Genomic DNA, 72,089 nt, shown 5'->3' on the forward strand with positions numbered 1-72,089 from the left:
CTAATAACATGTAGAGTATGGTGCATAATCTAATACTTCGTAAAACACATGGTTGCATGATGTAAAAATGTTAGTTAGACAAATAGATTATCTAATCTGAAGATAAAAGAATAGAATAATGAGTGTCCGTTATATATGTCGTTACTAATTTACTATACTCTTTAAATGATGCTGACTATTTGTTGTGGTTGGGGGTACCCTGTTGTTGTGCTGCAGATCTCTTTCTTGGTTTTGTGATGGCTTGTTCGTGCTGGCTTGACCGTATAGTGAGCTAGGTTACTAGGTAGCCTTAGACTTTTGTTTTTTTGTTGTTTTGGCTTGCAACTTGTTGCTTGGCCTAGGTAGTTTGTGGTGGTGTTTGCACAAACTTTGCTTCGCTTTTGGTTAATATAATTGCTTACGCCCTGTTTAGTTCACCTTATTTCCCCTGATCTGATCTAATCTGATATGGTCTTGTCTGATCTGATCTGAACTTATTTTTTCTGATCTGATCTCATATGAACTTTTTTTTTCTGATCTGGGATCTGGTCTGATCTGACCTGATATGATATGATTCTTCAAAATTAAGTTTAAACAAAAATCTACATTTATTAATATTAAACGACTTACGTTTAAAATAAATGTTACACAAATTTATAATATTGTTATTATTTATTTGACTTTGCTCAAGATTTAACTATTCCTTTTATTAGATAGACCTGTAAATGATCTAGATATATCGGTTATGATCTAGACATTTAAGTTCTGATCTGTATATGATCTCTACAGATCGGTCTTGATCTGGACAGGATTTGTATAGATCAGTTCTGCTCTGGACATGATTTTTACAGACTAGTATTGATCTGGAAATGATCTGTATAGTCCAGTTGTGGTTTGGACATGATCTGTACAATGATATAAACATATACCAATAATAATAATAATAATAATAATAATAATAATAATAATAATAATAATAATAATAAAATAATAATAATCTAATCTGATTTGATCTGTATAGTCGAGTAGAAATGCAATATTTTTAACTTTTGACGCCTGAAGTTCCATTTTAGTGAAAGGTTTTGGATCATGAAATATTTTAGCCAGATGTTAGGCTTATTGGAAAAAAAATTAGCTAGGTGTTGCCAGTTAACTATATCGATCTTAATGGTCACAAGAATTTTGAGCTAGCTGTTAGGTTATGATACATATGACAAAACATAAATCATGCGGAAAAACCATAAAGCCAGGAAACATATTATTTACACATAATCATATAGCATAATTTAGGTGCATACACTTTGTAGCGTGCCCTCCCTAGCTGCGCCTGAACCGAACAAGAACAAGTCTTTAGGACTCCAAGTGTCGTCCCTCCGTAGATAGTCTACAACACGTCCGGATCCGCCTTAAGATTGACCAACTAGAATCGCCCTTAAGGTGCTACAATTTTCGGCAATTATGGGCAAGAATGTGACTGAATTTTTGCTCTCAAAAATCAGTTTGAATACTTCAAAACTCGTTGTAAATTGTGAACCCAAGCCACATATTTATTGGGGTATGGAAAGAGAATTGGAATCCTACTAGGATACGAATTAATTAAATTAGAATCCTAGTAGAACTCTTATTTAATTAATTTATCCTTTTAGGTTTAGGAATTTAATCATATATCGAATCCTGATAGCTTTAGGATTCGTATCGCACGTACACGAGCATCGCACGAGCACCGCACACTCGCGCGGGCCTTGCGGCCCACGCTGAGCGCACAACGCTCGGCCCATGCTGCTGCCTGTGTCCGCGCGCGCGCCCAAGGCCTTGGCTGGGCCTGGCCTTGCGCTGGGCCTGGTGGAGGCTTGGCGTGTGTTGGTGATGCGTGTGTCTTGCTGGGCGATGTCCTGGCTTCGTGCTGGGCCTTCGTCTAGCGAGCCTCGTCCGATGCTAATTCGTACGATATGCTTCCGATTAAATTTCCGATTTCGGAAATAATTTCCGATACGAACAATATTTAATATTTCCGATTCCGGAATTAATTTCCGTTTCGAACAAATATTTAATATTTCCGTTTCCGGAATTATTTTCCGATTCCGATAATATTTCCGTTTCCGGAAATATTTCCATTTCCATTAATATTTTCCGATACGTACCATGTTTCCGTTTCTGGCAACATTTACGACTTGGATAATATTTATATTTCCGATACGATCCATATTTCCGTTTCCGGTAATATCATCGTTTCCGGAGTATTCATTTCTTGCTTGTGACGATCTCAGCTCCCACTGAAACCAAGATCCGTCGATTCCGAATATCCGTAGATGGAGTATTTAATGCCATTAAATACTTGATCCGTTTACGTACTATTTGTGTGACCCTACGGGTTCAGTCAAGAGTAAGCTGTGGATTAATATCATTAATTCCACTTGAACTGAAGCGGCCTCTAGCTAGGCATTCAGCTCACTTGATCTCACTGAATTATTAACTTGTTAATTAATACTGAACCGCATTTATTAGACTTAATATTATATTCATACTTGGACCAAGGGCATTATTTCCTTCAGTCTCCCACTTGTCCTTAGGGACAAGTGTGCATTACCTAATTCCTTTGTCGCTCGATGCTTGCTCTTGAACATAAGGTAAGAGTTTTCATCTTTATTATGTCCAGGGGTGTTTCCCGGTTTCAGAGTTCAACTAATCAAATAAACAGATAATCATAGCCTATGATTCATCCGAGCACGACCATGCATTTTACAGTTTCCAGCTCTCCGAGTGGCCTTGTACAACTTTTAAGCATCTCATCCCGATTTATGGGAGGACAATCCAAATCTTGTGATCTTGAGATTAGACTTCGTTTGATAGGTGATTACCTAAGCGTTGCCTTTATAGCCTCCTTTTACGGTGCGACGGTTGGTCAACGTCAAAGCAACCAGTTATCAAACAAGTAATCTCAAATCACTCAGGTATTGAGGATTTAGTGTCTAATAATTTTAATGAAATTTACTTATGACAGATTTTCATCTCTTACAGTAAAGTTTCATAGGTCTGTCCGATACTAGTCTTCCCAAAGTAAGTATCTATTCACATGATTACGACATTGCCATGTCCACATAGTTCAAGAAACAGAACTACTAGTCATCTTGCATTCTAGTCGTCTTACATTTTCTATGCGTCCAATTTTATAGAAAACTCCGACCAGGGACCATTTTCAACTTTTGACATTCAAGTTCACTTGATAGACATTTCTTAGTCACAGGACTGGTCCTGACAGTCTATCTTGAATATATCGTCAAATTGAAGGGACTCATCATTTAATAAACCACTAATTAAATGGAAAAATGAATTCTATTCATTTATTGTGAATGATTAACCAATAATGTTTTACAAAGAATTAAACTCTAAAACTTTAAAACATTAAATAAGGACATCAAAACCATTCTCCAATATGCTTGATTCGCATAGCTGCAGTGTGCGAGTTGTGCTTCGCCTGTGGCAGAGGTTGATATGCTTGATATGTTGTCATCAGTTCCAATCTTGATTATCTTGACTTCTTTTCTTTCAACGAACTCTCGTAGAAGGTGAAATCTACGAAGTACATGTTTGACTCTTTGGTGGTGTCTAGGCTCTTTTGCCTGTGCAATAGCTCCGTTATCATCATAATACAGGGCTATTGGTCCTTTAATGGAGGGGACTACACCTAGTTCACCTATGAACTTCCTTAGCCATATAGCTTCCTTTGCTGCTTCATGTGCAGCAATGTACTCCGCTTCAGTTGTAGAATCCGCAATGGTGCTTTGCTTAGCACTTTTCCAGCTTACTGCACCTCCGTTGAGGCAGAAGACAAACCCAGACTGTGATCTGAAATCATCTTTGTCGGTTTGGAAACTTGCGTCCGTATAGCCTTTAACAATTAATTCATCATCTCCACCATAGACCAGGAAGTCATCTTTGTGCCTTTTCAGGTACTTCAGAATATTCTTGGCAGCAGTCCAATGTGCCTCTCCTGGGTCTGACTGGTATCTGCTCGTAGCACTGAGTGCGTACGCAACATCCGGGCGTGTACATATCATAGATACATTATTGAACCAATCAATGATGCATACGGAATCCCATTCATTCGTCTACGCTCATCAAGTATTTTTGGGCACTGAGTCTTGCTTAGAGTTATTCCATGAGACATGGATAGGTAGCCTCGCTTGGAGTCTTCCATCTTGAACCTATCAAGCACGATATAAGTGCTTTGACTAAGTCCAATCATTGTTTTAGATCTATCTCTGTAAATCTTGATGCCCAATATGTACTGTGCTTCTCCTAGATCCTTCATCGAAAAACATTTCCCAAGCCAAATCTTGACAGAGTTTAACATAGGAATGTCATTAAGTAATATGTCGTCGACATATAATACTAGGAAAGAAATTTTGCTCCCACTGACCTTCTTGTATACACAAGATTCGTCTGCGTTCTTGATGAAACCAAAGTCACTGACTGCTTCATCAAAACGTATATTCCAGCTCCTGGATGCCTGCTTCAACCCGTAGATTGATTTCTTTAGCTTGCATACCTTTTTAGCATTCTTTGGATCCTCAAAACCTTCAGGCTGTGTCATAAACACAGTTTCTGTTAAAACGCCGTTTAAGAAAGCGGTTTTGACATCCATCTGCCATATTTCGTAATCGTAATATGCAGCGATTGCTAACAATATCCGAATAGACTTTAGCATTACAACTGGTGAAAAGGTTTGATCATAATCCACACCGTGGACTTGCCTGTAACCTTTTGCAACCAATCTAGCTTTGAAAACTTCAAGTTTCCCATCCTTGTCCTTTTTCAGTTTGAAAACCCATTTGCTTCCAATGGCTTGGTAGCCATCTGGCAAATCGACCAAATCCCATACTTGGTTTTCAGACATTGAGTCTAATTCAGATTGCATGGCTTCATGCCATTGTTTGGAGCTAGGGCTCGTCATAGCTTGTTTGTAAGTCGCAGGTTCATCACTTTCAAGTAATAGAACATCATAGCTCTCGTTCGTCAAAATACCTAAGTACCTTTCCGGTTGAGATCTATATCTCTGCGATCTACATCTCTAGATTGACCATGATTCTCACCAGATACTTCTAAAGATCTCTGAGTTTCATCTTGAATGTCATCTTGAGCATTCTCTAGAGTTTGTTGTTCGACTCGAATTTCTTCGAGGTCTACTTTTCTCCCACTTGTCATTTTGGAAATGTGATCCTTTTCCAAAAAGATACCATCTCGAGTAACAAACAACTTGTTCTCAGATGTATTGTAGAAGTAATACCCCTTTGTTTCCTTTGGATAGCCCACAAGGATACATTTATCAGATTTTGGATGAAGTTTGTCTGAAATTAATCGTTTGACGTATACTTCACATCCCCAAATCTTAAGAAAAGACACTTTTGGAGGCTTTCCAAACCATAACTCATATGGAGTCTTTTCAACAGATTTAGATGGAGCTCTATTTATAGTGAGTGCAGCTGTATTTAGTGCATGTCCCCAAAATTCTATTGGAAGTTCGGCCTGACCCATCATTGACCTAACCATGTCTAGCAAGGTTCTGTTCCTCCGTTCCGACACACTGTTCCATTGTGGTGTTCCGGGAGGAGTCAATTCTGATAGAATTCCACATTCTTTCAGATGGTCATCAAATTCATAGCTTAGATATTCACCGCCTCTATCAGACCGCAGTGCCTTAATCTTCTTGCCTAATTGATTCTCTACTTCACTCTGAAATTCCTTGAATTTGTCAAATTATTCAGACTTATGCTTCATTAGGTAGACATAACCATATCTACTGAAGTCATCAGTGAAAGTGATAAAGTAGCTGAAACCACCTCTAGCATTTGTACTCATTGGTCCACATACATCTGTATGGATTAACCCAATAGTTCAGTTGCTCTTTCTCCAACTTTAGAGAAAGGTTGCTTTGTCATTTTGCCAAGTAAACATGATTCGCACTTACCATAATCCTCTAAGTCAAATGGTTCTAGAATTCCTTCCTTTTGAAGTCTTTCCATGCGTTTCAAGTTAATATGGCCTAATCGACAATGCCACAGATAGGTGAGTCCTTTTGGTATTTATGTTATAAACTTGTTTGTCGTGATCTAATAAATAAAGTCCATTGACTAATCTAGTAGATCCATAAAACATCGCTTTAAAATAAAACGAACAACTATTGTCTTTTATTAAAAAGGAAAATCCCTTAGCATCTAAGCAAGAAACAGAAATGATGTTTTTAGTAAGACTTGGAACATGGAAACACTCTTCCAGTTCCAAAACTAGCCCAGAGGGCAACGACAAATAATAAGTTCCTACAGCTAATGCAGCAATCCGTGCTCAATTTCCCACTCGTAGGTCGACTTCACCCTTGCTTAACTTTTCTACTTCTTCTTAGTCCCTGTGAATTGGAACATAAGTGTGAGCCACAACCTGTATCTAATACCCAAGAAGTTGAATTAACAAGTGTACAGTCTATAACGAAAATACCTGAAGATGGAACGACTGTTCCGTTCTTCTGATCTTCCTTTAGCTTTGGACACTCTCTTTTGTAATGGCCTATTCCATCACAATAAAAACTGCTTGATGTGGACTTGTCCTGCTTTGATTTAGCATTGCCCTTGGACTTTCCACTTTTCTTGAAAGGTCTCCCTTAAGCCTTGAGTAAATCTTTGGCTTCACAGTCCAGTATTATCTCAGCCTTTCTGACAAGGTGAACAAATTCTGCAACTGTTTCTTCTCTTGGTTCACTTAGGTATAGTTGCTTGAAGCGACCAAACCCACTGTGCAGTGAATTGAGCAAGATAGAGACTGCCATCCTTTCGCTTATTGGTATTCCTAGAAGACTTAGGCGATTGAAATATGAAAGCATAAGATCCACATGGAACCTTAGTGGGACGCCTACCCTTTGTTTAGTGCGAAGGAGCTGAACATGTGTTTCTTGGACCTCCATCCTATAACACCTGTTGGGATAACTAACCTTTAGATCAGACATTGATTCAATCAACTCATGGACGTTCAGGTCCCTGTCCTCCGTGCTTCCATGACAGATATCCCTCGGATTCTTGATGAGCGTAAAAGGTTCATAAGCTACAAACCTTCTAGCCCATTCATCAGGGATATTGTTCAGCATGAGACTCATAACCTTTTTGAGATCCGCATCCCAGGCGGAATATCTTTCAGGGGTCATGTCTCTGGCATAGTAGATTGGCATGGGATGTAACAGTACATACTCAAGTCCATTGAGTCTGGGTATTTCAACTAGCTTAGCTTCCCATTCAAGAAAATTTTTTAGGTTCAGCTTGACCATAAGCTCAGAACCCATGATGATGTTTTGATTGTTGTTTGCCATAGTTAAAACTATAATTGAAAAGAATAAAAAAATAAATACCCATTCACAGTTTCTCTTAATAAACTTAAATTCTAGCATACATGCATAATTCAATGTTCATTAAGCATTTTATTCAAGTTATGTGTTCCGGCAGGTGTGATAAAATGATTCCAAGATCCTAAAAACCATTGAAGAATTAATCACATTATGTATTTAGACTTAATTCTAAAATCTTTTAGGTATGCAAAAGCCTTTTGCTACTAGTCTAGAAACTACTCTTGGTTGATAGGTACGTCTAAGAACTTATTAGGTAAACCTATCGATTTTTCCACGACATAAAAGGACTCCTTACTTATATCGTTGAGTTTCACCAAAACTAACATGTACTCACAATTATTTGTGTACCTTACCCCTTTAGTATCGATAAGTAACACCTCGCTATGGCGGAAAACTATTACTAAGATCGATGAAAAAAAGGATATCCAAGTAAGTGTTATTTTGGCATGGCACCTTTTAACTCAATTTTTAAGTTTGGAACTTAAGGCTCTTACTATGTTGGTTAGATTTTAAGTGAACTAAAATCCTTAATCATGCAACATAATCAAGCTTTGATCTCATGCATATTTAAGACATATTTAAAAGCAATAAATAACTTAAAACATGCATAAGATAAATGTGATCTAGTATGGCCCGACTTCATCTTGAAGCTTCAACTTCAAAGTCCGTCTTGAAAATCTCCATGGGAGGCGCCATTTTCTTCAAATAGTATAAGCTATAATTAAACTAATTACAACTATTTGATGGTACGCAGACCATATTTGAATTGAAAAACAATTTTGGTACTTTAGACCAATTACATTCAAATTAATGGTACGCAGACCATATTTTCTATCCTATTTGGGCCATACTAGTCACTTCATAACCTGCAGAACAGTACATATACAATATATACCATTCACCCATTCATTATCATGAATGGCCCACATAGCTGGTTAGTAAAACACGTTATGCATCACATAAATATTTGCAGCAATTAATTAAGGGCACCAATAATCTACCAATTATTCATTCCTTATTAATTATAATCAAGTTGTTTAACCTTAAAGGATTTGTAGACCTAATCAAGAGTTTTTGACTAAAAATGCTCCCACTTAAACCAATAAATTCATATGCTTTACTAATTTTAAACATAAAAATGTATTTCTAGTCTAACCGGAAACATACAAATTTAATTAAAATTTAAAGCTCATATAAGTTTTTAATTGAATCCACTTATTTAATTTATTTTCAGTCGAACTTAAATTAATTCAAGGTTTTTAATTTTAGTAAAATAATTAGAATAAATTAAAATTTATAATAATTATAATATTCAAAATTAAGATCCAAGAAAACAATTTAAATTATTAATTTTAAAATTAATTAAAATTATATGAACAGAAAATCTCGAATTAAAATTTAAAACTCGACAATCGTAACATGACGAGCACTTGGGCTTGCGCCCAAGCCCTGTCGTGTGCACGACCTATCGCTGGCCCATGGCTCATCGCAGCAGCAGCCACGCGCAAACGCAGCAAGCCAAGCCACGCTTGAGCGTAGCCTGCTTGCCCGCATGCATCGCAGCAGCTACGATGGGAGCGCTCGCTTGCTTGCGCGCAAGCAAGCCCTCGAGGCCACGCGTGTTGGTGCGCGGAGCAGCGATCGCTGGGCGACCAGCTCTAGCCCTCGCGCGCGCGCCTCTCCTCGTGCCACGCCTTCGCCCTTCGCCCATCGCCACAACACACAGCACACACGCACAGGCTCCCTTGCCTTGTGCGCGCGCCATGTGCTAGGTTGCTCGCTGCATTCGTACCGCACGGGCGATGAGCTCTCTTGCTCGTCGTCGCGTGCCCGCACTATACAACACCCCTTAAGGGTAACACGTAGCTTCCATTGCTTTGTGCGTGCAACATTAATGAGAGTTTTCATAAAAATTTAAAATTTTTAATTCAAAATTAATGACAAATTAATAAAACTTATCAATTTCATAATTTTAGGGCAAAAAATCGAAAATTTATTAATCAATTAATTTCCGATTAACATGGATTCAAATCTAGGGCATAAAAATTAAAATTTTAACATAAATTAACAATTTTTATGGTGGATTTTAATCATGGATACCTAATTAAATTATTAATCATGAAAATCAAATCAATTCTAAGTCTAGGCATTCATAATTGTTAAACATATACAGTAGGTCAATAAAAAACTCAAGATTTATCAACAAGAATCGCAAATACTTAATTTAACATCTTAAATTTACAAACTTTTGCGTTCGAAAAACTATAACCTCCGAAAAGTCATAGTTAGGCTTCGAATTTGGGAATGCCCTTGGTCCAAGTATGCATTCAATTCTAAGTCTAATAAATGCGGTTCAATATTAATTAAACAAGTTAATAAATTCAGTGAGATCAAGTGAGTTGAATGCCTAGCTAGAGGCCGCTTCAGTTCAAGTGAAATTAATAATATTAATCCACAACTTACTCTTGACTGAACACGTAGGGTCACACAAATAGTACGTGAAAGGATCAAGTATTTAAGTGAATATATTATTCATTAAGTACTCCATATTTATGAACATTCGAAAACGACGGATCCCGGATCCAGTGGGAGCTGAAATCGTCAAAAGGCAAAATAAAGAATACTCCAGAAATGATGATATTGCCGGAAACGGAAATATGGATCATGACGGAAATATAAATATTATTCAAGTCGTAGATGTTGCCGGAAACGGAAACATGGCTCGTATCGGAAAATATTATCGGAAATAGAAATATTGCAGGAATCAGAAATATTGCCGGAAACGGAAATATTATTGGAATCGAAAACATTGTCGGAAAAGAAATTATTTCGGGAATCGGAAATATTAACGGAAACGTAAATATTTGTTCGAATCGGAAATAAATTCCGGAATCGGAAAACGAATCGGAAGCGCGACGTGCGAATGCTCGACGAACGAGCTTGCGAGATGCAAGGCCCAGCGCAAGCGCCAGGCCCAGCGCCAAGCATGCCCGCGCGGAGCAAGCACGCTTGGGCCGAGCAAGTCAGCAACGCCCAATGCATGGGCCGCGTGCTGTTGCTGGACGGCAAGCACGCTTGGGCCGAGCAAGTCAGCAACGCCTAGCTCATGGGCCCCGTGCTGTTGCTGTACGCCAAGCACAGCGCAACAACATGGGCTTAGGCCACACGCTGCAAGGCCTTGGCCGGCCGGTTGCTTGCAAGCGAAGCAATCTTGTGTGCCAAGCTACTTGCGTGGTAAGTAATTTGGGCCACAAGTTATAGTTTTCCTAAATCTACTAAAATTAGATATTAAGGGTAAATCTGAAATACTTAGTGTTTGATTGTCCCTAGAGTTCTAATATTATTAATTAACTAGAGTCCTAATGGATTTAGTTAATCGATTCCTAGTAGGATTACAACTCCTTATTTCCACCCTATAAATATGTGATTCATGATCACAATTTATTAACCTATTCCGACACATTAAATTCAAGGGAGAATTTAATACTTGCCTATCACCATTATATTGTGAGTTTCCCGAGTGCATATAAAACCTTAGAGAATATTCTAGTTGGTTGAATCTAAGGCGGATCCGAACGTGCTGTGGACTATCAACAGAGGGGCGACATTTGGAGTCCTGTACTTGTTCTTGTTTGGTTCAGGAGAAGCTAGGGAAGGCACGCATCACATAGTATGTATATTAAATTATGCTAATTGACTATGTGGCAATTAATTTGGATTCATGGCTTTATGGTTTTTCCGCATGAATTATATTGTTTATATTATTCATAACCTAACAGTGGTATCACGAACCTCTAATTAATTCCATAATCAATTATAGTTAACATGAATGAAATTTTATAAATTTGCAATGAATGAAAGGGGTGATTAATTTCGTGATTGTAATTAATTGCAAATTCGTGCGATTATTTGATTATATGTTCACAGGATTTTTCGGCAGTTTTGTCAATAATGGTAGGAATCTTATTTGTTTTATAGTGAATTTCGCATGTAAACTACGTTTTAAAATTTTGACAAAAATCAAAGATTTGACGATGAACCCAGATTTCCCAAATTCGAAGTCTAACTATGACTTTTCGGAGGTTTTACTTTTTCGAATGCAAAATTTGTAATTTTTATGATGTTAAATTAAATATTTGCGAATCTTGTATGTAAATGTTGAATCTATGATTGACCTATTGTATATGTTAACAATTTTAAGGCATAATCTTGTTAATTATATAACCTAATTTGTAATTATAATTAATTCGTTGAATTTCAAATAATTTAGAATTTGTTTTGCATTTCATAATTAATTGATAATTTAATTACGATCCTATGATTAAAAACCACCATAAAATGTGTTAAAATTGAAAAGTTTAAAATTTTATGACCTACATTTTAATCCCTAAAAAATACATGTAATCGGAAATTAATTTGAATAATAAATTTTCGATTTTTTCGCCTAAATTAAGTGAAATTAATATGATTATTAATTTGTCGTTAAATTTAAATATAAAAGTTATTAATTTTTATAAAACGAGCACAAATCTTGCACGCACGAAGCAATGGAAGCTAAGTGTTACCCTTAAGGGGTGTTGCATAGTGCGGGCATGCGACGACGAGCAAGGGAGCTCGTCGCCCATGCAGTACGAAACAATGAGCAAGCATGTGCATGTGCGGCGGGTACTGGCCTGTGCGGTGTGTGCTGTGCCGGAGATCGAGGAAGGCGACGATGCATCGTAGCGCAAGGCACGAGGCAAGGCAGAAGCACAACGAGCAAGGGAGCTCGTGTGCCGCTGCGCAAGCCCTTGCCCAGCGCGCAGCAGCAAGCACAACAAAGGGCAGGTGCGTTGCTGTGGTGCGTCACTCGGCCAGCAACAAAGCAGGCAGCGCCCACGCGGCCTATGGGCGTTGCGGCGTGGCTGCTTGGGCGAGGCGTGGGCTTCGCCTACGGCCTTGCCTTGGAACTTTGGCCGTTTTGTTTATATTTCGGTTGAAAACGATTTTAACTAAATTTCATTTCGTAATTTAATTTTATTTCGGAATTTAATTTTGATTAATTTAATTATTATAAATTATTTTAATAAAATAAAAAACCTTACTAAACTTTAATTAATTAATTTTAAGCAACAGAAAATAAAATATTATTTTATACGAGCTTTAAATTTTAATTAAATTTGTAAGTTTCCGGTTGGACTAGGAAATACAATTTTATGTTTAAAATTTGTAAAGCATGTAAATTCTTGGTTTTAGTGGGTGCTTTTAGTCATTAAACTCTTGACTAGGTCTACATTCCTTTAAGGTTAAAACAACTCGATTAGAACTAATAAGGTTGAATAATTTGTAGATTGTTGGAACCTTTGATTAGTTGCTGCAAATGTTTATGTGATGCATGATTTTTCTACTAACTTGCTATATGGGCCATTCATTGATAAATGAATTGGTGAATAGTATATTGTAAATGTACTGTTTTCCAGGTTATGGAAAGTGACTAGTATGGCCCAAATAGGATAGAAAATATGGTCTGCGTACCATTAATTTGAATGTAAAATTGGTCTAATGCACCAAAGTTTTTATTTTAAATATGGTCTGTGTACCATCAAATAGTTGTAATTAGTTTTAATTATAGCATATCCTATTTGAAGAAAATGGCGCCTCCCATGATGAAATTCAAGACGGAGTTTCCAATCCGTTTTCAAGACGGAGTTTGAAGTTGAAGCTTCAAGATGAAGTCAGGCCATTCTAGATCACATTTAAATCTTATGCATGCTTTAAGTTATTTATTGCTTTAAATATGTCTTAATTATGCATGAGATTATGGCTTGATTATGTTGCATGATTAAGGATTTTAGTTCACTTAAAATCTAACCAACATAGTAAGAGCCTTGAGTTCCAAACTTTAAAAATTGAGTTAAAAGGTGCCATGCCAAAATAACACTTACTTGGATAACCTTTACATCAATCTAAGTAATAGTTTTCCCCCATAGCGAGGTGTTACTTGTTGATTCTAAAGGGGTAAGGTACACAAATAATTGTGAGTACATGTTAGTTTTGGTGAAACTCAACGATATAAGTAAAGAGTCCTTTTATGTCGTGGCAAATGAGATAGGTTTACTTAATAAGTTCTTAGAAGTGCCTATCAACCAAGAGAAGTTTCTAGAATATTAGTAAAGGATTTGCTTACCTAAAATATTTTAGAATTGAGTCTAAATACATAATGTGCTTAATTCTTCAATGATTTAAGGATATTGGATTCATTTTATTCACACCTGTCGGAACACAAAAATCGAATAAAATGCTTAATAAATATTGAATTATGCATGAATGCTAGAATTTTAGTTTATTAAGAGAAACTATGAATGGTTATTTATTTGTTTATTCTTTTCAATTGTAGTTTTAACTATGGCAAACAACAATTCATTCAACATCCAATCAATTATCGAAAAGGAGAAGTTGAGCGGGAAAAACTTCCTTGACTAGCAAAGGAACTTGCAAATAGTTCTTATGCAAGAAGAAAAGGAGTATGTCATGGAAGAGGCGATGCCCGAAGCCGCGGGCGAAGGGGTCACTCAGGCAGCCCTCAATCTTTGGATTGATGCCAACAAGGATGTGAAATGTTTAATGCTTACAACCATGTGTGCAGATCTACAGAAAACGTTCATCAACTCAGATGCTTTCACGATCGTCAGTGAGTTAAAGAACATGTTCCAAGATCTGGCTCGAGTCAAAAGATTTGAGACTCATAGGCAAATTCTTGACACCAAGCTCAAGAAGGGCAAGCCCGTAAGTCCACATGTTCTCAAGATGATTGGATTAATTGAGAATATGAGTCGGCTGGATCAGCAGTTCTCTCGAGAAATGACTGTAGACACCATCCTCCATTCTCTTCATAGCGGGTATGATCAGTTCAAGCTGAACTACAACATAAATAGTCTGGCAAAACGCTCACTGAGATTCACGGTATGCTGAAGACCGCTGAAAAGACGCTCAAAAGTGATAAGCAGGATGTGCTTATGGTGCGTGGGGGCAAGTTCAAGAAATCTGGCAAGAAGAGGAATGCTAAGGAAGGTGGCAAGAAAACCAGCCCAACTAAGCAAACTAGCGGCACCAAGTCTGAAAAGAAGAAGGTGAGCCAACTCACTTCTGAATCTGAATGCTTCTACTGTAAGAAGAAGGGGCATTGGAAGAGAGATTGCTTGAAGCTTAAGGAAGATCAGAAGAACGGAATTGTCGTTCCATCTTCAGGTATTTTCGTTATAGACTGTATACTTGCAAATTCAACTTCTTGGGTATTAGATACAGGTTGTGGCTCACACTTATGTTCCAATTCACATGGACTAAGAAGATGTAGAAGGTTAAGCAAGGGTGAAGTCGACCTACGAGTGGGAAATGGAGCAAGGATTGTTGCATTAGCTGTAGGAACTTATTATTTGTCGTTGCCCTCTGGGCTAGTTTTGGAACTGGAAGAGTGTTTCCATGTTCCAAGTCTTACTAAAAACATCATTTCTGTTTCTTGCTTAGATGTTAAGGGATTTAGCTTTTTAATAAAAGACAATAGTTGCTCGTTTTATTTTAAAGAGATGTTTTATGGATCTGCTAGATTAGTCAATGGACTTTATTTGCTAGATCACGACAAACAAGTTTATAACATAAATACCAAAAAGGACAAAAAAATTGATTCAGATCTTACCTATCCGTGGCATTGTCGATTTGGCCATATTAACATGAAGCGCATAGAAAAACTTCAAAAGGAAGGAATTCTAGAACCATTTGACTTAGAGGATTATGGTAAATGCGAATCATGCTTACTTGTCAAAATGACAAAGCAAACTTTCTCTAAAGTAGGAGAAAGAGAAATTGATCTATTGGGTTTAATCCATACAAATGTATGTGGACCAATGAGTTCGAATGCTAGAGATGGTTTCAGCTACTTTATCACTTTCACTGATGACTTCAGTAGATATGGTTATGTCTACCTAATGAAGCATAAGTCCGAGTCCTTTAACAAATTCAAGGAATTTCAGAGTGAAGTAGAGAACCAATTAGGCAAGAAGATTAAAGCACTACGGTCTGATAGAGGCGGTGAATATCTGAGATATGAATTTGATGACCATCTAAAAGAATGTGGAATCTTGTCAGAATTGACTCCTCTTGGAACACCCCAATGGAACAGTGTGTTAGAACGGAGGAACAGGACCTTGCTAAAAATGGTTCGAATAATGATGGGTTAGGCCGAACTTCCCATAGAATTTTGGGGACATGCACTGAACACATCTGCACTCACACTAAATAGAGCTCCGTCTAAAGCTATCGAAAAGACTCCATATGAGTTATGGTTTGGAAAGCCTCCAAATGTCTTTTTTCTTAAGATTTGGGGTTGTGAAGTATACGTCAAACGATTAATTTCAGACAAACTTCAACCGAAATCTGACAAATGTATCCTTGTGGGCTACCCAAAGGAAACAAAGGGGTATTACTTCTACAATACATCTGAGAACAAGGTGTTTGTTGCTCGAGATGGTATCTTTTTGGAAAGAGATCACATTTCCAAAATGACAAGTAGGAGAAAAGTAGACCTCGAAGAAATTCGAGTTGAACAACAAATTCTAGAGAATGATCAAGATGATCAAGATGACAAATTCTAGAGAATGATCTTTAGAACTATCTGGTGAGAATCAAGAACAACCTAGAGATGTAACCCCGAGTAGATCGCAGAGATATAGGTCTCAACCGGAAAGATACATAGGTATTTTGACGAACGAGAGCCAAGAAATTCTATTGCTGGAAAGCGATGAACCTGCGACTTACAAATAAGATATGACAAGCCCTAGCTCCAAGCAGTGGCAAGAAGCCATGCAATATGAATTAGACTCCATGTCTGAAAAACCAAGTTTGGGATTTGGTCGATTTGCCAGATGGCTACCAAGCCATAGGAAGCAAATGGGTATTCAAACTGAAAAAGGACAAGAATGGGAAACTAGAAGTTTTCAAAGCTAGATTGGTTGCAAAAGGATACAGGCAAGTCCACGGTGTGGATTATGATGAAACCTTTTCACCAGTTGCAATGCTAAAGTCTATTCGGATAATGTTAACAATCGCTGCATATTACGATTACGAAATATGGCAGATGAAGGTCAAAACCGCTTTCTTAGACGACGTTTTAATCGAAACTGTGTTTATGACACAACCTGAGGGTTTTGAGTATCCAAAGAATGCTAAAAAGGTATGCAAGCTTAAGAAATCCATTTATGGATTAAAGAAAGCATCAAGGAACTGGAATATATGTTTTGATGAAGCAGTCAGTGACTTTGGCTTCATCAAGAACGCAGACAAATATTGTGTATACAAGAACGTCAGTGGGAGCAAAATTGCTTTTCTAGTGTTATATGTCGACAACATATTACTTATCGGAAATGACATTCCTACGTTGAACTCTATCAAGATTTGGCTTGGGAAATTTTTTCAATGAAGGATCTAGGAGAAGCACAGTACATACTGGGCATCAAGATCTACAGAGATAGATCTAAAAGGATGATTGGACTTAGTCAAAGCACTTATATCAATAAGGTACTTGAAAGGTTCAAGATATTAGACTCCAAGCGAGGCTACCTACCCATGTTTCATGGAATGACTCTAAGCCAGACTTAGTGCCCAGAAACACTAGATGAGCGTAGACGAATGAGTGGAATTCCATATGCATCATTGATTGGTTCAATAATGTATGCTATGATATGTACACGCCCGGATGTTGCGTACGCACTCAGTGCTACGAGAAGATACCAGTCAGACCCAAGAGAGGCACATTGGACTGCTGCCAAGAATATTCAGAAGTACCTGAAAAGGCACAAAGATGATTTCCTGGTCTATGGTTGAGATGATGAATTAATTGTTAAAGGCTATACGGACGCAAGTTTCCAAACCGACAAAGATGATTTCAGATCACACTCTGGGTTTGTCTTCTGCCTCAACGGAGGTGCAGTAAGCTGGAAAAGTGCTAAATAGAGCACCATTCCGGATTCTACAACTGAAGCGGAGTACATTTCTACACAGGGAGCAGCAAAGGAAGCTATTTGGCTAAGGAAGTTCACATGTGAACTTGGTGTAGTCCCCTCCATTAAAGGACCAATAGCTCTATATTGTGACAATAACGAAGCTATTGCACAGACAAAGAAGCCTAGACACCACCAGAGAGTCAAGCATGTACTTCGTAGATTTCACCTTTAACGAGAGTTCGTTGAAAGAAAATAAGTGGAGATAAGCAAGATTGGAACTGATGACAACATCTCAGATCCATTAACTAAACCTCTGCCGCAGGCGAAGCACAACTCGCACACCGAAGCTATGGGAATCAAGCATGTTGGAGAATGGCTTTGATGTCCCTTTTTAATGTTTTAAAGATTTAGAGTTTAATTCTTTGTAAAACATTATTGGTTAATCATTCGCAATAAATGAATAGAATTCATTTTTCCATTTAATTTGTGGTTTATTAAATGATGAGTCCCTTCAATTTGACGATATATTCAAGATAGACTGTCAGGACCAGTCCTGTGACTAAGAAATGTCTATCAAGTGAACTTGAATGTCAAAAGTTGAAAATGGTCCCTGGTCGGAGTTTTCAATAAAGATGGACGCATAGAAAACGTCAGACGACTAGAATACAAGATGACTAGTAGTTCTGTTTCTTGAACTATGTGGACATGGCAATGTCATAATCATTTGCATAGATACTTACTTTGGGAAGACTAGTATTGGACAGACCTATGAAACTTTACTGTAAGAGATGAAAATCTGTCATAAGTAAATTTCATTGAAATTATTAGACACTAAATCCTCAATACCTGAGTGATTTGAGATTACTTGTTTGAGAACTGCTTACTTTGACGTTGACCAACCGTCGCACCGTAAAAGGAGGTTATAAAGGCAACGTTCAGGTAATTACCTATCAAATGAAGTCTAATCTCAAGATCGCAAGATTGGGATTGTCCTCCCATAAATCGGGATGAGATGCTTAAAAGTTGATAAAGGCCACTCGGAGAGCTAGAAACTGTAAAATGCATGGCCGTGCTCAGATGAATCATAGGCTATGATTATCTGTTTATTTGATCAGTTGAACTCTGAAACCGAGAAACACCTCTAGACATAATAAGGATGACAACTCTTACCTTATGTTCAAGAGAAAACATCGAGCGACAAAGGAATTAGGAAATGCACACTTGTCCCTAAGGACAAGTGGGAGACTGAAGGAAATAATGCCCTTGGTACAAGTATGCATTTAATGTTAACTCTAATAAATGCGGTTCAGTATTAATTAACAAGTTAATAATTCAGTGAGATCAAGTGAGCTGAATGCCTAGCTAGAGGCCGCTTCAGTTCAAGTGGAATTAATGATATTAATCCACAGCTTACTCTTGACTGAACCCGTAGGGTCACACAAATAGTACGTAAACAGATCAAGTATTTAATGGCATTAAATACTCCATCTATGGATATTCGGAATCGACGGATCTTGGTTTCAGTGGGAGCTGAGATCGTCAAAAGCAAGAAATGAATACTCCGGAAACGATGATATTGCCGGAAACGGAAATATGGATCGTATCAGAAATATAAATATTATCCAAGTCGTAGATGTTGCCGGAAACGGAAACATGGTACGTATCGGAAAATATTATCGGAAATGGAAATATTGCCGGAATCGGAAATATTCCCGGAAACGGAAATATTGTCAGAATCGGAAATATTATCGAAATCGGAAAATAATTCCGGAAACGGAAATATTAAATATTTGTTCGAAAGGGAAATTAATTCCGGAATAGGAAATATTAAATATTGTTCGTATCAGAAATGAATTCCGGAATCGGGAATTTAATCAGAAGCGTATCGTACGAATTAGCATCGGACGAGGCTTGCTAGACGAAGGCCCAGCACGAAGCCAGGCCGTCGCCCAGCAAGCCAAGCGCAACAAACCACACGCCAAGCCTCGACCAGGCCCAGCGCAAGGCCAGGCCCAGCTAAGGCTTGGGCGCGCGCACGGATCAGGCAGGCCGCGAGTAGTGGGCCTCAGCGCTGTGCGCTCGGCGTGGGCCGCAAGGCTTGCGCGCGGGCGTGCGGTGCTTGTGCGCTGCTCGTGTGCGTGTTACACGAATCCTAAAGCTATCGGGATTCGTCATATGATTAAATCCTAATCCTAATAGATAAAGTTTATTTAATAGAGTCCTAACAGGATTCTAATTAAACTAAATTAGTATTCTAATAGGATTATAAGTCTTTTTCCATAACTCTATAAATAGGTGCCTAGGGTCACAAATTTATACACAACATTGAAATATTCAAAGGTAAGAAGTTGGAAAAGCATCAAGAAGTAACTGTACAGAGATCTTGTCAGCTTTTGCAAACAATAATAAGTCATCTGCAAACATCAGATGAGTAATATTGAGCTTCTCACATCTAGGGTGGAAGTTAAATTCAGGATTTAGCTTCAGCTGGTTCATACATCTTGTCAAGTATTCCATTCCAATAGCAAACAGGAAAGGGGATAGGGGATCCCCCTGTTTCAGCCCTTTTTTTTGCTTGAAATGGTTTTCTAGGAAAGCCATTGATGAGAATAGAGTAGGAAACAGTTGTAAGACAAGTCATGATCCACTTCACAAACACTTGAGGGAACCCTAGCTCTTGCAGAACAGTCTGAAGAAACCTCTAGTCAACTGAGTCATAAGCTTTTTTTAGGTCAACCTTTAGAACACATCTAGGGGATATATGAGCTCTTCCATACCCCTTGATTAATTCAGTTGCCATCAAAATGTTGTCAGCAATGAACCTCCCAGGGATGAACCCTGATTGGCATTCACTAACCACTTCAGTAATAACTTTTTGCAATCTTGCAGTAAAAATCTTAGAGATGATTATGTAAAGAGTGGAACAGCATGCAATAGGGCGAAAATCTTTAACACAAGATGCATTAGGCACCTTACGTACCAGAGTAACAGATGTGCAGTTCATACCAGGGTACATTTCCCCTTTCTGGAAGAAGAACTTGACAGCTTCATACACATCTTCTTTAATCCAAGGCCATGCTTTCTTAAAAAACACAGCATTGTATCCATCCAAACCTGGAGCTTTACTGTCATCAATAGACTTGAGATCCATGTCAATCTCTTCGGTGGTAACTGGAACATACAGAGATAGAGCTGCAGTTCTAGACAATCTTGGACCTGACCTAAGAGTGGGAAGATCAGGCTTAGAAATGTGAGTAGCAGCTGTACCTAAGAGAGGCATATAGAAATTCTGAATTTCCACAGTAATTTCCCCAGGATCTACAATTTTATGCCCTTGAGGAGTGTACAGCAAATAAATTCTATTCATGTTTCTTCTTTGCTTGACAGAAGCATAAAAGAACTTAGAGTTAGAATCCCCAATCAGCTAGCCACTGGATTCTAGATTTCTGCTTCAAAGCAGATTCTTCCACATATAGCCACTTTCTAAGTTTTTCAGTACACCTCTTCTCCTCAACTTGCATTAACAAATCTGCAGGATCAGAACATTACTGATTTTAAACTTCTTCCAACTCTTGTTGTGCTTTTTGAATTCTCATAGTGATGTTTGCAAACTCCTCTTTGTGGAGGGACTTCAGTTTGTGTTTTAGCCTTTTCAGCTTAAACCAGACTTTGCTTAAAGGTGTACCCTTAATAGGATTAACCCAATCTTGAGCAACAATTGTTGCAAACTGAGAGTGACTTGCCAGAAAGTTAAAAAATTTAAAGGGTCTACCCCCATCTTTATGATCATCCCCAAATTTTAACAAAAGAGGGGAGTGGTCTTAAATTGAACGATTAAGATAGTCCACAGCTAAGTGCCCAAATTTCATCATCCAACATCCATTTCCCAAAGCTCTATCTATTCTACTAGTCACCCTAGCATCTCCCAAACTCTTATTACTCCAAGAGAAAAAGTGACCAGTGCTTCTCAATTCATTGACTCCAGAGTTAAGAAGAAAATTCTCAAAGTCTTGAGTTTCATAATTTCTAACACATGCTCCATTGACCCTGTCATTGCTGGAGAAAACAGCATTGAAATCTCCAAGCACTATCCAGGGAGAAGAAGTAACCATAGCAGAGATACCAGAAAGGGTTGACCACAGAGCCTTCCTAGTTTCAACAGTATGTAAACCATACACAAAGGTAATGAAACAGACTGCAACACCTTTGCTATCCACTAGTTCCCCATGAACTAATTTCTCATGAGTGAGTAACATATTCATAGTAGCATTCACACTCTTCCACCCCACCCAAATTCTCCCTCTGGGATTACAAGCAGAATTGCAGTGCCAAGACCGACCACCACCTAGCTTCTGCTGAACTTTACTATTATTATTCTCTTTGACTCTTGTTTCTAAGATAACAATCACATCCACCTTATTTATTGACAAAAATATTTTCAATGCTCTTGTCTTATTTGGGTCATTATGACCCCTCACATTCCATGCACAGATTATCATCAGGGGGGGAGATCATTGTGTTCCTCTCCTTCTTCATCTAAAATTTCTATGCCACCATGTTCAGGGGTGAGAACTCTGAATGAATTTTAAATTGGGGTTGTTGTCCTCACTTGTTGTAGTTCCCTGTGCTTAGTTCTTCTAGCATCAATTTTCCACCTTGCATCATCATCAGAGTGATCAACAATAGAGGTGCCAACAGGAGTGGTCTGTTGAAGTTGTTGTTGTTGTTGTTGTTGATTCATAGCTTGGTGTGATGCTTGCTGGACGTTTTTAGGAACCCACTTCTTCACTATCTTCTTCTCAGGGGGTCTAACATTGTTGACTTTCTTAGCACAAGTCTCACAATTGTGTCCCACCAGGCAACATTTCTTGTAGTAATCTGGTTTCCAATCATAAGTAACAACTTGTTCAAATTCCTGGCCAGATGGGTCAGCAATAGTGATGGAGCTAGGCAGAGGGTTAGTCACATCCACTTCAACCAAAATCCTAGCAAAGGATATTCTCAACTGCTGTGTTGTACATTCATCTGCAAACAAGGGAACCCCAATAACACTACCAATCCTGCTCAAAGAATCCTCCCCCCAACAGTTCAGAGGTAGATTTGGGAACCTCACCCATAAGGGAATAACCTTCAGAACTTCCTCCTGAAAGCTAAAGTGTGAGGACCATTGCTTGATGATGGCTGGTTTCCCATAAAAGTACTCGGGGCCAGCATATAGAATAGAGTTTCTATCTTCCAAAGAGCAAAACCTAATCACAAAGTAACCTTCATCATGAAGGAAAACTTTGGGGGTTGCGACTTGACTCCATTCCTTAGCAATAAACCTGAGTACAGATGCAATTGTTGGTGTTTCACCCAACACAAACATGACTACTGCATTGGCCCATTGTGCATTACATTTGTCTATTTCTGGCTGCTGTAGTTGAGCAATGACTTTATCACCAATACAAACAGGAGCAACATAGCTTAATGCCTTCCCTTTGGTAGCAAGTAAACTACCCCTAACCTTGCTAGCCCAAGAGCTTTGAGGTTTATCAGCCACAGGAAACCCAGAATCTCCAACCATATTCAATTTTCTACTCACAATACGCATAGATTCAGGATTAACAGAGCTAGCTTTTGCAGAAATTGCATCTAACATTCCAGATCGAGAAACCACAGGGATCGAAATAAGAGCGGAAAAAAGGGAGTTATGATGTTCTTTAATTACCTCTTGAAGTCTAATGGAAACTGTCCCAGCACTTGGATGAACCAATTTGGGTCCGCCATTGAAGAAGGTTCAGCAAGAATTTCTTCCACCATAGCATACGTGAGTTGTTGCGTAGTGTCCAAGCTAGACGCTTGAGCCGCAGAAACATGATTACCAACCAAAGGAGAAGCATCTCCATTATTTCCTGATGTAGGAACAACCGGCATCTTCTTCTTTCTCCCCATCAATGGAGGTGGCGTAGGATAGCAGATAACCCTTATCGTGCGCCTCGTACCATGAGAGAGAGACTGATTTTATGTTGTTTTATGAAATTACATTTCATAGATCATTTCATCTTGGTTTAGTATTAAATGATGAAGTCCAAGTGATTCAAAACTATCAAATAGGATGTCAAGATGGATTCTTTGACAAAGAAACACCCATAAGTGAACTTGAATATTGAAATCACAAAAGGATCCCTAATTCAAGTCATTGAAAGGTTGGACGACCAATGACTAATGAAGATTATATTGCACGTTGATTTATAGTTCTGTTTCTTAAACTAGATGGACTGGATCTAAATGCACACTTGTCTGAATGACAAGTGGGAGACTGAAGGAATTGTGTCCTTCACCCTAGGTGAATTAGTCTAATACCAAGGTTCAGATTAATTACGAACAATTAATTCAGTGAGATCAAGTGATCGGAACAGCTAGCTGAAGCAATGCTTCTGATCAGTGAGTTCTAATCTATATTAGGCTCACAACTTACTCTTGACTGAACCTATAAGGTCACACCAATGACATGTAACAGATTACCGGATTAAGAATCAGAAATTCATTTAATAGCTTTTAGGGAATTAGTTTGGAAAAACATAATATACGATATGACATTAGATCGGAATCGTATATCGTATCGCGAAAATTCGTAAGCTAGGCGAAACAAATAATCGTATCGTAGGACGGTGATTCATCGTGTACGATATGATAAATAATAGCCGAAAGGCGTTTGTCGTGAGTACGAGGCGCAACGGAGCTGGCGGCCCATCAAGCCAGGCGCCTATGCGCATAAGGCCCAACGAGCCAGCAAGCTCGCGTGCAGGAAGCAGCCAGCCCGCGGCACTGAAGGAAATATGTCCTTCACCCAAGGTGCATTTAGTCTAATACCAAGGTTCAGATTAATTGCGAACAACTAATTCAGTGAGATCAAGTGATCGGAACAGCTAGCTGGAGAAATGCTTCCGATTAGTGAGTTCTAATGAATATTAAGCTCACAACTTACTCTTGACTGAACCTACAAGGTCACACCCAATGGCACGTAACAGATCACCAGATTAAATGCATCGGAAATTCATTTAGTAGCTTTTCGGGAATTATTTTTTGAAAATGTATTATAGGATACGACCTTGCATCGGAATCGTATATCGTATCGCGAATATTCGTAATCTGGGCGAAACAAATAAATCGTATCGTACGATGGTGATTCGTCGTATACAAAATAATAAATAATATCCAAAAGATATTAGTCGCAAATACGAAGGGCATCGGAGCTGTTGGCCCGTCGAGCCAAGCACGCAAGCGTGCAAGGCCCAACGAGCCAGCAAGACTCGTGAGCAAAGGCGAGCAGCCAGCCCGCGTGTGGCACGAGCACGCAAAAGCAGCGCAGCACCATGGCAGCAACGAGCGAGCAGGCCCATGGCCCAGCTGCTCGGCTGCGCTCGCTGTGGGCTTCGGTCTGCAGCGTGGCTGGGCGTTGGGCTGTGGGCGAGTGACCGTGTGTTTGGTGTGGCCGGTCAAGGGCACTTGGTCTTGGCCGGTTACATCATTTAATACAATTAGGTTATTGTATTTATACACACAATTTAGTACACACAAGTTTCCTAACCCTAAACCTAATTCAGAAATTACGTTCGTCAGTTTTCTCTCTCTGTGAAAACTGTTCTTCCCAAAAGCAAAAACTCTTGATTGATTGTCTAAGCTACGGTTATCAAGACGGATCTGATCGTGTCGGTGAACCAAGTAGAGGAACGATAAGTGGAGTTCTAAGTTTGTGTTCGTTAACAGATTACTAGGGAAAATACGCTTCGAATGTAAGTTTGCTTAATCTGTGCTTTATACATGTTTTCTGGCTTTGGGGATTGTTTCCGCACATGTTATTATGTATAAGTGTATTCCCCTACAGTGGTATCAGATGCTTATGTATTCAAAGAATATTTTAGCATGATTTAATTGTTTTTGCTGTTGTCGAATTTTTGGGAATTTTTGTTGAATTTTCGGAATTTTTTATGAATTATTGGATTAACCGCGTAACTTGTTCTGAAATCAAAAAGATTCGGTTTTTCGACTTTTCTGACCCTAATCTGATTGAAAACGATTTTCTAAGATCAGTTCATGAGAACCGAATTTCAAAAACAGGCCTCGAATTGGTGTTTTTTGGGCGTTTTTGTTAATTTTCGAATTAAAATTAAAAGTGTCGGAAAGTATTTCAATTGTTTGGTCGACCTAAACAACTCGGAATTGATTGAAATTTCGACACGATGTTTCTGGGTACATTCTTGATCTATGGTAAAAGTTTCAGATTTTTCAGATAAGAATAAACATTAATTTTTCTTTCCCCAAATTCGTAAATTTTAGATCCCTAATTGATTTTTTAAATAATTTAGATCTAATAATTCGGTTAATTGGGAAAGGGAATATAATTTCATGGGTCAGTGGCTAATTTAAAAAATTATTGGATTAAAATTTTGAATGGTTTCGTTAATTTTAATCGCACTTAAACCAAATTATTAAAATCTGAAATACAAATGTTTAAGAACGATTTAAAGTTTTAGACTTTATTATTTTAAAGTTCAAATTTTTAGTTGAAATCGTTCGTTCTTAAAATTTGAATAATGTTAGACTTGATTTAATATTTTACGAAATTGGATTGTCGTTAAATTAGTTAAATCGTAAAAACAATTGCTTTTCGAAAATAAAAATCGTAACTTTTTATGACAAATAACATAAATGCAAACGTTCGTGAAATTAAAATTATTTTTTTTAATTGAGGTTGTCCGTAGTACGAACCAAAGGCACGAACACAAGGGTGAGGTGGACGTGTGGCTTGTCGAGCCACGCGGGCTGCAGCATCAGTGCCGAGCCGCAGCGACGCGGGCAGTAGAATGGGCGCTGCGTGCCGCGCGCGCTGGGCGAGGGATGGGCGATGGCTGCGAGCAAGCAACGCGAGGTGCCTTGCGATGTGCAGCGATGCGCAGCAACGAGCGTCGAGCCAGGCACACAGGGGCAGCAGCAACTGTGGGTACGTGTGCAAGGCTGCGGGGTGCGCGGGCTTTGCTCGTGTGCCTCGTAGGCCACACAGTGCTACGTTGGGCTGGGCGCAAGCCTAGCCCGAGCAAGGACATGAATTTTTTTTTTTAATTTGTTTATTTCGGTGGGCTTGACCATGTTTGCATTAATTTGGGCTAACGGGATATTTAATTTAATATTTTTTTTACTTGGGCTAGGCCGCGAGTTCTAATTTAATATTTAATATTTAATTATCCGGAATATTTATTTGTTTGAGTGGGAGCCACTAAATGAAATTAGAATGAAATAATTATTTTTCGTAGGTCGCATTATTTTAATTAAATTCAATTTTAATTAGAATAAAGTCTAAGGATTAATAATTTGGAAATTGATTAATCTTTTAGGACGCGTTTATGTGAACGTGAATTTTAATTGATTCCCGTAAATACTTGCATTATTATCATGGGCCATTCGTTTTAGCATACGAATGGGTGAATGATTAGAATATATATTTTATGTAATGCAGGTACTACGAGTGACTAGTATCGCCATTTAGGATAGTTAAATACGGTCTGCGAACTGTTCTTTATTTGAATGTAAAGTTTTAACGAACCATGGAAATTTTGATGTAATTTTATTATTTTCAAGTATTTCTAAGTTTAGAACTTTAAGTTAGCAATTGAACGAAGACTCAAGACGATGCCAAGCTAACAAGATGGGGATGAAGATTGGATGCTTCAAGACAAGATGTTTTGGGCCATACTAGTTCACCATTTTATATATATATATATATATATATATATATATATATATATATATATATATATATATATATATATATATATATATATATATATATATATATATATATATATATATATATATATATATATATATATATATATATATTATGCTTGAATGTATGTATGTATACTTTACATGAATAGGTTGTTTCGTATGACTCGATTAGATTAAGTTCACTAAATAATCGAACCAACATAGAAACAACTAGGTCCAAAGTAATATTGAGTTTAAAAATTGCCTTCCAAATCAAGCGTTTATAAAAATCTAAGGACCTGGTGATCCATTCCCAGATTTTGCGGCTGCGGGAATACTTTTGAATTCTTTTCACCCTGGTTATAAGAAGTTCAAACTACTCTATTTCTCCAAGAAAAGGGAAAACACTCTTAGTGAGCTAATTTATTTGTTTCATCAGTATGAATTGGACTTTGTAAGTGATAAGCAAGCGTCGCTAAAAGTAAAGAGTAAGAAAATCAAGAAAAGGGTTCCGGGGAAGATCCAAAGCAAGGGTGCATCTCCATCTACTTTGGGAGGGCAAGTGACGCCTTCCAAGAAGAAAATGAAGAAGGATCGTTCTCCATCTACATCGCAATAAATTAATGCTTCAATTGTAATGAGATTTGTCATTACAAGCGAGATTGCCCTAAACTAAAGGAAGAGAAGAAGGACGGAAACGTTGCTTCTCCTTCAGGTATGTATGTTATACATTGTAATCTTGATGATTCTACTTCTTGGGTATTAGATACTGGTTGTGGCTCACACTTATGTTCCAATTCACAGGGACTAAGGAGAAGTAGAAGGCTTGATAAAGGCGAGATGGATCTACGCGTGGGAAATGGAGCACGGATTGTTGCACTAGCCGTAGGATCTTATTTTATTTCTTTGCCTAGTGGTTTTATTTTGGAACTAGAAAACTGTTACTATGTTCCTAGTATCAACAGGAACATTATTTCTGTTTCAAGTTTGGATTCTAAAGGTTTTAGTTTTCAATTTAAAGACAATAGTTGTTCTTTTGCTTTAAATGGAATGTTTTATGGTTCAGCACAACAAGAAAATGGTCTATATGTGCTAGATACGAGAAAAAACACATTTATAACATAAATACTAAGAAGGCTAAAACTGATGATTCAGATCTCACATTTCTGTGGCATTGTCGATTAGCCCATATAAACACAAAGCGCATGGAATTACTTCAACGAAAGGGAATTCTAGAATCATTCGACTTAGAGAAGATTGATCAATGCGAATCTTGTTTACTTCGCAAAATGACAAAGCAACCTTTCTCAAAGGTGGGAGAAAGAGCAAGCGAACTACTAGGGCTAATACATACGGACGTATGTGGGCCTATGAGTACGAAAGCTAGGGGTGAGTTCAACTATTTCATAACGTTTACAGACGATTTCAGTAGATATGGTTATATTTACTTAAAGAAACACAAGTCTGAATCGTTTGAGAAATTCCGAGAATTTCAAAATGAAGTAGAGAATTAACATGGAAAGAAAATCAAAGCTTTAAGATCGGATCGAGGAGGTGAATATCTTAGCCACGAGTTTGATGACCATCTACAAGAATGCGGTATTCTTTCTGAATTGACTGCTCCGGGGACACCTCAATGGAATGGAGTGTCGGAACGGAGAAACAAGACCTTACTCGATATGGTCAGGTCAATCATGGGTCAAGCCGAACTTCCTTTACAATTTTGGGGACATGCGTTACAAACTGCAGCAGTCACACTGAATCGTGCTCCGTCAAAAGCTATTGAAAAGACTCCATACGAATTATGGACTAGGAAACTTCTAAAGTTGTATTTTCTAAATATTTGGGGTTGCGAAGCATATGTCAAGCGATTAATTTCTGACAAGCTCGAACCAAAATCTGACAAATGTTTCTTCGTTGGGTATCCAAAAGAAACAAAGGGGTATTACTTCTACAACAAGTCAGACGACAAGGTATTCGTTGCTCGTGACGGTGTCTTTTTGGAAAGAAATAATATTTCCAAATTAACAAGTGGCAGAATAATAGACCTCGAAGAGACAAGATCTTTAGAAGAGCCAGTTGGAGTAGTTCCTCAAAACGTTGTTGCCCCTCGTAAGTAAAAAAGAACTATATTTCAGCCGGACAGATGGACAGGCGTCCTCTTGACTGAAAACTTAGGCGTTCTAATATTAGATAGTGATGAACCTATGACTTACAAGCAAGCTATGACGAGCCCAAGATCCACTAAATGGTTAGAGGCCATGAAATCTGAAATAGACTCCATGTCTGAAAATCAAGTCTGGGATTTGGTAGATTTGCCGGATGGGTTTACACCTATAAGATGCAAATGGGTCTTCAAATTGAAGAAAGACAAAGATGGAATTGTATACATATACAAGGCTAGATTGGTAGCAAAAGGTTACAGGAAAGTTTACGGTGTTGACTACAATGAAACCTTTTCTCCAATCGCGATGCTTAAGTCTATTCGGATAATCCTTGCGATTGCCGCTTTTCATGACTATGAAATATGGCAAATGGATGTCAAAACTGCCTTCTTGAATGGTGTTCTCGAAGAGATTGTGTTTATGACGCAGCTGGAGGGTTTTGTCGATCAGAAGAACCAAGGAAAGGTATGCAAGCTTAAGAAGTCCATCTACCGACTAAAGCAGGCATCAAGGAGTTGGAATAAACGATTTGATGAAGCAGTTAATAAGTTTGGCTTCATCAAGAATCAGGACGAATCTTCTGTATACAAGAAGGTCAATATAGCAAAATTGCATTCCTAGTCTTGTATGTTGACGACATACTACTTATTGGAAACGACATTCCTATGTTGGAGTCTGTAAGGACTTGGCTTGGAAGGTGTTTCTCAATGAAGGACTTAGGAGAGGCACAATACATATTGGGCATCAAGATCTATAGGGATAGATCTACGAGGATGATTGGACTAAGCCAGAGCACTTATATTGACAAAGTGCTAGCTAGGTTCAATAAGATGGAAGCCAAGAGAGGCCATCTACCCATGTCACATGGCACATATCTAAGCAAGAGTCAGCGTCCCAAAACATCTGATGAGCGTAGAAAAATGAGTGGAATTCCATACGCTTCGGCTATTGGATCCATCATGTATGCTATGATTTATACAAGGCCGGATGTTTTGTTCGCACTCAGTGCAACGAGCAGGACCAGTCAGAACCAGGTGAGGCACATTGGACTGCTGCCAAGAACATCCTAAAGTACCTGAAAAGGACTAAGGATCAGTTTCTGGTTTATGGTGGTACAGATTAGTTGATTGTTAAGGGCTATACGGACGCAAGATTTCAAACCGACAGAGATGATTTCAGATCTTAATTTGGGTTTGTGTTCTGCCTAAACGGCGGAGCATTAAGCTGGAAAAGTGCTAAGCAAAGCACTATTGCGGATTCTACAACTGAAGCCGGGTACATTATATTGCTGCCTCAGAAGCAGCAAAGGAAGCTGTTTGGATTCAGAAGCTCATTGAAGAACTTGGCGTTGTCCCCTCCATTAAAGGACCAGTGGCTTTGTATTGCGACAATAGCGGAGCCATTGCCCAGGCAAAGGAGCCTAGGAGCCACCAGAAGTCCAATCACGTATTGCGTCGATTTCATATACTTCGAGAGATCGTTGAAAGAAAAGAATTCGAGATTTGCAAGGTTGAAACTGACGACAATGTCGCAGATCCATTGACTAAACCGTTGCCACAAAGCGAAACACAACGCACATTTAGCAACCATGGGAATCAAGCATGTTGGAGATTGGCTTTGATTTTCTAAGTTTTGTTTTAGAACATTTGTTAGATGTATGTTTAAAACAATTGGTTTAACCATTTCATATTTATGAAATTTATTATTTCATATTCATTTAATTTTGGTTTAGTATTAAATGATAAGTCCATGTGATTCAAATCATTCAAATGGGATGTCAAGATGGATTCTTCGACAAAGAAACACCCATAAGTGAACTTGAATATTGAAGTCACAAAGGATCCCTAATCCAGTTCATTGAAAGGTGGACGACCAATGACTAATGAAGATTAGATTGCAAGTAGATTTGTGGTTCTGTTTCTTGAACTAGATTGACTGGATGTCAGAATATTTTGTATAGGTACTTATTGGATCTTGTATCAGATTGACCATGAGGACACTATAAGAGATTAAAGTCATGTCATAAGTAGTTCTCATTAATGGTGATTAGAACCATTCCTCAGAACATGAGCGATTATGTCTACTCGTTTAAGAATTAGTTCGCTTTGATGCTAGCTAAACGTCGCATCGTAAAAGGAGGCTATAAAAGAAGTGATTGGGCGTACTATGAATCAATGTGAGTGTTCATAGATTGCAAGAGTGGATTGTCCTCCTATATTTGATAGGATATGATGTTGTTGTGTAACAAGGCCTCTCGGAGAGTTAGATAATGTAAAATGCATGGCCGTGCTCATAATGGTTAAGGCTTAACCTTCTGTAAAAGTTTAACAGTTGAGCTCTGTAATCCGAGAAACACTTCTGGACCTAATAAGGATGGCTTGGATCTTACCTTATGTTCAGCAAGTAACACTAAGTGACAAACGAATGTGAATGCACACTTGTCTGAATGATAAGTGGGACATTGATGGAAATACCAAGGTTCAGATTAGTTGCGAACAATTAATTCAGTGAGATCAAGTGATCGGAACAGCTAGCTGGAGCAATGCTTCCGATTAGTAAGTTCTAATGAATATTGAGCTCACAACTTACTCTTGACTGAACCTACAAGGTCACACCAATGGCACGTAACAAATCACCGTATTAAATGAATCGGAAATTCATTTAATAGCTTTTCGGGAATTAGTTTTGGAAAACGTATAATACGATACGACCTTGCATCGGAATCGTATATCGTATCGCAAATATTCGTTAGCTGGGCGAAACGAATAAATCGTATCGTACGACGGTGATTCGTCGTATACGAAACGATAAATAATATTCGACAGATATTAGTCCCGAATACAAAGGGCATCGGAGCTGCCGGCCCGTCGAGCCAAGCACGCAAGCGTGTGGCACGAGCCAGTAAGACTCGCGAGCAAAGGCGAGCAGCCAGCCCGCGTGTGGCACGAGCACGCAACAGCAGCGCAGCAGCATGGCAGCAACGAGCGAGCAAGCACATGGCCCAGCTGCTCGGCTGCGCGCGCTGTGGGCTTCGGCCTGCAGCGTGGCTGGGCGTTGGGCTGTGGGCGAGTGTCCGTGTGTTTGGTGTGGCCGGTTAAGGCCACTTGGTATTGGCCGGTTACAATTAGGTTATTATATTTACACACACAACTTAGTACACACAAGTTTTCCAACCCTAAACCTAATTCAGAAATTAGGTTCTTCAGTTTTCTCTCTCTGTGAAAACTGTTCTTCCCAAAAGAAAAAACTCTTGATTGATTATCTAAGCTATGGTTATCAAAACGGATCTGATTGTGTCGGTGAACCAAGTAGAGGAACGACAAGTGGAGTTCTAAGTTCGTGTTCGTTGACAGATTACTAGGGAAAATACGCTTCGAATGTAAGTTTGCTTAATTTGTGCTTTATACATGTTTCCTGGGTTTGGGGATTGTTTCCGCACATGTTATTATGTTTAAGTGTATTCCCCTACAGGCACAACACATGTGCGCACAATGGGCAGCAGCACAGGAAGCAAAGCAGCAAGGCCTGCGGCCGACTACTGCGATGCTTGGATGCCGAGTATGGGCTTCGGTGTGTGGGCAAGTGTGTGGCCGGTAAAGGCCTTGTGCCTTGGCCAGCTACACACAATATAACCTAAGGTTATATTACACACTCCAACTAATGTTTTTGCTACCCCTAAACCTAATTCTATATATTACGTATATTCAGTTTTGCTCTCTACACAAAACTGTCACTACTACATTTCGAGGTCTATAGTAACACCAAAATTCGTTACAATATGGTCAAAATCTGTTACAAAAGGTCTATAGTAACGCAATTCACCTTGTTACATTCGCAGCCGCTACAATAGATCTATTGTAACGGTGTCTGATCTACTGTAATACACGTTTAGGCCTATTGTAACGCTTCCTATTAGTATAAGATGGTGTTACATTTGGCAAAATGTTTGTTACAATAGCATTCAAAGGTAACAAGGCTTCCTCCAAGTCTAATGTAACACCGTTCAAATGATTAATTCTTTTTCAGTGCAAAAGTAACGCTTCTTTGTAGTCAGTTTTTGTATTTAAAAATACCTATTGTAACGCTGCTTACAATAATATATATATATATATATATATATATATATATATATATATATATATATATATATATATATATATATATATATATATATATATATATATATATATGTATATGTATATATACGTATATATGTATATATGTATGTATATATGTATATATACGTATATATGTATATATGTATGTATGTATGTATATGTATATATATATATTTGAAAATTGATTTTATGCAATAATACACCACCTATTCAGGTATTAAATATATGCCTGTGTAAGACATAAATATAATTAACATCCAAAAGTTTACATAATATCTCGTAGCTTACATGATCTTGCATCCGCAAGTTTCTAAAAGATCATAAAGTAACATAAACACCAAAACATAAGGCCTTGTGCCTTGGCCAGCTACACACAATATAACCTAAGGTTATATTACACACTCCAACTAATCTTTTTTCTAACCCTAAACCTAATTCTAAATATTACGTATGTTCAGTTTTGCTCTCTACACAAAACTGTCACTACTAAATTTCGAGGTCTATAGTAACACCAAAATTCGATACAATATGGTCAAAATCTGTTACAATAGGTCTATTGTAACGCAATTCACCTTGTTACATTCGCGGCCGTTACAATAGATCTATTGTAACAGTGTATAATCTACTGTAACACACGTTTAGGCCTATTGTAACGCTTCCTATTAGTATAAGATGGTGTTACATTTGGCAAAATGTTTGTTACAATAGCATTCAAAGGTAACAGGGCTTCCTCCAAGTCTAATGTAACACCGTTCAAATCATTAATTCTTTTTCAGTGCAAAAGTAACGCTTCTTTGTAGTCAGTTTTTTTATTTAAAAATACCTATTGTAACGCTGCTTACAATAATATATATATATATATATATATATATATATATATATATATATATATATATATATATATATATATATATATATATATATATATATATATATTTGAAAATTGATTTTATGCAATAATACACCACCTATTCAGATATTAAATATATGCCTGTGTAAGACATAAATATAATTAACATCCAAAAGTTTACATAATATCTCGTAGCTTACATGATCTTGCATCCGCAAGTTTCTAAAACATCATTAAAGTAACATATACACCAAAACTTAAAAAATTAAATATTTAACCAAATGTATATTCCAAAATATTACATACTGCTAAGTAGTACTTAATACATAAAATTCTGCCGCGTAAAACGATTGTTCATCATGTAGATCACTTCTTAATAGACATCACTTCCCTACAAATTGTGACATTTCAAGTTAGCAAACAAAAATAAATAGAGAGAAATTTCAATAAGTAACTAAAAATGAAATCAGTTAGACCTTATGTCAAAAGTGGTTTGTCTAACATTTGTTTTAATTATCAATAAGGGACAAGACACAATTTTGAAGCCAAGAAAGGATGTAGGCTAAGTTAGAAGATCACAATTACGCTGCATAGGCAATCCAATCAGGATAACAAGAAGAAACACCCAAGGAGATGCAAAAACTATCCCAACTCTTATTGCATTTGTTGAATATTGAAGATGTTTCAGGAGTGTTCTGGCCCATGTCGACTTGGATTGATGGGTTTTATAGGCGGTTATTATGGTACGCACGATGTTGTAGGTATTATGAGGTGGGCAGGACCTGTTTATCTTAGGGTTTGATCAATTTCTCAAGTGAGCAGGTTCTGTTTGGTGAGTACTGTAAGTTAGGGTTGTTTTTTAAAGCAAGTTGAATAGGGTTGACTTCGCCTGCCATCTGCTGGTTGTTGACTTAGTTGACTAGGGGGACTGTTTGTGAAGTTTGGATGAAGTGGTGGGATGCGTGTGATGGTTGTTCTGCTCTGCCAAGCTAGATTATCTTTGAAGGCTAATTGTTGTTCTTCTAAGCTAGCTAGGTTACTTTAACAAATATAATAAGTATAAACTTATCATCAAAACTGTTACCCAACAACTACCATCAAAACCTTAAAATACGGAGTACTCACATTCAAATACACATCCAAGTGACGTCGGAAGTGGAAAATATAGTTAACAAATTTTACGAGCACTTAAAAATTGTGTACCTTATAACATAAATCCTCCCATTCAAAAGAATATACATAGACAAAAAAAGAAAAATATATACCTGATTAAGAATTAGTCGTGTTCACGAGTGAGCCAATGTAATACTTCTTGTTAAGCTTAGTAAATTTGTCCACACCCCTTTCAAAATTGAAAAGAATTTACTATTATAAGTATATACAAGCATCCAAGAATGTCTAATTCAAAAATAATAAACCATTAAATTAGCTAGATAAATAAATATAAATTAGGAAAACACATTTGTTCATGTAACTTATTTTAGAGTACTCCAAAACAGCAATATACTGGAGGCTCAGAGGCAAGGACACCACCACTTCAGATTTGAGTGAAGTGTCTTTTATCGTAAAAAAAATTCAAATTATTTCTATTAGCTATATATGAAAATTTGGGCAAACAGTAACTAAATTGTTGCATAAGACTAACTATTAGACTCGATGGACTGCATTAAAGTAATTTATATGATTCCACCACCACCTACAGTGTCATCATCGTAGACATAATGTTTACCAGGTGTAGCAACGACTAGAAGAACTTATGACCCCCAACGAATTCCCCATAATCCCCGTTATATAGGACTCAGTGAGTATGCTATTAGGCTAAAAGCACCGCACCGTGGAGACATATCTTTGATTATAGGTGCTTGTGCTCAGTGTAAATAAAAAGACTTGTGGTTTTAACGTGGAATTGTCCTCACACCCTATTGTTAATCACCTCGGACCAGCAGATAAAGGCTTAAGAAAGCATAAGTTCAGGTCCTTCAATTGCACCCACTTTGATTTTTGTTATTTTGTTGACTTGCTTCCAAACAATAAGGGACATAAATATTCAAATTAAAGTTACTGATTAGGTTCCTACCAACATAAACCAACAATAAGGATTTTGCCTTCAAAGTATGGATAAGACATTATCATAAGAACTTCTTTATGATTAGATTTTTTAATTGAGCATTTGATATGAGAAGTATAAAACTTAAGTGTTTTTTGTTCACCTTATTTCCCCCTCAACACAAACTTGAGCTATATCACCTAGATGGTTTTTCCTAGAATTTAATTACCAAATCGCACAATTATAATTGTACAGTGAAATCCTAATTTACCCATCGACTATGCTAATAATTGAAATCAAACAACTTGTAAGACTGACATGTTTATGGTATATGCCTACAAGCTTCTAGACCATAGCAGATTCAGATATGAATCACACAAAACAAAATAAAAATCAATACTAGGTCATTAAACTCCTGTTTCAAAGGATGGGTGTTTTTCTTAGGCTTGTTGGCTTGTTGCTATCTACCCAGCTCAGTGGACGGTTGTTTCTGTTATGACCCTCTTTTAAATGGTTCTTGACATTTATTTGTTGTTAATTTAAGTTAATAAAAAATCATACTTTGCATATCAATTCATGAATAAACAAAAAACATTGAAGGGGAAAAGATGAAGAAACATCACAGAAGAATTTTCCGAGCGTAAAGTCAAGTCATTTAATCAGAAATTTATTTTTTAGTATATTCTACAAATAAAACACCAGAAGCAATGTAATACCATAGCACGGCGCAAAGGAATAAATTTAAATGGGAAAAATGGATAATGAATCTTTAACTCACCTGTTTCGGTAAATCAACCATATCTTCTTCCTTCAAAATCCTTGTGTGAGGGGGTCGAAAAAGCACGAGGCTAATGCGTGACCTTGTCCCTCGTGGGTGTGACGTTTCTTTTTGTCAAATCAAGTGTAATTGGATTTCCTGTGAGTTTACACCCAATTGACTAGTAATATAGGAGTTGTCATTCAGTTTTTAACTACAATGAGAAAAACTGACAAAACCCGGTTATCGTGACATAAAGGGAGTGCAATTATGTTTGACCACGACGGCCGTAGGTTCCCTTGTGATCCCTGGTGTGGGGATCTCTCAACATACACCCGCAAGGTAGAGATTGAGGGTTTGGGGAACTGTAACTACCGAGAGGAGTACTCGCTCTTCGATAACTCCAGAGGCAGGATATCCTTACTAGCTCAGCATAAATAATTGAAGGGACATGCGTTAACTATTAAACTAATCTGAATTAATTTTAACAATATGCAACATATAATACTAGATCGATCGCGATTATCTGATTTAGATTGTTTTAAGGGACCTAGCATGATAATCCAATTTCCCAACACATTATCTTTGTTAGGCATGATAGAACAATCAGATTTAATTAGTTTAACAGTTCATAAAAAGGGCGAGGAAAGCAATTAAACCATGGAAAAGGGACACATTACGACGCACCCTTGAGAGGTGCGTCACGGTTCTCAGAAAACTAACCACTTTGACTTTGCTATTTCTCCTTTTATTTAACGAATCTCAAACTACGGGACATGATACGTTCTGTTCGATTTTTGGATCGATTGCGACAGAACGCGTGATCAATTTCGCAGCGTGTTGGATCGATTTCGCAGGCTTAGGGGTTAGAGTCAATACTCAGAATATGAAAGAGTTCGTGGAAAGATAGAATTGTAGAACTCTAATCCACGAGGAATTAGGAAAGAACACGTCCCAGGTAATTTCAGCGCCCAGGGCTGGGCGTCAAAGATTTCGGCGCCCAGCTCTGGGCGTTGAAAATAGGATCCAGGCAATTTCAGCGCCCAGGGCTGGGCGTTGAAATTGATGTTTGGGCCGTTTCTTTGTCAGATTCGGACTCTTAGAATCCGGAGTGTATGAGACTTTAATCGAGTATTTTAGTGCGTATTAATTTTATGACGAGATGCGTCTGGGCCCGTTACGAACTCTAGGCTCGTTAGGATTTTAATTAATACGTAACTCTTATTTTCGAATCGTATTAGGAATAGGATTCTCTCGCAATTTCTATCTCATTTAGGATTTATGTTGGAGTGCAACACCTAATTCTGACAGGTTTCTATCTTTTATGACTTGCCACTTTTAACAACTACCCATTACGGCAGTTACTATTTTTAGTAGGTTTCCATAAATAGCAGGTTTCTATAAATAGCAGGTTTCGGGTGAAATGAAAAGGGGAATTGAGATTCGTTATTTTATAGGAGATGCGTTGTCAAGTGGAGATTTACGTTCTCATCATCGAACCTTCCCTTTCGGAAATGGGGACAAAAGTAAGTGTCTATAGTTAGCCCCCACTTTGACTGAGTCTTGGAGTAAGACGATGGTCAAAGTATTAGACGGAGTGCGCCACACAAGTCATGGTGACTTGCTTTTGCGAGGGTCTCACGAGCCCCCGAGTGATAACATTTGACTTAAGGGTCATCACTGGAAGTGTCGACATATCCCTCACGTGTCGTTGGGATTTGTCAACGGATAGTATAGAAACTCCCTCACTTTGTCATTGGAAGTATATAAAGAAGCGTAGAAACTCCCTCAGTTTGTCATTGGGAGTAGCTACAGATGTTTTCAAAATCAAAGCTATAAAGTGTAATTGGGCCTGGCCAAGCCCAATCACGAGGTAAAAATGTTTTTAAAGATTCTCATTTTCAGGGCTAGCTAAACGAGGAAACCCCCTTGTTTTTATGGGACGTAAAACGAAGGAAAATCCAGCACATCGTTCTTTTTTGAAAAAACGAAAAAACCAATCCTTTGATTTTATGGAAAAGGGAAAACCAGAAAAAGTTATCACTGCAGCGACTAAGGACCTGCGCGGTTAGTGACGCAAATCCCGCCCGTTGAAGGTGGGCGAGGCTGTCCGTTGAGGGTGGACGCCCCGTCCGATAGAAGTGAACGAATCTATTTCGGATTTTTCATGAAATACCCCCGAGGTTTGCTTTAATCACTAGTAGAAAAAACCCTTATTGCAGCGGGCTTTTAGACCCCTGTTGCAGCGTACATCGTATGCTGCAACTGGGGGGCCTGCAACAAGTCTGAACTTGTTGCAGCGTACATGTTCGCTGCAAAAAGTGATTTGTTGCAGCGGGCTTTTAGATGTACGCTGCAACAAGTGCCAAAAAATTGGCAAAATTTTGGACTTGTTGCAGCGTACATATAAAAGCCCGCTGCAACAGACCCAACTTTTTGCAGCGTACATTTATTTGTACGCTGCAACAAGTCTGAATTACTCAATTTTTTGCAGCGTACATTTATTTGTACGCTGCAACAAGTCTGAATTTTTGCGAAATTTTTTTCCCTTGTTGCAGCGTACAACATATATGTACGCTGCAAAAAAGCACTTTTGGCGGGAAAATTCTAATTTTGTTTAGGGATACCTAGAGTGCCTTGCACCAAATATAGAAACCTGTCAAAACAATAATAGAATAACGCAACCTGTATAACAAATATAAAAACAACAACTGGAGTTTTGTATATATCCCAAAACCAAAAGTGCACATACCGATACATTTAAATACATTTACGTTCCAATTTCAAAGTACGCATACATTTTAACATAAAAGATTGTTCTATAACATCTAAACCAACACGATCAAGCGCCATCAGGTCAATAATAAATACTTGGTGGTAAAAAACTTCGCCCATTGCTCACGAACCACATCAATTTCCTCACTAGCATAAGGCGCAGTCCTCGGAGTATAGACCTTACAAAAACAAAAAATTGATGGAGCATATATTAGATCGATTAAATGCAAATGAAATGTCACATTTTAACATTCAAGCAACTAATGACAATGTATTAATAGTCTAGAATACGAATCAATTAGTTACTTAATTACCTCATCTAGCCGGCCTTCATAGTCATGTTGTAACGTGACTATCTCTAACATGAACTTCATAACGTAATAGCCACACTCAGTTCCGCCGATTTGTTGAGCACACTGATTAAGAAACATAATACTTTATCTTGCAAGGCCAATAATTAATAAAAACAAAGCAAAAAGCTAATTAAGAAACATGTTATACCTCTATATGAATGGGTTTACACGACTTAAAACTCGTTTTATTCGGACAACGCCCACCATTGCACTTGTACACTTGGTATGCCCTAGAAAATTAACGAAACATGGGTACTCATGAATATGATTTTGGCTTAGGTTTCTTAAAGACTAATGTAATTTGTAAGCAAAAGAACTTACAAACTCAAGATTCCCCATGCATAATCTGTTCGACGTGGATCTCTAGCAGAATCGAAAATATATACATAACCTCTACGTAGGTCCATCACGTATAAATTCCAATGATTTCTGTATAATTTATAAATGATATATTAAATATTTAATAACAATAATAATTAATATTTTATATGAAACTTATATAATATAACACACTTACTCTTGATTATATGGGATTAAAAACCAATTAGTTAGGTTAGGATTACCCATCTTCTCCTTTTCAATTTCAGCTTGGAAAATGTTTTTCAAATACATTGTTGGCGCTCCAGGGTCGGCCTTGATTCTAGTGCTTGACATAATCTCGGGACAAATGAACGAAATCCGAGACATTTCAAATGATTTGGCATGATCGTGCAATAAACACCTACAAAATAAACAAGATTACACTATTAAGATCGATAAAGAGAAAAAACTTCAAAGAAATAATAGTTTTATTAACAACAATAAAACATTTAATTACAATATGTAGACTTGGATCGCTGAAATGTTTAAGCACGCCCCGCGAAGGAACTCTCCTATATCAGACGCAGTTATGTATGTTTCTTGATCAAAATCCGAGTGCCAAACTGAGGCCGCCAATGGGATGGTAGTATTATCATATATATCATCAGGCGCCGAAGTCATGATAAACTGCAAGTATTTGCATGATGGGCCAAGACCTTGAATTGCATCGTGTACAAGTCCCGCTTTCTTGCTTTTGGTGGTTGATTCTTGTGTTTTACGATCACAACTACCCACGACCTCTAAGTTGGACTTAGGCTTAGAATTCGACTTCTTTGGATGCGAAAATTCCTATAACAATAGTCAATTAACATTAGTCATATAATAAGAATCAAATGAGTCATTAGGTTCTTTAGTTCAAATTTGGGAGCGAAAATGTCATTTTAGCTCAATATATGACCTATAACGACCCAACGAGCCATAAATGTGCATAAATAGGTTCGAATGAGTTTTAGAAACTTAAAACTATGCATATTAGTCGTGTAATAAGAATCAAATGAGTCCTTAGGTTCTTTAGTTCAAAGTTGGGAGCGAAAATGTCATTTTAGGTCTATATATGATCTATAACGACCCAACGAGCCATAAATGTGCATAATTAGGTTCGAATGAGTTTTAGAAACTTAAAACTATGCATATTAGTCATGTAATAGGATTAAAATGAGTGTTTAGGTTCTTTAGTTCAAAGTTGGGAGCGAAAATGTCATTTTAGCTCTATATATGACATATAACGACCCAACGAGCCATAAATGTGCATGAATAGGTTCGAATGAGTTTTAGAAACTTAAAACTATGCATATTAGTCATGTAATAAGAATAAAATGAGTCATTAGGTTCTTTAGTTCAAATTTTGGAGCGAAAATGTCATTTTAGCTCAATATATGACCTATAACGACCCAACGAGCCTTAAATGTGCATACATAGGTTCGAATGAGTTTTAGAAACTTAAAACTATGCATATTAGTCATGTAATAAGAATCAAATGAGTCCTTAGGTTCTTTAGTTCAAAGTTGGGAGCGAAAATGTCATTTTAGGTTAATATATGACCTATAACGACCCAACGAGCCTTAAATGTGCATAATTAGGTTCGAATGAGTTTTAGAAACTTAAAACTATGCATATTAGTCGTGTAATAAGAATCAAATGAGTCCTTAGGTTCTTTAGTTCAAAGTTGGGAGCGAAAATGTCATTTTAGCTCTATATATGACATATAACGACCCAACGAGCCTTAAATGTGCATGAATAGGTTCGAATGAGTTTTAGAAACTTAAAACTATGCATATTAGTCATGTAATAAGAATAAAATGAGTCATTAGGTTCTTTAGTTCAAAGTTGGGAGCGAAAATGTCATTTTAGCTCTATATATGACCTATAACGACCCAACGAGCCATAAATGTGCATAAATAGGTTGGAATGAGTTTTAGAAACTTAAAACTATGCATATTAGTCATGTAATAGGATTAAAATGAGTGTTTAGGTTCTTTAGTTCAAAGTTGGGAGCGAAAATGTCATTTTAGCTCTATATATGACCTTTAACGACCCAACGAGCCTTAAATGTGCATAAATAGGTTGGAATGAGTTTTAGAAACTTAAAACTATGCATATTAGTCATGTAATAGGATTAAAATGAGTGTTTAGGTTCTTTAGTTCAAAGTCGGGAGCGAAAATGTCATTTTAGCTCTATATATGACCTTTAACGACCCAACGAGCCTTAAATGTGCATAAATAGGTTCGAATGAGTTTTAGAAACTTAAAACTATGCATATTAGTCATGTAATAGGATTAAAATGAGTGTTTAGGTTCTTTAGTTCAAAGTTGGGAGCGAAAATGTCATTTTAGCTCTATATATGACCTTTAACGACCCAACGAGCCTTAAATGTGCATAAATAGGTTCGAATGAGTTTTAGAAACTTAAAACTATGCATATTAGTCATGTAATAAGAATCAAATGAGTCCTTAGCTTCTTTAGTTCAAATTTGGGAGCGAAAATGTCATTTTAGCTCAATATATGACCTATAACGACCCAACGAGCCTTAAATGTGCATAAATAGGTTCGAATGAGTTTTAGAAACTTAAAACTATGCATATTAGTCGTGTAATAAGAATCAAATGAGTCCTTAGGTTCTTTAGTTCAAAGTTGGGAGCGAAAATGTCATTTTAGGTTCGAATGAGTTTTAGAGGGTTTACCTTGGATGGTAAGTCTGTTGTCTTCTTTTGGGCCGCTAACACCGTTGTCTTTTTCTTGGAGCTACCATCCCTCTCTTTAGAAACATTAGACTTGGACTTCTTTTTAGGAGGTGAAATACAATCCTTTAAAATTCAACAAAAACAAGAGTAGGTAAGATGTCGAATGTGCTTGCGTGAACATATACATTCTAAACAATAAAACATATATACCTCGCCGTCTTCGAAAATCACTAAGTGTATGGGCCATTGCACAAAACTACCCAGAGCACCGCCTAAGTTAGTGAAACCATCTCCCGTAGGTACCGGAAGAATATCATCAACATGTCCGTCGTAAACAAAATCAACTTGGACTTTATAGTGACCAGGCTTCATCGATGTAAAATGTTGGGGCAATGCACCATCTGAGGGTTGTACCATACCATCCGCCACGACAATGTTGTTGCCTGAAACTTTCTCCTCAAGGGCAAGACGACATGGAGTCCTTTCCTTCATAAACAAAGGTTTCAATGCAACTTTGTAAGTGATACAGATTATTAAGTAAATGTCAACTAAAAACATAAAAGGATCAAGCAACTATGTTAAAAAAGAGTGACTACGTCGTACCTTTAGCTCGCGTGGTTGCGGCACTAAGATGTGACGAGTGGTTCTTGTAGCACTAACATCAAGGTCAACTCTGGCAGAATCATTTAAGTGGAGGTCATCAGGTATCGGGGGTAGAAATGGAGTTTAGTTGTCCTGTTTTTAACAAGGTGCTTAGTTGCTTTTGGAGGGCCTCTGCCACCCTCTTCTCTACCCTTTTCTCTAATTCACCTTCAAACTCCTTTTTCACAGAAGCTCTGATTGATTCGTAATTTTCTGATGAAGCTTCACCATGGTCACTTCTACTATGTCGAATACACGGACCGAAAGCCTTTTTGATACCAACCATGCCACCTGTTCCCTTGACACGCCCACGATGATCTTTTTTCCCTATAGCTTTAGTGAGGGCATCCTCACCCTGTTCAAAAGAAAGATGTATCTGGTGGAAGTCGTCCATCCTTTATCCAATCTAGTCGCTTTCTATTATAACCCTTTTGGCCGGTGCGATGTGGGTTCTTGTTGCATGATGCACTTTTCCTCGCCTTTTCACTACGAAGCTGTCAAAGACAACATAAAAAGATGGAAATAAATGTTTTTTCTGATAACTTTTTGTCCTAGAACCAATGTCAGTTTGCTACATGAAAAACTCTTTAAGGACAAGTTAAAGAAATATTATCATTACCAATGACTCTGGCAGGAAATAATGTTTAACAAAAGTCTTCCAATCATCCTCTGTGATATGGTTGTAGACATCCCAAGGCATCTTGTTTGTTTGATTTTTTGGCTTCTTTTCCTTCATAGTTATCCATCGGCGCACCAACTTGCTCTTGAAACAACTAAATCGTTTCGCCACACAAGAATGAAAATATTTCTCCCTCGAATGATTAGAATCATCAGTAATGTGGAACATAAGCTGTTAATAATTAAAAAAAGTTAAATTATAAAAATAGTATTTAAATCAAATTAAATAATCCCTAAAATATACAAATCAAGTTAATATCCAATGCTTACCTTAGTCTCCTCCCAAAACCCCTTCTTGATTTGCTCATCTACCTTTGGATATAATGGGACGTTAATATTAATTCTAGTAGCACAACTCCCAACTTGCTTCCCGTATTCATGAGACCATTGTCCATCGGGGACATTATATACATTATACTCAAGGAACATAGGATTAGCGACTTTAACACCTTTTGACGGACCACGGCCTTTAATGGTCTTTGTAATCGTACTAACATCTTGTGATTCGTCACGCGTTGTGGGAGTCTTGCCACCTTCTGATTCATGCCTAACAACAATTTGGTTTTCATTCATCGTACCTATGTTGTTCCTGCATCAAGTAAAACATACAGAAGAGTGGTTACAAAATGTGCGCGCAGCAGCAAATCAGTGCTCTAGCATACAGAAGGATATCAGATCAGTGCAGATATCACAGATCAGATCAGCACTGATCAGTGCAGATCAGATCAGCACTGATCTGCACTGATCAGATCAGCACAGATCAGCACAGATCAGTGCTGATCAGATCTGCACTGATCAGTGCTGATCTGATCTGCACTGATCAGTGCTGATCTGATCTGTGATATCTGCACTTCTCTGTTCTGCACTGATCTGATCAGTGCTGATCTGATCTGCACAGATCAGTGCAGAACAGATCAGCACAGATCAGTGCAGAACAGATCAGCACAGATCAGTGCTGATCTGATCTGCACTGATCTGTGCTGACCTGATCTGCAATGTTCCCCCCTTGTTGATTTTGTTCGAATTATAACAATATGACTGTTGCATCTGCAGCTTGAGACAGGTAGTCAGGTAAGTCCATTTTTTTAAAGTGAAACCATAGAGGAACAATTGACACTATTTTAACCAAATATTTGGTTAATAAAATTTCATCAAGGATTTGCAGATGCTAGTTTTATGGCAGTCAGAAGAGATAAATCAAGGTCAATTTTGAAACAACAGCAACTAACAGTACCACTCCCCACCAATTTTAAGTCTCTAGTTTGTGCAAAGGGGATCATGCAAAAGAGATGGCACTAATTGAAGAATGAACGAGAAATTTAAGTGTAAATATGTCAAAGCTCAACATAATGGAAAATCAATAAGAACAGCATAGAGAGAAAGAAATTTAGGGGCTGTTTGGTTCCCCAGACTTCCCCCTGGACTTGGATTCCCCCAAATTTCTATCAGTCTCTCATTGGTCAATGACTCAATGGTCACCACCATCATCCCAAATCAATCCACCCCACCCCACCATCACCTCACCACCACTATCACCGTCACCTCACTAGTCACCACTAAAGCAACTCTCACTTCCACCCACCATGGATACATCACCAGAAAAACCAACCTTCACATCCCTTCCTTGATCCATTTCACCCCTTTTCCCTCTTTTTATTCCTCTCCGCTTTTTGTTAGGGACCAAAACATCGCTTTACAATGTAATTGAACAATTGATAGAATACTAAGTTGACACATGCTCCGGCCTTCAAAGAATCAAATCATATCAAAGAATTTGAACTCTATAGCAGCAACAAGCCAACAAGCATGAAAAATTATATATGTGGAATGCACTGATCTGTGCAGATCTGATCAGCATAGATCAGTGCTGATCAGATCAGCACTGATCTGTGCTGATCTGTTCTGCACTGATCAGATCTGCAGAACAGATCAGCACAGATCAGTGCTGATCTGATCTGCACTGATCTGTGCAGATCAGATCAGCACAGATCAGTGCAGAACAGATCAACACAGATCAGTGCTACCCTCATCTGATCTGCATTGATCTGTGCTGATCTGATCTGCAATGTTCTTTGTCATTCTTGGTGTGTTTGTTGAGGCAATATGAGAATGCAGGGCAGCTAACTCATTCTATAAACAAGTTCTATTAATCTAGTATAGTACGGAGTAGTATGTAAGTTAGATCGTAAAATGAAATTATGTAATTGAGTTTCACTTAAACTCAAGCAACAATGATTAAGAAACTTAATGAGGAAATCTGACAATCTCACTTCTCTTATATCATGAAATCATATACTCATATGAGATAAGTCTAGAAAACACCACTTATGCTAAAATGAGGCATTTTCGCTCCCAGCTATGAACTAACGAACATAAGGACTCATTTTAACCTTTTAAATGATTAATATGATTAATTTTAACTTTCCAAGACTCGATCCGATCTATTTATTCACATTAGAGACTTGTTTGGTCGTTGTGGTTCATATTTATGATAAAATGAGGCATTTTTGCTCCCAACTATGAACTAAAGAACCTAAGAACTCATTTTTAGGCTAATATGACACTTTCGCTCCCAACTTTGAACTAACAAACCTAAACACTCATTTTAATCCTTTTAAATGATTAATATGATTAGTTTTAACTTTCCTAGACTCAATCCAATCAATTTATGCCATTTGAGACTTGTTTGGTCGTTATGGTTCATATTTATGCTAAAATAAGACATTTTCGCTCCCAACTTTGAACTAACAAACCTAAACACTCATTTTAATCCTATTACATGACTAATATGCATAGTTTTAAGTTTCTAAAACTCATTCCAACCTATTTATGCACATTTAAGGCTCGTTGGGTCGTTATAGGTCATATATAGAGCTAAAATGACATTTCCGCTCCCAACTTTGAACTAAAGAACCTAAACACTCATTTTAATCCTATTACATGACTAATATGCATAGTTTTAAGTTTCTAAAACTCATTCCAACCTATTTATGCACATTTAAGGCTCGTTGGGTCGTTAAAGGTCATATATAGAGCTAAAATGACATTTTCGCTCCCAACTTTGAACTAAAGAACCTAAACACTCATTTTAATCCTATTACATGACTAATATGCATAGTTTTAAGTTTCTAAAACTCATTCCAACCTATTTATGCACATTTAAGGCTCGTTGGGTCGTTATAGGTCATATATAGAGCTAAAATGACATTTCCGCTCCCAACTTTGAACTAAAGAACCTAAACACTCATTTTAATCCTATTACATGACTAATATGCATAGTTTTAAGTTTCTAAAACTCATTCCAACCTATTTATGCACATTTAAGGCTCGTTGGGTCGTTAAAGGTCATATATAGAGCTAAAATGACATTTTCGCTCCCAACTTTGAACTAAAGAACCTAAACACTCATTTTAATCCTATTACATGACTAATATGCATAGTTTTAAGTTTCTAAAACTCATTCCAACCTATTTATGCACATTTAAGGCTCGTTGGGTCGTTATAGGTCATATATAGAGCTAAAATGACATTTCCGCTCCCAACTTTGAACTAAAGAACCTAAACACTCATTTTAATCCTATTACATGACTAATATGCATAGTTTTAAGTTTCTAAAACTCATTCCAACCTATTTATGCACATTTAAGGCTCGTTGGGTCGTTAAAGGTCATATATAGAGCTAAAATGACATTTCCGCTCCCAACTTTGAACTAAAGAACCTAAACACTCATTTTAATCCTATTACATGACTAATATGCATAGTTTTAAGTTTCTAAAACTCATTCCAACCTATTTATGCACATTTAAGGCTCGTTGGGTCGTTAAAGGTCATATATAGAGCTAAAATGACATTTCCGCTCCCAACTTTGAACTAAAGAACCTAAACACTCATTTTAATCCTATTACATGACTAATATGCATAGTTTTAAGTTTCTAAAACTCATTCCAACCTATTTATGCACATTTAAGGCTCGTTGGGTCGTTAAAGGTCATATATAGAGCTAAAATGACATTTTCGCTCCCAACTTTGAACTAAAGAACCTAAACACTCATTTTAATCCTATTACATGACTAATATGCATAGTTTTAAGTTTCTAAAACTCATTCCAACCTATTTATGCACATTTATGGCTCGTTGGGTCGTTATAGGTCATATATAGAGCTAAAATGACATTTTCGCTCCCAACTTTGAACTAAAGAACCTAATGACTCATTTTATTCTTATTACATGACTAATATGCATAGTTTTAAGTTTCTAAAACTCATTCGAACCTATTCATGCACATTTATGGCTCGTTGGGTCGTTATATGTCATATATAGAGCTAAAATGACATTTCCGCTCCCAACTTTGAACTAAAGAACCTAAACACTCATTTTAATCCTTTTAAATGATTAATATGATTAGTTTTAACTTACCTAGACTCAATTCAATCAATTTATGCCATTTGAGACTTGTTTGGTAGTTATGGTTCATATTTATGCTAATTTAGTCAACTAAGGTCAATTTAGGTCAATTTATTCAACTAAGGTCAATTTAAGCCCGCTCGTTTTGATTTAGGTCATTCTAGCTCAAGATTAGGAGACATGTTAATTAGCGCAACACTAGGAGAAAACGCACAACTCACCAAAAGTAAATACGTGCTTTATTTTCCGATTCTGAGAACTTCTGAAAAGACACAAATCACCGAAAGCTTCTGAAAATTTCTGACTCGGGGATCTCAAGTCATCTGCACAGAAAGTTAGAAAACTTTGGTCAGGAACAAAAGTAAGATGTGGAAGTACAGTAAGAATTAAAGAAAGCTAGAAAAGTATAATCATGAACACAATGGAAGTATAAAATAAGAATTAAAGATGTGGAAGTACAAACTACACCTTCCTAAATGCTAGAAAAGATACATTTAATCTGATATTCAGTTAGCTAGAATTACCTATTCCCAGAAGCCAACTCATCTTATTCATTTACGGTTTACAACCCAAATTCCTTCCCTATGATCTGTGCGCATATGATTAGTATTATTTGCATCTTCCTCCTCCGGTAACGGTTGAACAGCCGTTGGTAACAGGGGTGTTTCATCGTACTTGTCATACTCATCTTCATCCACAACATCATCAATACCCAGAATATTTCTCTTGCCTTGGGCAACTGCACGCCATATAGGATCAACATTGTCTACCACATAGAAAATTTGCTTAGCTTGTGATGCTAGAATGAATGGCTCGTCACTATCACTTAATCGATCAAAGTTAACCAATGTTAAACCAGGAAAAATTTCATCTTGTTTCACCCCATTATGGTTGTTGGCCCACTTGCACCGGAATACAGGGATCGTAAATTTGTTGTAATCAAGCTCCCATATTTCTTCGATAACACCATAATATGATTGTGTCGCATCAACCGGTCTTCTATCCTTGGCGCTTGCATAGACCCTAGATGCTGCAACATGCTTCACTCCACTATTCTGCACCACACTCTTTTCATCTTGTCTTCTAGTGTAGAATGTGAACCCATTGATATCATACCCTTCATAAGACAGAACACATAGTCGAGGACCTCGAGCTAACCACTGGACCATTTCAGAAACATCTAGATTTTTTTTCATTTCCTCGGCTACTTCCTTCTTAAACCAATCAACAAATGTGCGATTATGTTCTTGCATCAACGCTCTTTCCTTCAACTTAGGATTCTTTTGTTGCAATTCTAGCAAATGCTTATCTATGTAAGGATTGACCTCGGTAAGATGCTGCAACACACAAAGATGTGCCTTATTCTTCCTTTCAGATGGAGGCGAGATCACATTTTTACCAATTACCCCATGCCCTTCAAGCCTCCCTGCATGACGAGATTTTGGAAGACCTATTTGCTCAAGCCTTGTTAAGAATTCAGCTACATATTGAGATATCTCTTCCTCAAGGACTCCCCGAATGATACTACCCTCCGGCCTTGCCCGATTCTTTGTTTTGTCCTTTAAATGCCCAAAAAATCTCTCAAAAGGATACATCCATCTTAAGAACACCGGACCACATAACTTGATTTCTCGAACTAAATGGACAATTAAGTGCACCATAATATCAAAGAAAGATGGTGGAAAGTACATTTCAAATCGACACAAAGTTTCAACAATATCATTGTGCAAAGAATCTAATTTCTCCGGATCAATCACTTTAGCACATATAGAATTGAAAAACACACAAAGTTTTGTTATAACATGTCTCACGTGTTTCGGCAATATCCCACGAAGTGCAATTGGCAAAAACACATTAATCATTACATGGCAATCATGAGACTTCATACCAACCAACCTAAGGTCCGAGAGAGATACTAGGCGCTTTACATTCGACGAATATCCCGAGGGAACCTTAATTCCATGTAAGCACTCACAAAACTGCTTCTTCTCCTTTCTTGACATTGTGTAACACGCTGGAGGCAGATAAGTCTTAGTACCACCCGCACCAGATTTTTCAACAGGCCACAAATCTGGTCGAATATTCCTCTTTTTCATATCTTTCCGCACATTCTCATTGTCCTTAGTCTTTCCAGGCATGTTTAGCAAAGTCCCAATGATAGCATCGCACACATTTTTCTCAATGTGCATTACATCGAGACAATGCCTAACCGACAAATCTCTCCAGTAGGGAAGATCCCATAATGGAGATACTTTCTTCCACAAAACACCCTTTTTAGACTTGGACTTGTAGCACTTGCCGTATTTGGTTTCAACATTTTTTATTCGTTCATAAACCTGTGATCCTGTCAAAGGCGTACGAGCTACTCTTTCCTCGGTGAACCCATTGAATTCTTTCTTCTTCTTACGATAAGGGTGATATCGACTGAGGTGCTTCCTGAAATCTGGGTAAACATTTTTCTTGAAATTATGCAACCATGTGGGCTTCATGTCCTCTTCACATATAGGGCATGCTTGTTCTCCTTTGGTTTTGTATCCAGACAAGTTTCCATATGCCGGAAAATCATTTATGGTACAAAAAACCATAGCTCGCAATGTAAAGCTTGAATTGGTGTGTGCATCGAACATTGAAACACCTTCATTCCACAATAATTTCAAATCATCTATGAGTGGAGCCAGGTACACATCTATGTCATTTCCAGGTTGCTTAGGCCCCGAGATGAGGAGTGATAACATGATATGCTTCCGCTTCATACACAGCCATGGAGGAAGATTATAAATTGCTAGAAGAACCGGCCATGTGCTATGTTGACTGCTTAGAGTTCCATATGGATTCACACCATCTGCACATAAAGCAAGCCTTAGATTTCTAACCTCCTTACCAAATTTAGGATATTTCTTATCAATATTTCTCCATTGAACAGAATCTGCAGGATGACGAAGGAGTCCATCTTTCTTCCTCACTTCCGCATGCCACCTTAAGTTTTTTGCTTGTTTCTTCAATGAAAACATACGCTCAAACCTAGGTATGATTGGAAGATACCACAAAGACTTAGCAGGCGGGCCCCTCTTAGCTGAATTTGCCCCTTTGCGTTTGTAACGAGATGCGCCGCATGTTGGACACTCATCCAAATGTTCATGCTCTTTTCTGTAAAGGATACAATCATTTGGGCAAGCATCTATCTTGTCGACCTCTAAGCCTAAGGGACACATCAATTTCCTGGCATAATAGGTAGAGGTGGGGATATCATTCCCTTCCGGCAAAAATTCACCTACCCACTCCAATAAGGTGTCAAAGTGTTCATCTCTCCAACCACCTTTACATTTGAGGTTGTAAAGTATTGGCACACATTCCAACTTGCTGAATTTTGTACAACCGGGATACAATGGAGTTTCAGCAGCCTTTGATACTTGTTCGAACATCTGAGGTCGTTCGTCCAAGTGATCTTTCAGCCCATCCATCATCTCATTTATTTCATCATCTTCTTCCTCATCATCATCCGTCTCATTATTCTCATAAATATCATCATCACTCTCATTACTCTGAACATCAAATTCATGGACACTAGAACTTGGACGATCAGGTATTGTTTCACCATGCCAAAACCAAACATGGTAATCTTGCTTAAACCCACGGCGAAATAAATGATCCTCAATTTCATCAATGTCACCTAACCGCTTGATATTGTTACAATCACGGCAGGACAATAGATTTTTTCGGCTTTTGTACTCCGTTGGTGTGCTAAAGCACATCTAATGAACTCTGCGACCCCACTCAAGTATTCTGCCGTAGTATGGTCACCATACATCCAACGACGACTCATTACTAATAACAACAACAAAAGGTTCCACACATAAACACATATATTAAGAAGTCACAAAATCATTAAGAAGTTCCGCAAATCTTTGGTTACATCATTTAAGTTTATCAATGCTTCACTGAAGTGATATTAGAAGTCCAAAAACAGTCCTAATAAGTAAAACGGAATGGATACTTAAGCATAGAATACTAATGTACACGTTTTATTATTACACTTACTATACTTATCCAAATTTTATTTATCGTAAAAATGATATGCACTTACTGTACTATTGATTTCAACTTTCAAAAGAGGAAAAGAGAAATTTTATGAAGATAATTAGATATATCAATACCTTATGCAATTGTTGAAATTCGAACAAGCACGATGATAGATTATGCTGGCAGTACGATCATCGCCCCTCTCTTCAACCATATGCGTATCTACCCATCTTCACAATTAACTGCAAATAAAAGAAATAATTGAAAAACAGCCAAAAAAATCAAAATAAAAACGAAAATCAAAACGAAAATCAAAACGAAAATCAAAACGAAAATCAAAACGAAAATCAAACGAAAATAGTTCGAGGGCCAAATTCAGATATTTCTCATAGAATGCATGTAACAGGAAATTAACTATCTACCACATCACCACGTAGCAATCACATTATTCAAGTTATTGGCATTAACGCAGCATTCAAGTGCGGAACTAAGTGCTTACGTAACCTCGGGGAAGGAAGAAGGGTAATGCCAGAATAAAATCCTGTAACCTCGGGGAAGGAAGAAGGGAACTAAGGGCCTGATACTACTGATCTAAGTGATGTATTCAACACTTTGAGCATACTTGGAAATTAAAAAAATTAAAAAAAAAAAGGTAATCCAAAAGCCTCTTGGAAATCAGCAAAATAACATCCAAACAACAGTCTGAAGGGGTGAGTAGCAGTCAGCAACAGCCTTAGGCCATTCCCCATTACTTGGAAACATAGTGGCTGTGTGCTTTTTAAAGAAATAGATCTATACTCGGAAACATAGCAATCCCCATTTACTTCGTTGGGTCGTTAAGTTTCAAAAACGAAAATCAAAACGAAAATCAAAACGAAAATCAAAAACGAAAATCAAAAACAATAATCAAAACGAAAATCAAAACCTAAAATTGAACCCTAATCTGAAAACGAAAATAAAAACGAAAATAAAAATTGAACACACCATACCACCGGAACCACGACGCCGAGCAACCACCGGAACCACGACGCGACGGGGAGATGCTGAACCACGGAACCAAGACAGCGACGCAGGGCTGAACCACGGAACCACGGAACCAAGACAGCGACGCAGGGCTGAACCACGACGCGACGGGGAGATGAGCAACCAACGGAACCAAGACAGCGACGCAGGGCTGAGCAACTCTTGGGTTCGACGGCGACGCGAGCTGAGTTCGACGGCGACCTTGGATAAGCTTGGAGCTATAGCAGAGAAGGAACAGAGATATGATTGAGCGCGGTTTGTACGTTGCAACTAGGAAAGTAAAAATTTTAATTTGAAACGCGGACTTGTTGCAGCGGGCATTAACATGTACGCTGCAATAACTACGGTTTGTTGCTGCGGGCTTTTATTTTGTACGCTGCAACAACCGCATTTGTTGCGAACAACTAAAATGTACGCTGCGATAACCCTTTAAAGGGTTTGACCCGCGTTGACCGACTGGTTGTTGAAGCGTATTTATACTTGTACGCTGCAACAAGGGGGCTGCAACAGGGGTTTTTTCTACTAGTGAATGCACCAAATACCCCTAAACTTTCCAGAATGCACCAAATACCCCCGAGGTTTTAAAAAATAACCCAAAATCCCCTTAATGAGCATTTTCCGTCCATTCCGTTAAGTCTCCGTTAGCGTGAATTTACTTTTTTACCCTTCCTCAACAATTTTCTCTACTAATCCTAATATTAGCACCTAATTAAATCAATTAAACCCCTAAAAAATTAAGTAACTATTATCTAAAAAAATTAAGCCCCTAAAAATCTAATTAACTATTAAAAAAACAAAAAAAACAAAAACAAATTGACCCAAAAATATGAAGTTGCTTGCTTCTTCATTCGTCTTCACCACGCCACCATCATCTCCCAAAAAACTTCCTGCAAATTCAGATATTGCTTTGATGGTGGTGCTTGGTTCTGCAAATTCGTCTTCACCACGTCATTTTACCCCGCCCTTTTTCCTTCTCATTCTCGCCCAATTTCTCTCTCATGTTCTTCACCATCATTATCATCACAAAACCCAACCATTAAAACCAACCAAAATCAGTCTTTTTCTTCTTCCACCACCACCACCATCTCTACAATCTATTGCAAACCCAGATTATTTCAAACCCAAATTATTGCAAGAAAATCTAAATTGTTGCAAACCGCAAACAAATTGAAAATCCAGATAAATCACAAAGCATCAAAACCATCAAAATAAATCAAATTTGGAGAGAGGGAAAGACTATGGTGAGGAGACCCAAATGGCTCCCAGAACCACCACAAACGCCTAGAATCCGTGGACGAGATTGCTACGATTTTTTCGGGGTTTAGCTTTGAATTAGAGGGTTTTTTTTGAGATCTTGTTGCGAATGTTTTTGGTGATATAATCGTTGATTTTTTGCTGATTTTTCTGGGATGTAAAGGTTGATTTTCTGGATTTAAGAAAGAAAAGGAGAAGAGAAGATGAAGGGTTCCTCGGTGGTTGTGGGTGGCGATGGAGTTCACAGATTTGGAAGGAGGAGAGAGAAAAGAGCAAAGATGATGGATTTGGAGGACTAGCAGAGGGAGAGAGAAAGGAGCAGAGATGATGAAGTTTGGAGGATTGGTTTGCAGACTCCCTGGGAAGAAGGAAGAAGGAAGAAGAAGGAGACAGAACAAAGAAACGGAAAGAGAAAGAAAAAAAAGGAAAACAAAAAAAATAAAAAATATTAACGGATACTTAACAGAATGGACGGAAAATGCTCATTAAGGGCATTTTGTGTTATTTTTTAAAACCTCGGGGGTATTTGGTGCATTCTGAAAAGTTTAGGGGTATTTGGTGCATTAAAGCAAACCTCGGGGGCATTTCATGAAAAATCCGAATCTATTTTGATGTTTTGAAAATACGGACCTACGCGGTTTGTGACGTAGACCCCGCCGACCGAAGATGTCGAACCTGTCCGTTGAGGGTGGACGCCCCGTCCGATAGAAGTGGACGAATCTGTTTTGAAATTTGTTTGTGCTTTTTGAAAATAAGGACCTACGTGGTTTGTGACGTAGACCCCGCCGGCTGAAGATGGCAAGCCTATTTTGAATTCGGAAGACTTTATTTTTCGAAAACTGAGGACCCGCGCGGCTAGTGACGCAGACCCCGCCCGTTGAAGGTGGGCGAGCCCATTTTGAATTTCTTACTTTCTTTTCATTTTGCCTATGTAGAAGGGCTTTTGTGTTTACAACCTGTTGGTGGGTCGCAATATTTCCTGATTAAGTGTGTCCTATAAGTGGGCCCACACTGTGTATATTTCTATTAACGCTATATATTTTTTTTTTTAAAATACCGTTTTTTTTAGATTATCCAAACACGGGACTGCGTATAGCGTAGTCCGGGAACATGATTTTAACCTTGCACACTCTTTGTTGGAGTATATATTTTTTCGCGAGCCCCCAGGCGATTGGGCTCGTCGGTCATTTTTTTGCGTAGCTTATAACGTCTTTTAGTCATGTCTTGGGTCATGCTCGTATGTGCGAGTGACCTTTATAGTGGTATGCTATTTTGACGAAGTCGTGGAGTGCGACTTTCAGTAAGGAAATCGGCAATTTTCGAGTCGAATGGATGCGGCAGGGCCCAATAGAAGTTAGGGCTGTCTTTGAGCCTGGGTTCATTTTCGGCGCCCAGGCCTGGGCGTTGAAATAATTCACGCCCAGGTGGGGCGTTGAAAGTGTTGTTTGGGCTGGTCTTTTGATGACACAGTTGGCCTCTTGTTCATTCGTTTATTTCACTCGGAAGTTCTATGTATTCTCTTCTCTTTTGTTTTTTTCTTTATTTTTAGAACGTGATGATTTTCTTGAGAAGTCGTAGCCGATTGGTGGACTACGGTGCTTGTCGCTTTGGGGAGATTATTTTAAGGAACTGTTGCTCTTAAGGTGTACAGTTACTGCGATAGTTGGGCGAGTCTATATGGGCCGAGGAACATACCTTGAGGCGTAAGACTTTGACCGCTCTTGTTGTTGTATATTTTTCCTTTTGAACGCGTTCGTGAATGTTCGATACTTAGAATGATGATATGTATGTGCGAACGAGCGTTCATAGAATGGCGTTGTGTGCGGTCCATCAATTAGTTTGCTTGAATCAATTTTTTTTTTTGAGCAATGACTGATTTTGAATAGTTTGCTTAGAAACTTGATAGGGTTCAGGCCCATTCAAGAAGCGGGCTCAAACATCGTACCCTTTTGATTGTTCAAACATTTGCTTCAAGATTTTTTTATTTTGCTATGGTCGTTTCGTAGCTTGGAGCCCCCAAGTATGCATGATGGGATGCTTCGTTTTGGCGTACGATTTTTGTAGGTTCTTTCGAGAAAGATGCCTTGGGGTTCCGCTCGTGTAGGTGCGAGCTATCCCTTCCGTGGTAGGTAATATTTTGCTACCTTTAAATGTAGAAGTCGTGTGGCTTGCATTTTGAATTTGGGCGATAAGTAGTCTTTGCCTCTTTTACACGTGCTCTTGGTCGTGCCTACATTAGTGCAATATGCCTTACTCTCTTTTTTTAGACTTGCACTGTGGGATGGTTGAGCTTATGGTGCGACGTAGGCTTGTGTGGCCTAACGGCGTGTCTTAGAACATTTCTCCAGGTGTTGGGATATTAATTTTTTTTTTTTTGCATTGGAGTATTTCATCACACCTCGTTCAGGTGCTCGAACAAGTGTAGCACCTTCTGCGTGGGTGTACACGGCTTATTACTTCGTTCGATGCGAGGATTCATAGATGTTTCTTTCTTATTTTTATATCTGGGCAAAACTTGGCTAGCAGAAAGATTCAGCGCCCAGGCTGGGGCGTTAAAGATATCGACGCCCAGCTCTGGGCGTTGAAAATGATTTCTGGGTATATTTTGACAGTTCTTATCCTTGATTTTTTCTTTCGCTTTTGCTTTGGAACGAGGTAGACTGTGTAACGGGCGCTTGTAGGGCGAGCGCTATGTGCAGTAGTTTTTTTGGTGACTCGTGATTTTCAGTTACCCTTATTAGTGGGGTGACTTTATATATTCTAAGTAGTGCTTTGAATTTGAGAGGGGTTGTAGCCATTCTAAAGTTCGTTTTACACGATCATACCGTAAGATTGTGCCCCGATGACGTGTGTATAGCATTAGCGTCGAGAATTTGCGATAAAATCGTCATTTCGAGCATTTTAAGAGTGTTTTTCTTAAGCCCCCAATTGTAGCTACGGGATTGGCTTGGTGCTATAATGCTTGGCATACGTTTTTATGCATTCATGGCGACATGGATCATGAATAGTTTGAACCAGACTCGTTTAGTGCGAGGTACGTTCCAGTAGTGATGTCGTATTGTGCGACATTGCCATGGTCAAGGTAGTCACATGTTGAAGTATGCCTTTGACCAAAAGCTAGGTGCATTTCTTTACCCATAATCATATTTAGAAATCCCTTTGACTCACTTGCAACATCGAGATAAATGCATACTTAGCTTAAACCAACGACACTTTATTATTTTCGAAGAAGTCTTTGAAAATTATTTGAAATCCGAGTCCTACTGTGTACAATCCGAGGTGTCCTAAGTAAGTTGACTTATAGAAGGGTTCGTACAGGATTACATGAGTGAATCAAAATACTGTTACGATTTTTGGAATGCTGTCTAAGGATTTGCTGGAAGCCAGGGTGCAGGCGTCAAGGTATTACTTGTGCCCGTTTGGCATATGCTTTAGGCTTTTAGGGCCATCTTTTCCACAATTGCGGGAATATAAACCGTTTTCAAATTGACTTAGATTTACTTGGTGTATGTCTTCACAAAAGGTCAAGGTATACTTAGTTCTTTCCCTATTTTTTTCATTTCAACTTTTAGCCCCCAGTTGCTATTATGTCTTCCCATTAATGATGCTTTTAGATTTCGATTTTAGATGCCCGTGTCATGTGTCTGAGTAGGGTGAGCCTTGGTTAAGTGACAAGTCCTATTGACAATGTCTGATTTTTTTTCAAAGGGGATTTGCAAGCATTTGAATTACCGTGAATGGGTGCCCTGAGTTCGAAGGAACGATGGGGCGACGCCGTAGAACAATCCTCTTTATTGCAAGCTTACTGCCTTTATTACTTGTTGGCGATTATGACCGTGTCTAGTGGTGAAAGAAAGTCTTTAAGTGAGTTAGTTCGCTTTAGGGAGGGTCAAGTCGAGTACTTTAGAGGTCATGGACGCTTACGCTATCCCCCATTCAATTGAGGCAAAGTGATCTTTTGAGTCTTGGCTAAGTGCCTAGGAGTGTGAGTGCTCCTTCTGGCAAGGGTACGTGCCCTTATTATTTTTCGATGTGTGCTCATTTAATTTTGGCATTTTGATGACTTGGATTCTTCCTTTGACTTAAATTTTTCTTTCGACTTGGATTGCAAGTAATTAAATTTCAATAAGGGACTCCATTTCGTATTCTTGTTAGTCTATAGGCTTTAACGTTGTTACAAATTGGTTGGACCGAATCATGGATTGCCTACGTATCCGCCTTAAGTAGATTTAATTTGGAATAAGGTCTTGCGTAGTTCTTAGCCTAGAAAATGGTTTCTTAGAATGCCGATTTTAAACAAGTACGTTCTGAGGTGGAAACATATTATTTGAAACGGTAGAATAAGTGAACTTTATTATTATTTCAATATGCTGCCTTGCCGTAAGCCAAAATTTGTTATATATTTTTTTTTTGATTGAGTACATGTATTTCTTTGGTGGTACATATATCTGAATACGTGTTGTACCCCTCCAAGTGTTCGTTATTTTTCCGTGCATGTGCGGATAAAATGACAAGCACTTCTGGACAAAATTTGGCAAGCAGAGAGATTCGAGGCTGGGGCGCTAAAGATTTCGCCGCCCAGCTCTGGGCGCTGAAAATGATTTTTGGGCGGATCTTTTTTGGTGCGCTAAAATGCTTCTTTTTCTTTTTAGACGATCTTTTAAAGGCGCATTGCAAAGTTTTGCTTTTTTATTATTTTTGTACTTTTCATTGGTCTTCTTTTTTTTATTCGTGACTCAAGACGGCTTGAAAGACGGGTCGAATGAGTTGTATAGGTATTAGTCAAGCATGGGGATTACATCAACCAAGGCCAATGAATAGCATGGGGACGGCTCAAGGGTATATCAACAGGATGTATCCAAACAAGTTGTATGGTTATTATGCTAATGGTGGTGTAAGAGCAGGTTTTGGAAATAATGGGTATGGCGCACGTGTCAATGGCCGTACGTGGTTTGCAGTTGATAACAAGTTCAAGAACAAGGGTCGAGGTAATGGTTTCTTGGGTCATGGCAATGAGAACATGGATGAGTTAAATGAGCTGAACAGAGCGAAGGCGTCTAAGAACATAAGGACTGGAAAGGGTAGACACCGTGGAACTTTATGTAGTTTTTGTGGCATGGATTGGTTGACTCAATTCTTTTCCTTCGTTTACTTGGGTAAATTTCGTACTTTGGGAGGTACGGGCTAAGTATTTCATGGCTCGCTTTTTTCGCTCTCCCTTTTCTCTTTCTTTTTAAGTATTTCATGGCTTACTCTTTTCGCTCTCCCTTTTCTCTTCCTATTTTTTCTTCTTGCTTGGGATTTCTCCCCAACATAAATCCTTAAATTTTTTTATTTGGGCTAAAAGGTAGATGGTTGTGGTCTTTGAGTCACGAGGCGAGACTGAGTGAGCCTCGTTTGGTAGGCCTATAGTGGACCTTTAATTTTAGTAGGCCTAGGGTGGACCTTTATCTTTAATAGGCCTAGGGTGGACCTTTTAATTGTCTTACTTTGCAAGCGTATTTAGTCGTTTCTTAGAATGTGCAAATAGCGTAGATTCAAAATGTTATTTTTACCTTATAGAAATTTAACGAAAGAATTACATCGAAAATAATAATTTTTTTTGTTTCTTTTCAGACTCCAGTTTCTGGGATTTAATTGGAAGTTGTGATTTAGACTCGAACTTTCATTAATCTTTCTGATTATAACCCGTGTATGAATACAAGGAGGTGGCCTAGACTCAAAATAATGACGTGGCGTAAGCCTATAACACTTGACCAAGTGACTCTCAGACTTAGGCTAATTGGACCATAACTTTCGTTGGTTGACACTTTAGATTTTAACCCTTGGGTGTTCATTTATCATGCGCCATTTCTTAATGTTGGCAAGGTAGTTAGTTGGGGAGATCGAATTTTTATTTTTTGCAAGACTAAAATCATTAGTGCGGCTTCCCTCTTAGTGTGTATTGCTTTACCCCAATGGTAGCCTTATGGTATGCCGATTTGGGTATTTTCATGGTTCGTCATGTTGCATTCATGAAAAATCCTTTAGTCCGTTCTTAGGAGTATTTAAAGGAGCGAGTGGCTCGAGAGGACTATGATAGTCGTGACCCAATGTGATCATAAGCCTTGAGGCCATTAACTTTTTGCTAATGGTATTGACACCTTAGGTTCACTTTGGGGGTTGTGCGACTATGGGGGAATGATTTTCAGAATGTGACTGTTTCCATTTTGCAAATACTATAATATATTATTTTTATTGGTGAGAGAGAGTATTGAGGCCGTGGATTCTTAGCAAGGGATGATAATTACATATGGGTGCTCATTGATTTAAATGTTAGGAAGGGAGACTCAATATGGTTTAACCTTTCAACTTGCAGAACGACACCAAGCATTAGGACCGATTCTATGACGCATTAGGACCGATTCTATGGATAAGACAACTAAGACTTAGGATTTAGATTGTATTTTGGCATAGCCTAGTCTAGACTCGGATTTTTTTTTTATTCGAACATTATTTTTCCTTGAAAACTTCATTTGAACATTATTTTTTGAATACTTTGCCCATGTGACATTCAAGGTTATTTCAATTAGCGTGCTCGGTTTCGGAGCCGAACATTGTCGTCATAGGAGGCCTAACAACGACACAAAGAGTTATTTTATTTTTTTACCAGTCGCTTTTAGAATCGAGTGCCTTTTCATACGCCCTCGCAGCAATTTTCACGAATTTTCTTTTACTGCTACGTATACTTTATGCGCGGGCACCGAGGCTGCTGTGCCTGACCAAAAGGCCAGGCAGCAACTTCAGCGCCCAGCATAGGGCGTGAGAAATATTGGCGCCCAGCTAGGGGCGTTGAAAATGCGTCCCTGGCTGGTTCTCGTTTTCTGTTTGCGTCTACTTTTTGTTTTTGCAACTTTGATTTTGCGTGTTTGCCTAATAACGTCCTTTACGCGTTGTGCGGCGTTTGTGGGATTTGTTACGGGCCATTCCGAGCGTCGCTTATTTTTGCGGCGATCGTTCGGGTTTGCGGAACACGTATTTTGGTATAACTCTTTGGCCAATTGGTTTATGAATGTATGGGCAATTTATAAGGTCATTGGTTTTCTAACATTATTTGTCACACACAATCACATATTTCGCTACACATAACTAACATTACATCATGAGGCAAGATAATAATATGTCATGTAGTTTATGAGAGGCTTCTATGGGTAGTATTTAAGCCGGCTTGGTACCGCTTCTATCGCAGATCCAACACATGCCCCGGTCGAGGTAGTGCCTTCAACAGACGAATTTCGCCCAAGAGGCCAATCACGATGTAAGCCAAGGGGGCATGCACCAAAGAGAGGGACCTAGTGGGCGAGCGATTGGGTTTGGGACGGGTGTACTACTAGCGTAAGTGCCGAGTGGATAACATTCGAAGCGTATGCACCCCCCGTTTGGCGATGGGTATCCTTAGTACCAACTCCCGAGACGAAACATCCCAAGGGAGCCAAGATTCGTTATGCGGTTCAGTCCGTTCACGTTAATATGTTGATTTTCTGGTCGTCCCAACTTGATGGGAAAATAAACGAGGGGTAGGATTGTTTCACCCTTCGGCTATTTTGATTACCTACAAGCACGAGTATTTCCTTCACTATCCCCAGCGGAGTCGCCATTGTGAGGGGGTCGAAAAAGCACGAGGCTAATGCGTGACCTTGTCCCTCGTGGGTGTGACGTTTCTTTTTGTCAAATCAAGTGTAATTGGATTTCCTGTGAGTTTACACCCAATTGACTAGTAATATAGGAGTCGCCATTCAGTTTTTAACGACAATGAGAAAAACTGACAAAACCCGGTTATCGTGACATAAAGGGAGTGCAATTATGTTTGACCACGACGGCCGTAGGTTCCCTTGTCAGCCCTGGTGTGGGGATCTCTCAACATACACCCGCAAGGTAGAGATTGAGGGTTCGGGGGACTGTTACTACCGAGAGGAGTACTCGCTCTTCGATAACGCAGAGGCAGGATATCCTTACTAGCTCAGCATAAATAATTGAAGGGACATGCGTTAACTATTAAACTAATCTGAGTTGATTTTAACAATATGCAACATATAATACTAGATCGATCGCGATTATCTGATTTAGATTGTTTTTAGGGACCTAGCATGATAATCCAATTTCCCAACATATTATCTTTATTAGGCGTGATAGAACAATCAGATTTAATTAGTTTAATAGTTCATAAAAAGGGCGAGGAAAGCAATTAAACCATGGAAAAGGGACACATTACGACGTACCCTTGAGAGGTGCGTCACGGTTCTTAGAAAACTAACCACTTTGACTTTTCTATTTCTCCTTTTATTTAACGAATCTCAAACTACGGGACAGGATACGTTCTGTTCGATTTTTGGATCGATTGCGACAGAACGCATGATCAATTTCGCAGCGTGAGGCTTAGGCTTAGGGGTTAGATTCAATACTCAGAATATGAATTGTGTGTTGTTTTTTCACGTCGAACTTAGGGCCCTATTTATAGGAAAGAGTTCGTGGAAAGATAGAATTGTAGAACTCTAATCCACGAGGAAGTAGGAAAGAACACGTCCCAGGTAATTTCAGCGCCCAGGGCTGGGCGTTGAAATTGATGTTTGGGCCGTTTCTTTGTCAGATTCAGACTCTTAGAATCCGGAGTGTATGAGACTTTAATCGAGTATTTTAGTGCGTATTAATTTTATGACGAGATGCGTCTGGGCCCATTACGAACTCTAATCTCGTTAGGATTTTAATTAATACGTAACTCTTAGTTTCGAATCGTATTAGGAATAGGATTCTCTCGCAATTTCAATCTCATTTAGGATTTGTGTTGGAGTGCAACACCTAATTCTGACAGGTTTCTATCTTTTATGACTTGCCACTTTTAACAACTACCCATTACGGCAGTTACTATTTTTAGTAGGTTTCCATAAATAGCAGGTTTCGGGTGAAATGATAAGGGGAATTGAGATTCGTTATTTTATTGGAGATGCGTTGTCAAGTGGAGATTTACGTTCTCATCATCGAACCTTCCCTTTCGGGAATGGGGACAACAGTAGGTGTCTACACCTTGGTTTATTACTCTGTATGTTTATATACCCTTTTTGAAATCAATAAGAAATAGGCTTTAATACTTGAAATTAAGAAACACCCAACAATCAAACAAGTCTAACCGAATCCATTGATCAAAACAATCACAAGACAATCGTATAAGTTATACCAAAATCAGCGTGATTTACCTATTAATCAGGACTATTCAGATGATTTCTTAAGAAATACCCAATTTAGTTTCTAAAAAGGCACTAAATATATAATCAAATTACCAAACAAATTGGGGGAAAATTAAAAGCTTACCTCTTTAGTCGAAGAAACATCAACAACAAATGATTTTTTATGTAAAGCTGTAGGAGCTCTAGATCGACGCCTTCAAGGGAAAGAGAAGAAGTTGAATTTCAAATTGATTTTGTTTTGAGTTGAACGATTTCTTGAGCCTCGATTTTTTTTTCTGGAACATTTTGAGAGGAAACCGGAGTAGAAATTCCAATAGTTAGGGTTTAAGAAAAAGAATGAAAAGGAGAAAAGAGCGGCTTTCAAAATTAATTGTGAAAATTTTGATGTCAAAATATCCCGCCCACACCCAAAAGTACTAGCGCATTGTCGTATTTTCGATAGTCGTTACACTAGGTAAAAGTCGTTACAGTAGATCACTACTATTTTAACGGCTTTGGATCAAATGTAACACTTTTTATGATGCTGTTACAATAGCCTATATTTTAGATTAAAAACTATATACCCGTTACAATATATCCCTTTAGGTAACGAATAAATAGGGCGTTACAATTTTATCGTTACAATAAGCCTAGCTTTAAATGTAGTAGTGGCATGTTCTTCCCAAAAGAAAACACTCTTGAGCATTGTCTAAGCTACGAATCTCAAGACGGATCTGAACGTGTCAGTGAACCAAATAGGGGAACGACGATTGGAGTTCTTTGTTCATGTTCGTGAATCATAAACTTGGGAAAATACGCTTCGAATGTAAGTTTGCCTAATCTGTGCTTTATACATGTTTCCTGGCTTTGGGGATTGTTCCGCACAGGTTATATGTATTTAACTGTATTCCCTTACACATGTACCAGTCAGACCTAGGTGAGGCACATTGGAATGCTGCCAAGAATATCCTAAAGTACTTGAAAAGGACAAAGGATCAATTTCTGGTCTATGGTGGTACAAATGAGTTGATTGTAAAAGGCTATATGGACGCAAGCTTTCAAACCGACAGAGATGATTTCAGATCACAATCAGGTTTTGTGTTCTGCCTTAATAGCAGAGAACTAAGCTGGAAAAGTGCAAAGAAAAGCACTATTGCAGATTCTACAACTGAAGCCGGGTACATTGCTGCCTCAGAAGTAGCAAAGAAAGCTGTTTGGATTCGAAAGTTCATCGAGGAACTTGGTGTTGTCACCTCCATTAAAGGACCAATGGCTTTGTATTGCGACAATAGTGGAGCCATTTCTTGGGCAAAGGAGCCTAGGAGCCACCAGAAGTCCAAGCACGTACTGCGGCAATTTCACATACTTTGAGAAATCGTTGAACGAAATGAAACAGAGATTTGCAAGGTTGGAACCGACGACAACGTCGCGCATCCATTGACTAAACCGTTGCCACAAGTGAAACACAACGTACATGTAGCAACCATGGGAATAAAGTATGTTGGAAATGGCTTTGATTTTTTATGTTTTGTTTTAGAACATATGTTAGATCTATGTTTAAAACAATTGGTTTAACCATTTCATATTTATGAAAATCTTTATTTTATATTCATTTAATTTTGATTTAGTATTAAATGAAAAGTCCAAGTGATTAAAAACATTCAAATGGTATGTTAAGATGGATTATTTGACAAAGAAATACCCATAAGTGAACTTGAATATTGAAGTCACAAAGGATCCCTAATCCAATTCACTAAAAGGTTGGACGACCAATGACTAATGAAGCTTAGATTGCAAGTAGATATATAGTCCAGTTTCTTGAACTAGATGGACATGTTATGTTAGAAATATTTTTCATAGATACTTATTGGATCTTGTATCGAATGACCATGAGAACACTTTAAGAGATTAAATTCATGTCATAAGTAGTGCTCATTAATGATGATTAGAACCATTCCTCAAAACATGAGTAATTATGATTGCTCGTTTGAAGATTAGTTCGCTTTGATGCTCTCTAAATGTCGCACTGTAAAAGGAGAATATAAAAGCAGTTATTTGGCGTACTATGGATCAAAGTGAGTGTTCATAGATTACAAGACTAGATTGTCCTCCTATCTTTGATAGGATATGGTGTTTTTGTGTAACAAGGCCTCTCGGAGGGTTAGATACTGTGAAAATGCATGGCCGTGCTCATAATGGTTAAGGCTTAACCTTCTGTAAAATTTTAATAGTTGAACTCAGTAATTTGAGAAATAATTCTGGAACTAATAAGGATTGCTTGAATCTTATCTTATGTTCAGCAAGTAACACTAAGCGACAAAGGAATGTGAATCCACACTTGTCTGAATGACAAGTGGGAGACTGAAGGGATATGTCCTTCACCCAATGTTCATTAGCGTAATACCAAAGGTTCAAATTAATTACAAACAATTAAATCAGTGAGATCAAGTGATCGGAACAGCTGGCTGGAGCAATGCTTCCAATCAGTGAGTTCTAATCTATATTAGGTTCACAACATAATTTTGACTAAACCTATAAAGTCACACCATTGGCATGTAACAAATCATCGGATTAAATAGCTTTTCGAGAATATAGTTCGGAAAAACATAAATATACGATATGACGTTGGATCGGAATCATATATATCGTATTGCGTATGTTCGTAAGCTAGGAGAAACGAATAATCTTATATGCACGACATTGGATCGTCAAAGCACTATACGATAAATAATCGCTGGAAGGCATTAGACGCAAGTACGAGAAGGCAACATTGCCGGCCGAACGAGCCAACCGCGCAATGCCCGTCAAGGCGCAGCAGCGTGCCATCGCCAAGCAAGAGTCATGCACTCTATTGGGCGCACGCGGGGATAAGCACCAACAACAATGCACACGACAAGACCCACGGCCCAGCTCGTGTGGCTGTGTGCTCGTGGGCTTGTGGGAGTAATGCTGGCTGGTTCTTGCCTTTGTGGCTTGGCCGGTTGGTGTTATAACCTTAGGGTTATAACACAAATCCACCCTTATGTTTTCCACACACTTTGCCTAATAAGTTTTAACCTAAACAAGAGAGAAAACCTAAAGTCTCTTTGTGCCTCTATTACAAATTGTTCTTCCCGAAAAGTATATATCTGGAGTGACTTCTAAGCCATTAATCTCAAGATGGATCTAAATGTGGCGGTGAACCAAGTAGAGGAACGACATCTGGAGTTCTTGTTCGTGTTCGTGATACGTTGAATTTAGGGAAAACACGCTACAAACGTAAGTTTGCTTGATCAGTACTTTATACATGATTCCTGGCTTTGGGGTTGTTCCGCTATGATGTTATGTATTTAACTGTAAACCCCTACACACAAGACAAGCGTTAGAAAAAGGATAGAGTCTACCTCCGTACGGCTTGACGACTCTGATCTCTGTATTTGTATTTCCTTCCCGCTCTTGGCTTAGAACGGAGCCTGGCATTGAAAATTTTGAATCTTGAATTTCGAACTTTGAATTTTGAATTTTGAATCTTGAATTTTGAATTTTGAACATGAATAACCGGAGTTATCCGCTGGGGTTTAGTACTTGCTTCGAATGTCGTCTGAGGCTTGAGCTGTTGGGGAATATATTCACAGGGGAAAGGAGCTTTTTATTGGCTCCTAGGTTTTGAAAAGTATTTGTTGACTTTCCCGGAGTTTGGGTCCGCTAGGAGTAGAACGCTTAAATCCCCATATTTTTCGGACTTCGTATGCTTGAGATATTTATTTGTTGATGCCGGTGGAACAGATGTATACCAATATTTATCGGAAAGTAGTATGATTTGATGTTTGATGTCTGGTGCAGAAAATCGTAACAGCAAAGTACGCACAATCAGTACGGGTGACCGCGCCTAGATTCTCTGCGCATGGATCAGGGCCTGCGCCTGGCGCAAGGCCAGCGCCCAGCGTAGGGCTTGAGTATATAAGGCCCCCGCCGTGATCTTGCATGAGTAAATTCATTTGCTTCTTCTTTCTATCTCAAAGTTCGATTGCTCTCTTGCTTTGGTTTTGTTGCTCTTGTCTTTCCTCTACCTTTGTCCATGTAAGTATTTCAAGTTTTGCTTATGAAATTACCTTAGGATTGCATGTAGGGTAGGTTTTTGTACTTGAAATGTTCTCGTACTTGTTGATGTTGTACTTGTATAGTAGTAGGCTTCTTGTATCTTGTATGAAGAAAATCTTTTGGTAGCCACCTCGAACTTGAACTGTTGTAACTTTGTAGGATTTGAAATCGAACTCTTGCATTTTGAATTTTGTACTTAACACTTGTAGATGGTGATTTAACTAGGGACCTTTGTGGATCTTATGAAAGAATAAACTTGGATAGCCTAGATGTTGATGTAGAACTCGAATATCTGTTGTGGCATGGATAGCCTAGGCGTTGGTGTAGAACTTGAATACCTGCTTCTGCATGGATAACCTAGGCGTTAATGTAGAACTTAAATAAATTCTTCGGCATGGATAGCCTGGGCGTTGGTGTAGAACTTGTACACGCCCTTGAATTAGAGGTCCCTGGCTAGACTTGGATGGCCACTAGGGATATTTTTCAGACTCTTGATTTTTGGTACGGGCTAGTATAAGATAGCCCCCAGACTTGGATGCTGATTTTTGTATTTTGATTGCTTTAGTATGCCTCATCACACTCGAAGGAAGCTTGTTGAATGCTTGAGTAGCCGAGCGGCCATGGAAGATGCTTCGGGCAATGGAGTTGCTGAGGTAGAGCCACTACCTGCTGGCATGAATCCGGGGGGAAGACCTGTTTTTGAGGGTCACGGCTGGCAGCCTACATACCTTGTATTCCACCCGGGACATCACTTGTCTCGGCGGCCATGCGCTGGCTTGGTATGCCTTGTATTCTGCTTTTGAACTTGCTACTTGAATTTTTATAGGTTTGTATTGATCCGCCCTTTTTGTAGACTGAAAAGGAAGGGGTTTGAGTGTTCGGGTCTTTGGAGGAGCTCTGGACTGTCTCTCCGACCATTCTTGGCGTCGAGGAGTCCCGAGTAATTTGGGATCAGACTGGTTTTTCTCCTTTACGGGAGGCGACGAGAGGCTTTAGAGGGTTAGTGGGCGTTAAAGCCCGGACACAAGCCCCGCTGGAGTTGTGGTGGGATACCACTAATACATTCCATATGAGCTGAGGGAGATTACCATCACTCCCTTTGAGTTTTCCATGATTACTGGCCTCCCGTTTTCCGAGAGGGAGGTTGTTTTCGACACTGCCTTATAATGGCATTCTGATGGCATCATGTTGTTGATTTGATCACGGATAGTGATTCCTCTTCTTCAGTGGAGGTGATTATGGCGGGGCTTCGCCTAGGTCATATGACAGCAGAGCGGAGGATTCGGCTCTTCCTTTTGGCCCTTGTAAGTCGAGTAGTTTCCCCTGGTAGGAATAGTCGTGTGATGTTGGGCTTTCTAGGGTCTTTGAGAGACTTGCGGGCTGTTTCAGGCCTCATCTGGGGTAGCTTAGCATATGGCCACCTCTTGTACGAGATGAAGAACGCTTCGCGGACTGCCCAGGAGAGTTCGGTGAGCCTAGCCGCCTTGTGGAGAGTGCAGGAGGTATTTGGGACCCCTTGTGTTTTGTATTTTGTACTTGTATGTTGTATTTTATATGCATAAGACTGATTGAGTACTTTTTGCTTTTGAAGAACTGGGCGTTCGAGCATTTTTGCGGCTTGGCGCCTGATCGCCCTAGGGTTGCGGCTTACCTGTTTGCTGCCTCTTGGGAAGGAGCAGAGCGCAAGAAAGTGACTTTGGCGACCTTTCGCAGAGCTTTGTGGGTTATGTCTCCCAGGGAGGTGCGTTTGCATTTTGTAGGATCTTATCCCAATTGTATTTTGTATATTGACTGAGCTTCCTGTCCTGCAGGTGTCTAGGCGTCCTTTTTCTGATGTACCCACACCTGCTTCGTCTATGCGGGCTTTCTTCTTGTTTTGGCGACGGGTGCTGTTCCTGGGACTTATCGCCCCATGTGGTATCTGGGTGAGCGAGTGACTCCTCAGCATAGTACTGGAGGTAGGCTTGTCCCTTTGGATTCTCCGGAGTCCATGTTGTTGAAGGCTGCCGATGTCGCCCGAGTCTATGTGGAGGGCATGGAGGCAGGTGGTGATTCCATTTGTATCCCATGGGAGATTCTTGTAGACAAAAGGGCCAGCTATGGAGACTTCCTGTCGAGGCTTACTCCACCAGTCCGCTTTGTGCGACCGGTGAGCTTTTGATTTGGATTTGAATCTTGTATTCTTGTATTTTTGTACTCTTCTAATTTTTAATCTTGTATAATTTGAACATTGTATATGTGCTTGTAAGTCGAAGAGGTCGACCCGGAGAATGTCCCCTATGCTGACAGGGTCCTTCGTTATGTGGACTCAAATGAGGAACAGGTGGAGTTTATTGTCCCGATGACCTCTCCTCCAGATCGGATGGCGACCAATGCTCTTCCGGAGCATTATACAACTGTAAGTGCCTTTCTATTTTCTTGAAATTGGTTGTAATCTTGTATGTAGAAATTGATTTTGAATTTTGTATGGATGCAGGTGCCTCGAGCGAGGGTGCACAGTTGGATGCTTGCTATTGATACCTTGAAGAAGCATTGTATCAATCTGACCAGGAAGCTCGCAGGCAGAGAACGAGTTGTGAATTTACTAGCTCTAAGATATTTGTATCGTGAAACTTATATATGGATATCTGATGCTTGAATTTTAGCGCCGTCGGGCCAATGTCTCGATGGAGAAGACCGGGCAGAGCTTAGGTGGGGGCACGAATTCTGGTGCTGAGACTCGTCAGAGGCACTCAGATGTTGGCCGGGGGGATATTCCCTCTTCTTCTGCTCAGCATGGCAGGTATTCATATTCTTTTGGAGATACAGGTGGTCAGATGCCTTTCATGGCTCCTCTTGGCGTCCACTTAGGAGCGAGCAGTCTTCAGACCTGGGACTTGGCTATGGTGTGACGTCTTGGGCTCAGTGGTACGAGCTTGAGAGGATGTGCCATTTTCAGGATATGGAGATGCAAAGTCGACTTGCTACGGCTCAGCCGTCTTATCCTGCATGGTAACGAGTTCTAGCTTTGTCTCGGATGGGCCGTTGTATGTGGATTTTTGTAGTTGTATTTGTATTTGGAATTGTAATGTTTTGTATTTGAATCTTGAATTTTGTATTTTAAAATGGTACGGTTTGGATTTGAGGTTATGATTTTGAGTTTTATATGGTTTTGAATTGAATTTTGTATGCGTTGTGTGTGCATTTCAAATTTGTGGCTATATGTATACATGCAAAATGAAAAAAATTGCCCATTTTTTCGGTGTATATACCCACTATAAGCCTCCACTTTGACTGAGGTTTTTTGGTTAGAAAAAGCGCAAGTGAATGTATATTCGACTTTTGCTTATACATATGCTGACTCGACTTAAGACACCGATCTAGGACTAGAATGCTTGAAATTTGAACAAATTGACCCGAAATTGACCTGGGTGCTGATTCGAACTGCTTGAAATTGCGCACTTGTGGCTTTTGGAATATTCGACCCAAATTATTGGAACCCATTTAATTGTACAATGCCATGAAGAGGGGCGTACTCGATGCCATAAAGTGGGACATTGAGCTAGTCCTTCTGGCAGGCCTTGCGCTCAGCGCTGCTGGTACTTCCA

The 72,089-nt window shown here is 38.6% G+C and overlaps 3 protein-coding genes and 1 long non-coding RNA gene across 4 annotated transcripts; all 4 read right to left on the reverse strand.

Moving 5' to 3' along the window:
• Nucleotides 1-21,928: 21,928 nt before the first annotated feature.
• Nucleotides 21,929-22,984, reverse strand: LOC130469844 (uncharacterized). Its single transcript, XM_056839352.1, has one exon. It carries the CDS (start codon nt 22,982-22,984, stop codon nt 21,929-21,931), a length of 1,056 nt encoding a protein of 351 aa, XP_056695330.1.
• A 16,745-nt stretch (nt 22,985-39,729) lies between these two features.
• On the reverse strand, nt 39,730-41,177 carry LOC130470428 (uncharacterized). Its single transcript, XR_008930722.1, has 5 exons — nt 40,976-41,177; nt 40,676-40,879; nt 40,307-40,587; nt 40,120-40,221; nt 39,730-39,984 (listed from the first exon to the last, which is right to left on the reverse strand). It is a non-coding gene; the product is annotated as an uncharacterized lncRNA (long non-coding RNA).
• Nucleotides 41,178-43,170: 1,993 nt separating this feature from the next.
• On the reverse strand, nt 43,171-43,907 carry LOC130469845 (uncharacterized). Its single transcript, XM_056839353.1, has 3 exons — nt 43,804-43,907; nt 43,411-43,686; nt 43,171-43,323 (listed from the first exon to the last, which is right to left on the reverse strand). Exons 2-3 carry the CDS (start codon nt 43,615-43,617, stop codon nt 43,171-43,173), a joined length of 360 nt encoding a protein of 119 aa, XP_056695331.1. The 5' UTR covers nt 43,618-43,686; nt 43,804-43,907.
• A 294-nt stretch (nt 43,908-44,201) lies between these two features.
• Nucleotides 44,202-54,211, reverse strand: LOC130469846 (uncharacterized). Its single transcript, XM_056839354.1, has 6 exons — nt 53,930-54,211; nt 53,080-53,187; nt 49,147-49,248; nt 44,791-45,109; nt 44,462-44,692; nt 44,202-44,336 (listed from the first exon to the last, which is right to left on the reverse strand). Exons 4-6 carry the CDS (start codon nt 45,091-45,093, stop codon nt 44,202-44,204), a joined length of 669 nt encoding a protein of 222 aa, XP_056695332.1. The 5' UTR covers nt 45,094-45,109; nt 49,147-49,248; nt 53,080-53,187; nt 53,930-54,211.
• Between the last annotated feature and the right edge of the window lie 17,878 nt (nt 54,212-72,089).

This window comes from Spinacia oleracea, chromosome 3 (assembly GCF_020520425.1).
Source record: "Spinacia oleracea cultivar Varoflay chromosome 3, BTI_SOV_V1, whole genome shotgun sequence".
NCBI lineage: Eukaryota > Viridiplantae > Streptophyta > Magnoliopsida > Caryophyllales > Amaranthaceae > Spinacia > Spinacia oleracea.

Coding starts and splice junctions, on each gene's coding strand:
- LOC130469844 (XM_056839352.1), bottom strand. CDS start 22,984: ATGTTAGATGCAATTTCTGCAAAAGCTAGCTCTGTTAATCCTGAATCT.
- LOC130469845 (XM_056839353.1), bottom strand. CDS start 43,617: ATGGTACAACCCTCAGATGGTGCATTGCCCCAACATTTTACATCGATG. Junction 43,324..43,410: donor TGATTTTCGAAGACGGCGAG/GTATATATGTTT, acceptor TGAATTTTAAAG/GATTGTATTTCACCTCCTAA.
- LOC130469846 (XM_056839354.1), bottom strand. CDS start 45,093: ATGAATGAAAACCAAATTGTTGTTAGGCATGAATCAGAAGGTGGCAAG. Junction 44,693..44,790: donor GGTTTTGGGAGGAGACTAAG/GTAAGCATTGGA, acceptor AATTATTAACAG/CTTATGTTCCACATTACTGA. Junction 44,337..44,461: donor ATTTCCTGCCAGAGTCATTG/GTAATGATAATA, acceptor TGTCTTTGACAG/CTTCGTAGTGAAAAGGCGAG.